The sequence below is a fragment of the Mytilus edulis genome, chromosome 11 (genome assembly GCF_963676685.1).
Source record: "Mytilus edulis chromosome 11, xbMytEdul2.2, whole genome shotgun sequence".
NCBI classification, from domain to species: domain Eukaryota; kingdom Metazoa; phylum Mollusca; class Bivalvia; order Mytilida; family Mytilidae; genus Mytilus; species Mytilus edulis.
In genome coordinates this window covers 32,968,226-33,040,314 of record NC_092354.1, presented here as the reverse complement: position 1 = coordinate 33,040,314, position 72,089 = coordinate 32,968,226, and the positions used below count along the sequence as shown (strand labels likewise).

Sequence of the window (72,089 nt, the reverse complement as noted above, 5' to 3'; positions counted from 1 at the left end):
CTTTGTGGATTCATCTTAAATTACATATCCATCCAGATCACTGTTTTTATTTTTATGTGAAAAAAATGTTTTAAACATGTTAAATATTTATAAAAAAATTTCTTTTCATTTTTATATTATTACCATCAGTTCCTGGTCTAACATAAGCTTTATCGTCAAATGATATTTCTATCCCAGCTGGAAAAAATATACTCCTGCTTCCAAACATGTCTGTTCTGTTTAACTTGATATGAGCCCTTTGGTGGTGTGTCAGTTCTGTTTCATGATCTTCTGTCTTGGGTGGCTTCTTTGCACAAAATAACCAATCTCCTGTAAAAAAAAAATTGACTATGGTATATAAAATTTTATTTTAAAATATGCTAGGCATCCTTATCAACACTCATTTGTTTTTTTCCTACTCATTTTATGATACATTATCATAAAAAAAATTGCAAGAACTGTTAGATTTTACATTTTTAGCTGGCTATCTTGCAGGTTTATATGATAGTCAAAGATGTAATGCATGTCTGCAAAAAAAAGTATAAGCCTGGTAGTACTTTTGATACATATTTAGAAATTTTCTTCATTATCATATTTTCAAATATTAACCACTGTAGCTCAGCTGTATTAATGCCTAAAAAAATATAGACATTCTAAATAATAATCAAAGGTACCATGCATATATTTACATGTCCGAAGTAAGGAGGAAATTTAATATTGTAGTGTTTGTAGCTTGATACTGTAGTTTACATTTGTTTTTCTGTTGTTTATAATTATAAGTTAACAGTTTAACTAATGTTCATTCTTACTGCATACATGTATGACATGTCTGTTAATTTTTTTTCTGCAGCTTTGAATTTTTACCATTTATACATGTACATTTGTATGTGTTATAGTCAAATAAGTGTTTGGATTAAATATTAAAATACAAACTATTTTTTTGAAAAATATATACCTTTATGCTTTCGTCCTTCAATTGTGTTTACTTTTTTTGGTCGTGCTCTTAGCCACACAGTTCTAGCAGATTTGATAAGACGTTTTCCTCGCTTGTGAAGATTGTAGTTTGCAATTGATAACAAATCTCTGGATTTTACTCTATGATTCAAGTACAATACACTATCATGACGTCTACCATGAGCTGAACTCTTCGATTCTATTGCATTTGCTATAAATCTTTCATCATTATAATCTAGAAGAGGTTTTGGTCCTGCTCCTAATCTTCGTAACTTTACTCTATTGTCTCTGATCAACTTTTTAGCAAGCCTTCCAACAGCTTGATTGAATCTTTGAGAGTTGTACTTGTCTTCATGGAGGTATAGATTTGTTTTATTCTTTATTATTTCTTGTAGCATGTCGACCTTACACTCTACATCTGATCTTCTCATTTGACTGAGTTTACTGCAGTCTTTAGTTTGAATAGAATTTAATTCAGACTGTTTTGATTCTATTTCTTCATTTAATCGAAGGTTTATCATATCAGTTGCAGCCATTAATGCATTGTTAACCTCACATTGAATTAATCCAAGTTTTTCAAGATCTTTCAGTGCTGTTTCAGGGTTTATTCCTACGCCAGAAAGTGCATCACGAGACAAGAAATTTGCTAATAGTGCTTTAACAACACTTCTATCATGTTCACTATCTAAGGTTTTCAACATGCTCTGAGTGAAATCATAATCAAGTTGCTGTTGCTTTTTAAATGCAGTTATGCCTATAAATTGTTCATCTTCACAAAGCTTCTTAAATATTGAAGTCAGAGAAACATAGTCACTATCTAGAATTATGTAACATTTTTGGGTTTTTATATTTGTGTAAATGATACTTCGAATACCATGAATCTGGTGCATTAAATCATCCTTAAGTCTTGTATGTACATCATCCAATCTACATTGTATGGGAATACTAGCAATGTCAGCATATAGTTCACTCACAAAGGGTTTTGTTCCAATGTTCATTTTTATCTTTGATGTACATATTAAAATTGACAGTCAATCGTTCATTTATATGTAATGTTACACTTAAAGCAATATTTGAATTTAAAAGTTTTTCTTGTACATTTCATTCTTAAATACATCTTGAACTAAAAGAGGATTCTGGAGTCACATTTTGAGAAATAAATACTATATAAAAGTCAAACTTCACCGCTCTTACTGGTGCCGGAAGTAAATAAGAAATATAAAAATTAGTACAAATCTGGAATGGACTGAAAGAACGTCAAAAAGCAAATTGAATTTTTTTATTTAAAGATATATCAAATATTAATATGAAATTCTTTGATAAAACGTACGTACTATAAAAAATCTAGCCACGCACATTTGTAAAAAAAAAGTATTCCCGATATGATGGACCGGATTTTAGAACCTTTACCGGTATCGACAATATTTTTAGAATACGACTGGGTTCCTTCACCCGAATTTTCGTAATGGAATCAGTTTATTATTAATAAAAATGTCAATAGACAGAAGAGGGCAACTTCGAGGTTCATGTCAACTTTGTGACTGTGTCGAATATGAACTGCCAGTAGAAGGGCACAATTGTTCATATTGCGGTGATCCACCAGCAAGACATCAACTTATTGAACCAGAAATTGAGACAGAATCAAATAATAATGCAGAGAAATGTACAGGTATGTACGAAAATCAAAAGGAAAACAGACTGAACATTTAAATATTTTGCTAAATATATGAATAGGGGATAGTATCCTGTCTACAAAGGTGCACACATTTTCAGTACATGGTACCAAGGCTGTCCAGTTTTCATATAAAGTATAGCAAAGCAATTCAATTGTACATGCTGTCAGATATAAAATTTTCTTGGCAGATGAGAGAAAAGTTTCGCACTCCATATCCCTATTTCAACTAGTCATTCTGTGGCCATTTTATAGCTTTTATATTTTAATTTGAGTGAATGACTGAAGCAAGATGCCTTTAATAGGTCACCTCCACTCCTTATAAAAATTTCTTGAACTGGCACTGAAAAAAGACCTCAATGTGAAGCTTTGACTCTCACATTTAAATATAAAAGCTATAAAATGGCCACAGAATGACTAGTTGAAATAGGGATATGGAGTGCCAGTGATTACAGAATGGGTTCAATGTTGTTTGTGCTATTTTATAGTATATAATATAATCAGATTCAAACTTTAATATCAAGTGACAAAATCTACTCTAAAATAACAAACAAGCAATCCAAATGAAATGAAGTGTCATATACTTACATTTATAATGATATTAAAATGCATATATGTACATGTAGGTACAGGCATTTTCAATTTGCACAAGTATTAAAGAATGACAGGTTTATAAACCAGAGGTAATTGATATAGTCAGTCATGTACATGTAGTGCATATGCTAAACTGATCAAGATATTTTTATTAAACCAATGAAAATTCCCAAAATTTGAGGGATACAATCTATTAAATGACATTATAATACATTCTACAAAGCACAACATAGATGATTAGAATAATAGAGTGATTTAGGAACCTTTAAACAAGAACATTTTAACAAAGTGTAACAATGTCATTTGATTTTTCCTACTTGTGTATTATACCATTGTGTCATTTTTGTATGTACATGTAAGCAGTGTAAAAATTATTTATATGTTTTTGTTTTCTATTTTAAGATTTAAATGAGGTTCCTGCTTCTTCTATAAAACCCAGATGCAAGCCATGGGAAAACACAGCTTTGGGCTGGATAAATTGCCCAACAAGGCCATCAGCAATTTATTATAATTCGATTCTTCCTGAATTCTATCAGAGCTTTTGGCCATTTTATCCAGACCAAAAGCAATTCAAGAAGGTATTTATAATGGAAAGAAGCCGTCAGTTGATAATAAATGACAAAATTGCATCTATCAGTAAAAAAATCAAGTATATTATTAGTGAAAATCCTGCCTGTGTTGGCAAATTTATGATATCAGGTGATCATTACACACCAAAACCTGGAGATAGATAAAGGCAACAGTAGTATACCGCTGTTCAAAACTCATAAATCCATGGACAAAAAACAAAATCGGGATAACAAACTAAAACCGATCTATCATTAAAAACAACAGGGATACCACTGAGAATCTTAAAGTGCTTGTCGAGATGATTGAATCAGAAGTAACAAACCATGATTCAAGTCTTTTCATAAATAGTGGCAGAAAATTGAAATCGGGTAGAGATTGCCACCATACCATTAACAACTACATAAAGAAGGAACTAGCAACTTTAAAGACACAATTAATGGATTTAAACAATAGTTTAGACAAATATGAAAAGAAATATCTAGCAATTTGGGTGCATAAAAATAAGCCATCAAGGATCTCTGATGCGAAAAGAAAAACAAATAACAAATTCAAATCAGAAAAAAGGAGAAAGCAACATATGCTAAATAAAGTTTTAAATGTATTCATATCACTTGGAGGGGATGCAGATGGGGATTATTATAGTCCAACATATGGCATTCCTCAAATTACCAGCTTGGAAATACCACTAGAAGATTTAACACATAGATATTTGACAGATTGTTTAGAATTATTGGTCAAGGATGGTTGCTTTGCCGAATCAGCTTTAGAAGATGTACAGTTGTTCTTGGCAAAGCAAAAAAGGGAAAATTTTAACAGTACTATGGCATAATTGTTATTTAAATTAACCATTTTTTGCTTTGCTTTGCTAAGAACAACTTGCATGTTTCAAAGCTTATTCCAAACTATCAATCAAATAGCTGTGTGTTTAATCTTCTAGTGGTATTTACACCACACACTCAAATTTAACTTGTTTTATAGTTTAAGAATTTATTTACAATACAACATACTGTAAGTCTTAATAATGTTTAAGAATTTAATTTTAAACACACTGTAAATTTGTTATGTTTAAGATTTATTATGTTTCTTTACAATACAATTATAAAAGTTGTTTTTATGTTTTACCATTTGTTTTGTTATGTTTAATTTATAGTTTTCCAGATATTTTATTTATACAGACAATGCTCAATAATTATGTACATTTATTTGTAAGTAATTTTATATTTTCTTTAAAATTAAAAGTGCCAAACATTTATTTTTCATATTTTAGTTTCAAATTTTTCTTGCTTTGCTTTGCTATTAAAGAACAACTGTACATTTTCTGAAGCTAATTCCAAACTATCAGTCAAATAGCTATGTGTTCAATCCTCTAGTGGTATTTACACAACCCAAATTTAAGTTGTAATTCTTTTAATGTTTAAGAATTTAATTTTGTTATTTTATTAAAGTTTAAGCATTTATTTTCCATATGTTATGTTATGTTTAATTTACAAACCATTGTTAATAGTTTTCCAGATATTTTATTTATACAGATAATACAGTTTGTAATTTAGATAATAATAATGTACTATATTAAAAGCAATTTGATATTTTTTTAAAGTGCCAAACATTTATTTTTCTTATTTTACATTGTTTTAGTTTCAACATTCTTTTTTTTTCATTTTAATACATTTGAGTTTAATGTTTTGATTCTCCTTTACTTTTATAAACAAAAATGTGAGTACAATATACATGTACATGTGTACAAATAGGTTGTATATACATTGTACATGAACATTTTATACATTTATATGTTGGTCAGTATTTCATTTTTTTAAATGATAATTAAAAGCATAAACACACAAAAATATATTGAAGCACTGTATTAGGCTAATTTGTTTTAGATTATATTGTGTTTTTTTTTTTAAGTTATTTTTTTCTCACAGAAATCACAAATATATGTATTGAAAAGAACATTTTATATACCTTTAAACATGTTGCATTCAGATAATATATAAGTATATGAACTAACATTATCTCAAGCCATCGATATGTTAAATGTGCTGTTATTCAATTTGATTTTAATAAATAGTTTTAATCTTTTTTACTCTGATTTAATTATTTTTTATGCACACGCAAAGGGGTTTTAAAAGTGTGCGCCCCGCCAAATGTTTCTTAAAAAAAACTTGTCGCCCCGCTCATAATTTGCATAAAAAAAGTATGTGCCCCGTCCATGTTTGCACCGGCCCCACCCTCAGATAAATATTGCACAGTCCCTAAGTCCTAGAGTGAGTTTAACTTTAGTGTCTGTATATATATATATTTGGCATGGAAGATTCTAGAACAGTCTATAATGGAACATCCTAGAAAGTTACAACAGAAGTTTCTAGTAAAATGTAGAAGTTTATATAATGCATCTTTTATTAGGATCATTCTGGAAAGTTCCAATCATTCTGTAATTGTTACAGAGATTTCTAAACTGCACAATTCTAAAATTATTCTGTAAACAACTATCAGGCCACACAATACAAATCAGGCCAACATCAATAAATACAATAATCATAATATCATAACACCTCCCCCTTAAAAGAAGTTTTAGTGTAACAAACACTTATGAATAAAATGAACAAAAATACATAGTATATACAAAGTGTTTTAATAAGCTCTAGATAAAACATCTGCTATTACATTATCTTTACCCTTAATATGTTTTACAATTACATCATATTCCTGTAACAATAAACTCCACCTAGTCAACCTCTGATTCTTGTTTCTCATTTTATGTATGAAGGTGAGAGGATTATGATCAGTACACACAAGAATAGGATATACAGTGGGATTCAAATATACATCAAAATGTTGAAGTGCTGACAACATTGCAAAACACTCTTTTTCAATAGTTGAATAATTTTTCTGATCTTTATCTAATTTCTTTGAAAAATATGATATAGGTTTCTCAACATTATCATCTGTCTCTTGATATAAAACAGCTCCAATTCCTACATCGCTAGCATGAACGGCAAGTTTAAATTGTTTTTCAAAGTCTGGAGTTATCAGAACTGGACTATTAATTAAAAGTGATTTGCTATTTTCAAAAGCGTTTTGACAATTTTCACTCCAGATAAATTTAGAATCTTTTCGTAAAAGATGAGTCAGTGGTTGAACCACAGTAGCAAAATTTGAACAAAATTTTCTGTAAAATCCAATCATGCCTAAATATCTCATAAGTTGTTTTCTATTTGTAGGAGGAGGAAATTTGGAAATAGCTTCCACTTTAGCCATAATAGGTTTCACTTGACCTTGGCCAACTGTATGCCCTAAATAATCAACAGTGGCCTGACAAAATTCACTTTTACCAAGATTAACAGTCAAATTTGATTGTGACAATCTAACAAAAGTATCATACAAATGTGTTAAATGCTGTTCCCAGCTATCACTACATACAATTAGATCATCAATATAAGCATAACAACAGTTTAAATCTTATATAACATTATTGATCATTCTTTGAAATGTAGCTGGTGCACTTTTCATGCCAAACGGCATTACAGTATATTGAAATAAACCATCTGGTGTAACAAAAGCTGATATTTCACGAGCTCTGTGTGTCAATGGAACTTGCCAATAACCTTTCAACAAATCAAATTTGCTCACAAATTTTGCTTGACCAATGTTGTCAATACAATCGTCTATCCTTGGAATCGGATAGGAATCAGATTTTGAGACTGAATTTACTTTTCTGAAATCAGTCACGAAACGAAAGGTTTTATCTGGTTTTGGCACAAGGAGACAAGGAGAGCTCCATTCACTGTTACTCGGCTCAATAATATCATTGTCAAGCATATATTTAATTTCTTTTCTCATAGCTTCAAGTTTGAGTGGATTGAGCCGGTAAGGATGTTGCTTAATTGGAGAAGCATCTCCTACATCAACATCATGACAAACAGCAGTGGTTTTGTTTGGCACATCTGGAAAAAAAAATTTAAAAGAAAATACCAAAGTTTTTCTTTCTTCTCTACGATCAAAAGACAGATGTGCATGTTTTGAGTCTAAATTTGACAAAATTTCTGAATTTTTCAATCTAACTGTCTCTTCCAGAGTTTTAGAACTAAAAGGTGGTTCAATTACATCTGGTTTGTCATGATTGTTCTCAAATTTAACCATGCCTAAAGTGGCAACTGGTTTACTCTCACTTTCATTTGTACGCTCAAAGTATGGTTTTAACATATTAATATGACACACTCTGTTTTGTTTACGCCGACCTGGAGTTTTTACAATATAATTCAAATCATTGATTTTACTCTCTATTGTATAAGGACCACAATATTTAGCCTGTAAAGGATGTCCAGGGACTGGCAAACATACAAGTACCCTATCACCAGGCTCAAAAACTCTGTCCCTGGCATCTTTATCATATCATATTTTCATCTTGTTCTGTACGTTTTTTAAGTTTTTCTGAGCAATTTGACAAGCAGTGTACAATTTTTCTTTAAATCTAGATACATAGTCTAAAAGATTCAAGTCAGTATGTTCAGTAAGTCACTTTTCCTTAATCAATTTTAACGGTCCCCTTACAGTATGGCCAAATACCAACTCAAAGGGACTAAATCCAAGGGATTCTTGAACAGCCTCTCGGACTGCAAAAAGTAGAAAGTGAACTCCATCATCCCAGTCTCTGTCAAATTGAAGACAAAAAGTTCTAATCATGTTCTTCAATGTTTGGTTAAAACGTTCTAAGGCACCTTGAGATTCTGGATGGTACGCACTTGATCTATACTGAGCAATCCCTAACTGGTACACGACTTGCTGAAATAAACCTGACATGAAATTTGTTCCCTGGTCGGACTGTATAGACTTAGGAAGTCCTACTAATGTGAAAAATTTGATAAGTGCTTTGACAATAGTAGGTGTCTTGATATTTCTTAGCGGAATAGCCTCAGGAAAGCGAGTGGATGTACACATGATTGTCAATAAATACGCATTTCCAGTTTTTGTTCTTTGGTAAAGGTCCAACGCAGTCAATTAAAACTCTGCTGAAAGGTTCGTCAAAGGCTGGAATAGACAGAGGTGGTGCTGGTGGTATTTTCTGGTTAGGCTTACCAACAACCTGGCATATATGGCATGATTTGCAGTATTCTGCGACATCATTTCGAAGTCTGGGCCAGTAGAAATGCTGCGAGATCTTAAGGCAAGTCTTCCTTATTCCTAAGTGTCCAGCCAAGGGGGTGTCATGGGCAAGACCAATAATTTCTTGCCTATAAACTTTAGGCACCACCACTTGGTATACCACTCTCCATTCCTCCTCTGGGGTAGCATCAGGAGGCCTCCACTTCCTCATTAAAATGCCGTCCTGATGGTAATAGCATTCTGCCACTTTGTCTGTTTCCTCCTGTGGTTGAGCCCGCTGGTTGAGCTGAAGAACCTCAGGGTCTTTATGTTGTTCTTCGAATAAATTCGTTCGGTCTAATGAATGGCTGTTTACGTTTGGCCATGGCATAATAACATTCTTGTTAACACTAGGTGGTCTTATTATGGCCTTTTCTGAGCTAACAGGACCTTAATTATTTCAAACTATATTATTGTTGTATCTTTTTTAGATGGGGATTTGCTACACATGGTTGCATTGATGTTTTAAGTCGGTTCATCACTTTCTTGAGATGTGGTATCAACAACACCACATCTACAGTGCTACAGCTTTTTGTGATCGCTTGCTGTTCGTATGGGGTATCAAGCAAAGTCAGATCAGATCATGGTTGAGAAAACACCAAAGTTGCGTTGTTTATGAATTTAATTAGTCAAAGAACTAGCCCCATCATAGGCAGATCGGTGCATAACTAGAGGATTGAGAGGCTATGGAGGGACATGCATACCCAGGTAACCTCCAAATTTTATAAGGAGTTCTATCAAATGGAAGATGACCCACAGATAAATTTGGACCCAGACAACATGATCCACCGTTCGGACCTACAATATGTGTACTTGCCGGCAATAAACAGAAGTATTGAAGAGTTCAGAAAAGGTTGGAATGGTCACAAGATTAGATATGAGGGACACGTGTCCCCATCACAGATATGGATGTCGGGAATGTTGGTTAACATGAGCTCGGGATATACACCAACATCCGAATTATTTGGGGTAAACCCAAGCATTGGGGATAAACTAGATAGTGGTCTTCAAAGATTTGGGCTTACTTGAGATGATGTTGGACTTGAAAAGTCTCTTGCGGTTCCTGAAGTTCCAGTTCCAGCTGAAATAATGGGTATCATCGATCATGAACTCAGTAATAAAGAGTTAAGGCAATGTGCAGAGATGTTGGTGAGACAAGTTGAACACTGAAATGCTAAAGGCCTAAGCAATTAGAATAAGCATAATGATTCATGTTTTATATTTATTTAAATGACTGCCAATTTTTGTATAACAACCCACAATTTCATTGGTTTAATTACTCTCTGAAGAACTGTTAACACCGTAAGAAACAGAACAGAACTAAAAAAAAAAAAACATACATATCAAGTCATGCAGGCATAGATTACTTTAGCCGTTTTTGGCACAATTTTTTGAAATTTGGATCCTCAATAGTAGTAGGGACGGATCAGTTTTAGTCCCCCCAAAAACGCAGGGCGCTGACGTCATATGCCCATGCCCCGCCCCAATATGATATGTGGGCATATACTAGCCCTAATGACGTCAGCGGAAGTAAGGAAGATGAATCACGACGGATGGACGCCGGTCATATTTGGTCATGACGCAACCATGAATCATCAGGATGCAAGATCGGGGCATGACTCACTACATGATAATACCATGAGTTATACCGAATGCACGCCGGCCATATTTGGTCTTGTTGTGTACCTCTGACGAGTCAGACTTCAATACAAGGCTAGGTGCTGAACCAACCAATGGGGACGAAGCATATAAGTGTATAAAACGATCTGTTCACTTATTCTATTTTCATTCACAACTCGCTCGAGATGGACAAACACGTTGCAAAATTGAACTGGGGAACAATAGATTTATACAAGCCACTGAATGGAATGACGAAATTCGTATAGACGTTAGAGAGTGGGAGCTCAAGGACGAAAAGTTAATACCAACGAAAAAGGGGATCAGCCTTTCACTGCACAGATGGAAGCTACTGGTGGACAATTTCGAGTTTTTGGACCAGGCCCTAGCGGAGAAGAAGGTGTACCAATCTCATCTTGGGGAAAATATCTACGTAAAATGTAGATTTTTACAAGTTTATTCCTTTTGTTCTATATGAAAAGAAATATAATGACTTTATGGACAGTTTTCACCAGTTCTGATGCTTATGATTTATATACACGAACTTACTTAATAGCTAAATGAGTTGAACAGAATTAAACATGACGATGTTTTAACTTTATATCTTATAGATGTCATAATGAAGACTCGTGGAGTAACATAACTAAACATGATTGACAGAGTAGCAAACTGTTTAAAATGGGGTGAAGATAGACGGGGCGGTGGCAGGGAAAGAAGTAGAATTTTTAGATACTATTCAATAAATAATCGATGCGATTGGAAGTATAGTACCTCATTCCATTTATGTCTTTCAATGTTTCAGGACTTTGATGTATTGAAAGTGCACGTCTTGCTGGAGGAAGAGTCCAGGGGACCTTACAAAGTCAACTACATTATTACTGAAGTGGGGAGAATTGTAGAACTTCAGTATGATAATAAATTCAGTATCAACCTGGGGGACTGTAAGTTGAACAAAAAATTTAGAGTTCACGATGAAAAGGTCCACTGCTTTCTCATGCTCTGGTTATAGTAGGGTGCCCAATATCGAAAAAGACGTCTATTTAACGAGTATAAGTTAACGGAGATCATACGGCTAAATTTAGATGCAAACTGTTGAAAAATCATTATATTTTCCAATCATGAATGTCGTCGTATGCTACCGTGGTCACGTTTTTCAAAATTTCGTTGTTTCTTATGGTACCCAAAGATACTGTACAGTACAGGTCATCTTCAACACAAAAAATAAAATTATTCCTCTTTGCTTTAGCATTTAGCTTAAATATCAAATTATTCATATAAAGAAAGCTAAAAAATATTTATATAATTGAAGTATTAGTATTTCATGATTTTAGTAGGTCTATTTCTATAGCTGAAATTAACAACATGTTCAACAAAAGCAATTTTATTACGTGTTGCTATCACGGGATTTTTATTCGAATTGAAGCAATACGACAGGGTTCACATTTGTGCCAAATATCTTTCGTGTTATGTTACTCGATGCAAAGAAAATAGCAGCAGTTCAAACATATGTGCCAAACATGCAGGTTCAATCTATTTGCCAAGTTTTAAATTGGGATGGTTTTTTTTTTTTTTGGTAAAAATAAAACATAAAAAAAGACCGGAAACTCCGCAAAGTAGAGTCAAATGACAGAAAGGATAATTTAAGAAGATCAGCATTTGAAAAGAATGACGTAAGAATGCTTCAAATGATGGATGACAAAGTATTTTTTGACAATGCTTGTATTACCAAATATTTGTTAAGTTAAGCTAAGTAAAATTAGCTACAATTAAAAATTCCTGCCTTGCCAAACTTCCTCCTTGTGAATCTACCTATAAACAACATGTACTAAGAGCTTCACTACAGACATATATTCGGATGTCTTCCCATTTGCTTCAAACGCATAGAGAATTTAGTTTTGTTTGGTTTTGGTAAGTCCATTTAAAATTCAATATGATAACTATATATTTTGAAAGATTCACTCTCAAAAAAGTGGTTAACACCTTCTCTAAAATTAATTCGGCTCGTTAAATTTTCATAAAACTTTATCAAAATGTTTACTATGAACCGTTGACAAAAATATAAAAATTTCAAAATACATTTTTAATTTGAACAAACCATTTTATCGTGAAAAATACCCTGTTTATATAGCAATTTGATTGATTGTTGGGTGGTTGCTTACCGTCCAGTGGCAAATATTTCATGCATATTCAGGACAAGAACAAGTTAACAATAAATACAATAGGTAGGTGGATATAGTAGAGGCCATCTGAGATGATGGTCGGGGAAATTTTAACTGCCACTGGAAAATGAGGGTATATTGGATAGGAACAGAAATTTTGCCTTGCAACAGGACACCTACGGCCCCCTCAATGAGTTGTTGCAAGGGTTCTTAACGTGCAAAGAGCGTGGCACTCTCTTTACACGAGGCATCGGATTTAACGTCCCCCTTCTGACCGGACGTGACTGCGAACTTGATACATCCCGCACAGCCAAACGGACGCCCCACTTCGGCAAGCGTTTTACTGCCGGTCGGAAGAAGACCAAGTGATCATATTTCTATACCCCAGTCACCCTTGGGGTATATAGCAATTTGAAAAACAAATGTTACTTATACCTGATATACATGAGTGATCTTACTTTCCTGGATTTCCTATGTCACAATGCCTATGTAATTACATCACAGAGGGTAATAAAGGGTTATATTTGTGCAACATGTTTAGCCATTTTGATTTCACTGATTCGTGAAATTGGTAAAAAGATCAACATGCATGACATTTTTTATTGTTCTTTCATCGTAAAACAGCGCTTTTAGTTCTTGTTAAGAAACCCCCCTTCACGTCACAGTAATGACTCATTGAGTCACTTACGCCGATAAGTTAACCACTGTATTTCATTCTTTTAAAAATTTCTTGGTTTTTAAAAATAAATGCCTTTTATAAAGGGAAATCATGTCCTGTTACAACATGGCATGCATGCCTGGGAACCAAATATCCTTTCTTATTCAATTTATTTTTTTTATTATCAATTTTGTTCTTGTAAAGGTCTTTTATGCATTCCCAGAAATTAAATGTTGAAGGGAGTGATGAGTTGGAGTTCTTCGGTAACTTTTGGGCAAAAGTGGGGGAGTATTACGATGAAGTCACTAAGAAAGATGATGAAAGAAAATGGGACAGATTGAAGATGCTAGATAGGAGAAGGATGACTCAAAGGAAAGCAGCACAGCAACCAGGTATATTTTAATTATGGTGTTTATTCCTAACTAACATCTATAATACTAAAATTACGAGGTCCAATTTGTCAGCCGTCATCACGTAAACACGATGAATCAAAGCATTCAACTTTACATATAACTAATATAGTACAATGGTGTTGATTAAAAATTACACCACTCCAGGCCCCTTTGTTTTCCACGTAATTAATATTGCCAATAATTAAGAAGTTCCGGATCAAATCCGACACCGATACCAATAGTATATTCACCTGTTACCTATTACCTTATCTCTACGTTCCGCATCTGACAGGCACACCACCAAACGGTGTTTTTAGAATGTTGCTCTATACTGCTGAGTAAAAGATACTCCATTCCAGGCCCTTTTGTTTCCCAAATTATTAATATTACCAATAATTGAAAGGTTCCCGGTCGACGGGTTCAAACAGAAAGATTTTGAAAGTAGAGAAAACTGTGCATCTTATAATCGGCATGACTTAATTAAACCAGTGGAATTAATTTTGAGCCTTAGGAAATTTGAAACATAATTTCTGTTTGTTTTTATATTTTATCAATCAGATATGAAGATTTCATTCCTTTGTCCATTGGAGAGAGGACTGTTCTGCAATCAACACCAGATGGAAACTATTTTAACGCAATTTCCATCAGACTGTATGGAGACGAACTGAAGGCAATGATGCTGAAGCTAGCTGCAGTAGTCAGTATGGTGGATGAATTGGTACCATTTACAAAATATGTAAGTTTATTCTGTTGGTTCCAGTGAGTTTATAGAGTATATCAGATGGTCAAAATATAGGGCCATTAATAGATAAACAACAAGCTGAATTTGCAGAAAACAAAAACGGAAACCATAAATTTAGGAAAAGAACTATATTTACTGCATAAAGTACGTTAACAATCTGGCAGAAAAAAGGTAACATCAGAATAAATCCCCTTGTTTCTCCGTATTTTGCCAATTCACTCTTGGTTATTTTTAAAATTTACATTGCAAGAAAGCAGGTATATTGATAGAATACCGGTATATTGAATAGTAGTGAAATTTATTTAAAAAACATGGATCCAGTAATAATATCATTAAGAATCAAATACTGTTAAGGATAATAAATAAATGTTTTTAGGTCACCCGGTCCAAAGGGCCAAGTGAGCTTTTTTCATCACTTGGCGTCCGTCGTTAGCTTTTACAAAAATCTTCTCCTCTGAAACTACTGGACAAAATTAAACCAAAATTGGCCATAATCATCATTGGGGTTTCTAGTTTGAAAAAAATGTGTCCGGTGACCCCGCCAACCAACCAAGATGGCCGCCATGGCTAAAAATAGAACATAGGGGTAAAATGCAGTTTTAGGCTTATTACTCAAAAAGACTACTTTTTCACATAATCATTAATGATAAAACAATATAATATACCTGTCATCAGATCATAAAATAGTAAGTACTTTTATTGTAATAGACACATCAGATTCTACATTTAATGTCCTTAGTATCTACAAAAAAAAATCAGTAAATGATGTATGGTTTCAGAAAAGTTGTTCAGACTAACTGTAGCACCTGGTTTTAGGCAATAAGTTCAAAGTAATATATTCCCGAGAAAAAAAAATTCAACCATTATTTCCTGTCGATATGCAAGTAGTATTAATCTATAAAGTGTCATGAAATTCTGTTGTGCGGTTTCGGAGCAGTTCTGATGACAACAAAAATAACCAGCAGACAGATGGACGGACAAATCAAAAACATATATTCGACGCAAAAATTGCGCCAGGTATAACATTTAACTCCCCCACTGGCGACACTATGTAACACGAAAGTTAAAGTGAAAAATTTTGTTGATTTTTTTTGTGTGATTATCTTGTATTTCCTCACATAAACCCAATACACAGGGAAATTTCACTCCCATTAATTTCATCTGAATCAAATCTAGAAAGTGAATTTTACGTCGAATGAGCATGTACGCGAAACTCGCGAGAAATCAGTTTATATTTCAAAGGTCTCACATTATTTTATCGTTTGTATTATAGAAGTATTGATATGTAAAACAGAAAAAAAAACGCACACAGAAATTCTCTGTCACATTCCTAAGGCATATATCTCTTTTAAATTATTGCTGCGAACTGATTTCAACAACACATCATATATATATATTTGTTTGTTAGCGTTATTATTATTGTTTTTTTGTTTGTGTTTTTACTTATATAAAAACTAGAACAATTTCATACACTGATATATATATATATATCAAGTCAAAAAGGGTACAACACCACCATAAAATAACTATAAAATATACAAATATTAGATATTTCGGATAACAGATATCCTTCTTCGGTAATTGCACGATGACAAATGAATCATGTCAATTCAAATTGAGACTCTATCAAAATCTTGATTTATACAATTTAAACGAACGCTGGAACAATTTTCAAATTTCCAAACACACCGCAAAGACTACAGAAATATGCCAAAAATAAAAATAGTTATTTACGATGTGAAATGGCACAACTCTAGATTTCCAAAGGTTGTGACAGTTGAGATGTTATAACTGCATTGAGGGCAGTCCTCAAACAAAAAAATTGAAAAATGTCCTAACCGATCCAGGATGGTATAAATGGGACAACGGTAGGGCAATTACAACAGAAACTACATATTTAAGCCTCCCAAACGAATAACAGTCTAATAACGATTGAAAAAATAAGTTTTGTATAATGAGGTAAAATAATTGAACGTGGCAACGTACTTATACATCATCCCGAATCAATGAAAACCTGTAATTTAAACTGTTACTTTAAAAATAATTTCGAACTGTAAAGCCAGTACTAAATCCGGCGTTGTTTGAAACAGGTGGTCACAGGAACATGAGGGACTCGTTCTATGTTTTTTTTCATTTATGCCCTCTGGGGAGACTGTCCGTAACTTATTTATCCAAAATCTTTCCCGAGCGACTTTGTCGACTTTCGACCAACCCTCGTTGTGGTCTATGATCGTGATGGTAAGGTTTTTGAGATCAGCTTGTGTGTGTCCAGGTGATCTCAAATGACGACTTACGGGTAGGTCGGGCTTGCAAGTGTAGTCACTTCGATGACCATTCATGCGTTTGTTAAATGGCTGCTCTGTCTCGCCAACATACTGCATGCCACATCGACACTGAAGGAGGTATACAACATTCTGGGTTTTGCAAGTTACATTGCAATATTTAGTGTACACAGACCCAGTCGAGTGGCAAGTGAATGTTTGAGTATTCAGTATTTGTTGAGAAGTCAGGCAACGTCTGTTACCACATGACTTGCACCATCCTGCAATTGAACAGCTTTTATTTGAGGAGACGTCAGCTCTAACAAATAAGTCTTTCAGACTTGCTGGTCTCCGAAAAGCTAAGACAGGAGGATTGGGAAAGATCTTGGATAATTTAGGGTGTTTGGCAATAGTTTGCCAATTGGCACGGATCAAACGTGAAAGGTTATTAAAGGCTGGATTGTATGTAAGAACAAACGGGACTATTTTGCTGCGCCTCTTCCGTTTGTACTGTAAGAGGTCATTGCGGCTGTTATTGTTAGCGCGCGCAAACCCCTTATCTATGTTCAATTTCTTATAACCTCGTTTTGTCAAAAAACCGCGAAGTTCCTGTAACCGTTTCGTGACAGCCTCCTCAAATGGAGCAAATCCGCTGGACTCTGAGAGCTTGACTGTACGGGATACTTTTTGTACAGTGTTTGGGGTGACAGCTTTGGGGAGAAAGGTATTGATGTTTATCTGTGGGTTTACAGTAGAGGTCTGTTGATGACACCGTCCTTTATAGATGTGGTTGTGTCTAAAAAAGATATCTTAGAGTCGGAAATTTCATACGTAAATTTAATTGAATGGTGGGCGTTGTTTGCATGTCTGATGAAATCATCCACTTTTTGTTGAGATTCAATCCATTTCATGTCAACATCATCAATGAAACGGAACCAGGACAAAGGTTTGGATAAAGATGTTGCAATAATTTGATTTTCTAATTTTCCATGAAAATATTAGCGTAAGACGGTGCCATTTTCGTCCCCATCGCTGTCCCGTTAATTTGAAGGTAATGCTCACCATTAAAGGTGAAATTGTTGCATTTCAGGACCAGAGTAAGCAGCTGGACTAAACATTCAGTAGGTGGTTCTAAAATGTTCTAAAATATATATACGGCATGGATCTTAGGAGCCAGTTTATAGGAATGACAGAATTTTCAATGAAACTGTATTTATGATATTTCGAAGCAGCGTATCATGTGTCATGTCTATAAACGCGTGCATAGTTTTGATTGATACTCGCTCTGACACTGGGTCAAAGAACTCTGCTCGTCAAAGCTTTATGTTTCGATAAGGCCGAAGTGACTACAAATCGTATTATTGCACTTACAAAGTTTAGGTATATATTGCAAGTAGGATTGCCTTAACTGAGGTTTAAAACTTTATAGATTTGATGGATTTAGGTGTAGAGAACCTCCCAAGTTTTTATAGACCTTAGGAGTTTATTTATAGAGAAAAGTTTTGCTTGTACACGACTAGAATCCTGGTGTTTTGTTATGGTATTGTGGGTACAGGATTTAATTCACGCGCATGATGTAGTAGAGTCGCGCCACGTCTGTTTTAATTATCATCTTTATGATTTAAATGAACTATATTTTCAAAATCTATATTCAGAATTATTTTACGCGTATCTATATATGTAGATAAGTATTCATCCATACAAATACAAAATAAAAATAAAAAAATAACAGCACACAGATAGTTTCATTTTTTTGTTTATTTCGTAATTGTGTTCTTTTCTTTTGCTTTTATTTTAGCAATGGATTACACGGTATCTTCAAGAGAATTAAGACCTGGTTGTCCAATTGGTGGAATGCCTTGTCCAGTGGCATCCTGCAGTACAGGACAACCCAATTTCAGGCAGCTTGTCCGCAACTGGAAGAGATACCATCAACTGGAAATACATGCCCATAATTGCCCGTTATGTGGGATAACAGACACCAGACGGAATGACCTAAAGCGGTATATCAGAGTTATGCATTGGGTCACGGGTGAGAACATGTAACCTCTAATGAAGTCAGCTAACGCCGTGACGGTCATTAACCATCAGTACAAGGAACCTGGAACTGCTGTCTTGCCTAAGTATGTTCGTCCGAGTCAAGGTAGTACGGAAGACGCATTAGTAGAAGACGATTGCCGCATTACTGGTGTAACCCCCGCTGATGATGAAGAAGTCGTTGAAGTAGTTGAAGAAATAGTGCAAGTCGATGAGGTGTATTATGAGGCCCTCACACCTAGGGAAATGGCACAGCGACAACGGGAGGAATATGTTAGACAACACGCCATTCATTTGAATGAACTAAAGACTCCGGATGATCTTGTCGCACGTGATCAGGTGGCAACATTTGCTGATGTCAACGGGAAAATTCGTATGGTGGTTTAAACAAACTCGAACTTTAAAATGTGACTTTCATTTTATATATATATATGTATAAATGTAAACATTTGCTTTTTAAGTTGGGGGAATGTAGCGGAATCGGTTTTTATATATCTAAAATTATATGTTAGATGGCTTATTTCAATTTACAATTCATTTTCATTGTTATTTTTTTGCTTACATGTTCGTATCCAGGGTAAACTTAAAAGTCTAGTTGATTTCTATTGGTAAATAACTAAGTGTTCTCGGTGTTTTAGATAAGATAAATGATTAAAAGCTTTTATTTTTTTCTCGGTAGTAATCAATAGTTGTTTAGATTAAAATATATTCGAGTGCACCTTTATATACAAAATTCAAATTCAAATAATATTTTATTGCTAATCAAAGCGCCCACAAGGAGCAGAACAATCAACATTAATTACATACAAATGATTACAAGTGATTCAATATGATTAACACACAATGTTATAAAAAAAAAAACCAAAAAATAATCAAACCAAAAAATATTTATTAAGACAAGTACAAGAATACAACAAGCACAGTGTTTAATAACATAAGGGGGTGACTGGGCATTTTTATATCTATATATCATTTAAGGAAACTTTCCTATATGAGGATAAATTTTCCAATAATTCTCCGAGTTTCTGGAGTATGAAAGTATCTTCAGAGGACATTAGCCAAATAAATTGTGCTTTAATATCTAAACCACTAAAATTTTTAAACCGTTGTTTTATTTCATTTAAAAAGTTGAAACGAATATTTGAAAGTTTGTGGCACTGAAGAAGAAAATGAATTTCATCCTCAACCTCAGTACCGCACAATTTACAGATACGTTCTGACACTGTCAGATTTTTGTACCTTCCCCTCTCAATCTCTAAATCGTGAGCACTGATACGGAATTTTGTTAAATAATGTCTATATCTAAAATTTTCCTGCAAAAGGTAATTTTCTAAGCAAAATCTGCTTTTAAAAAGTCTATAAGTTCTGAGCTTGTTACCATATAGTTTATTGCCTCTGAAATCATTATTAAGCTCAGTTTGCCATATTAAATCATATTTTGATTGCATCTTTTTGCATAAATAGTTTTTTAACTTCGTCTTTAAATTAAGTGCATAATTTTCATTGATGCTAAAGTATTTAAATAAAGTTTGAATACTGGTATACCAGCTCTTTTTCTGCTCATCATGTAGAGATTTTTAGAGGTTGAAAGCCTCTTTTAATAATAAGTCATCAGATTTTTTTAAACGTATATAATATTTAAACATATTTAACAAAACCTCCAAAAATAGAGGATATCTGCCCAGTTCACCCATAACTGCAATATTTGTTGCTTTTTTACTTACTCCAAGTATAAATTTACAAAAGCTTAAATGAGCCTTCTCTACTGCCAGGTCTCCACATAGTTTTTTGAAATAGTTATCCCCTTGAGTGTTTAGTTTGTGAAAGTTAATGTCACCCCATATTTCACTGCCATACATTAAGACGGATTTAACTGTATGGTCAAAAACATGAATGAGAGTTTTTATTTTTGGTTTATGACCTGAGAAACATTTTTTTAGTTTAAATAAGGCCTTTAACCCTTTATTATACATTTCATGTTGGGCATCTGTAAATTTGCCATTAATACTAAATTTGACACCCAAGTAGGTATAATTTTTTGTGTTCGTTAGGGGGGTATTATTTAAATGAAATTGAGTAGAAAGAAGTCTACCAGAATTGCTAAAAATCATGACTTTGGATTTAGTAATGTTAACTTCCAGTCCCCAATTATTGCAATAGATCTGTAGTTTATCAAGACATTCTTGTAGACCCCTAGGAGTTTCAGAAAGCAAAATTAGATCATCTGCATACATCAGACAATTAAGTTTTGTATTATTTAGTTTAACTGGAAAGCAATCCTCATCAAATATTTCTGGAATATCATTAACAAAAATGTTGTATAAGATGGGACTTAAATTATCTCCCTGTCTCACTCCTATAAAAGATGAAAAAGTGTCAGTTACATGATTAGGGTCAATTTTCACTGACAATAAAGTTTTACTATATATATCTTTAACAACATTATAAAATAGATCACTAACACCAAGTTTTCTTAATTTATAAAATAAGCCTTCATGCCAAACTTTATCAAAGGCTTTTTTGAAATCAATAAAGCAGGTATACAAATGTTTTAAACCTGTTTGAGTATATTTATCAATAAGACATTTCATGACAAACATATGATCTGAAGTACGCTTGCCTTTGCAGAAACCAATTTGCTCAGGACAAATGATATTTCTTTTAATACAAAATTTTTCTAATCTTTTAGTAAGAATTTTTGTAAATACTTTACTGAGACAACTAGTCACAGTTAGTCCACGATAATTTGATGGATCATCCTTTGAACCATTTTTAAATAAGGCAGTTATAAAACCATTAGCCCATATCTGAGGATAGTTTCCAGTTGAAAGTATTTTATTAAAAACATGATTTAAACTTTTAATTAGAAAACTTTGACTATTTTTTATCATTTCATTTGAAATACTGTCTGGGCCACATGATTTTTTATTCTTTAAAGTATGAATTGCATCAGAAATTTCTTTATCTGTGATAAGGATGTCTAATTCAGTAAAAACTTTAGCATTTTCTAAATTACGTAAAAATTCTGTTATATTAGGAGAAGGAGTTACTGGTTTTTTGTTAAGATCTTTAAAATATTCAGCCCACTCCGTGCTTGTTATATTTGATGATTTTTCTGTTTTTTTTGTCTGAATTTTTAAGGGATTCTAATAAAGTCCAATAACTTTTTGGGTTTTCCTCACGCAAATTATCAAGTTGATCTATAAGATCAGCACGGAATTCTCTATATTTAGTTTTTCTTGCTTTTCTGTATTTTTTCAGTAAAGCAAAGAAGGAGGATCTAATATAAGGGTCTTTGTTATATTTTTTAAAAAGCTTTTCTTTATCGCATAACTGTTTTTTCATATTTATGAGGGGTAGGTTAAACCATTTCGACTGTTGACTTTTCTTCACTTTAGCAGTACTATTTACCTTTTTTATAATCTTTTTCTTAATAGAAATATTAGCTGCCTCATAAAGGATATTATTCAGATCTTGTATCATAATATTTGAGTCACCAGTATAATTTGTATTATTAAATGTTTTTATTTTTTCTTGAACCAATGGTGAAGCTAGAGCATTTTGGAATTTCTCTGCAGAATTTTCTTCCCATATATATTGGTTTGGTATAGAGTAAACATCTTTTTGCACTGCATTAAATATACAGTTAACTTTTAACATTGTGGATACCTGGCAGTGATCAGAGAGGTCGGCTTTAAAATCATGAACCTTAAAAAATAGTATATTACTTAAAAGACTTTCGGAGGATAAAAAATAGTCTACCACACTACTACCCATAGGGGTGTGGCAAGTAAGCTGACCTATATAATCACCAGGGGTTCTACCATTTAGGATACGGATCCCTGTCTGCACACACAAGTCGTTAAGTGTCTTGCCCCTTTTGGATAAAATGCTATCTTGGCTATGACGGACTGGTATATCAAAATCAGGGTTATATTCTTCAAATAAAGATGAGATATGAGTATCTAAAATATCGTTTTGAATAAAGTCTAATTGTTTGGACCCTGTTCTAGCATTTACATCACCAGCAATTAAAATATTTCCCAGTTTGGAATAACTTACTATATCATTTTCCACATATTCCAGAATATCATAGGTTAGAGATTAAGAATATGTCGAATTGGCAGGGGGGGTTATATAAAAAACATAGATATAAATCTTCAGGTAAGCCAAAAAATTGCTTAGAAAGTTTAAGCCAAATGTAGTCATTTGTTTTGTGTTTTAAGAATTTTATTCCAGGTCTCAGTGTAGACCTTACATATACAGAAATACCACCAGAGCGTTTTCTTGTGCGTGCAGACATGGGCCGAATAAGATGCACAGCTTTAAAATCTGGTATTTCCAATGCATCTTCAAGAGAGCAATGGGTTTCAAGTAAACAAAAAATATCTTTTTTGTTGAATTCACTTATAAAATCTGAATCACTGTACTTGTTGTATCCTTTTAGTTTAAAACCATTAATATTCCAACAGCTTACATGTAAACTGTTTTTGATAACCATTACACAGAAGGAAAAAATAATCAGATATAAAAAAAGACGAAAAAACTGAGATACCCATAGATATAAATTTGTTGTACAGTAATGTAACAAATTTTACAGTAAATAGTGTAAGAAAAGTTATTTTACTTATTAGATGACATTAATATGATCAAGGAGAGATAACCCAATGACTCCAATGATTTTATAGTATTAGCATTCATACAGAGAACAGAAAATTAATTTCTGAAAGCTTTTTAAATTATTGAGACATTTTGTATGATTGCATTTGTTACATACTGTACTGTTTCACCATGTTTACAAAATGTGTATACAAAAATACAAAACATTTGGTCTATTGTAAATTGTACAAAAGGATCAATATATGCATGTTTATAATATACATGTATGCAAAGTTTATAATTATTGTACATGTGTAAATGAAGGCCTCTTTGGCCAACACAAAACAAACACAAATATTGACTCTTGACTTAAATAAGAGTATATGTATACATGTATAATAGAGGATCAAAACATTCTTGTGCCACATACATGTACATAAAAAAAAAAAAAAAAAATATTATTTATAATTATCATAAGCAAATAATACTTGCAATAATAGCTTTGAAAAAATAAAGTTGATTTACAAGTACATATTACATGTAGTTACCACTGAGTAATAAGTTTTTGTTGTTGTTGTTTTTTATCTTCTACCAGTTTGTTGTGACATATAGCCAAACATACTAGGATTGAAACCTGTGTACATAGGATACATAAAAGGGGGTTGTGGGGAATGTTGTTCTAAATTTTGTTCTGTTTTGTTAGAGTTAAATTTCATATTACCTGTACCATGCCAGGAATTCTGGTTTACAAAATCAGTACTTTGTGTACCTATTTGGGGTTTGTTCCTTTTTTGGTAGTTATTTCCCCTTTTTTGTTGATTGTGAGGTTGGACTTTTTCATTTGCTTTCTTAAATGATGTTTTATGTTTGATACAAGTGAAGGCCATCATTGGCTAGGAACTTTTTAACAGGAGTTCCTCTACTTCCTAAATTATGATTGTCACAAATTAAGATATCTAAAAATATGTTTTATATAGACCTTGAATCAATAAGTTGAACTTTTACACGAATTTTGTGTAGCTCAGGCTACAAAGATATTTTTTGCCATGCTTCCGATTTCATCTAGATAGATGCACACGCCCGATGAAGCCAATTTGTTTATAGAGAAATATTGCGTGAATAAAATATAAAATATAACAACTAATTTTTTTAACACTCATTAGTGTGTTAAAGTTACATTCTTAGACACTTACTTATATACATTAAATAATCAATGTAATCAATGTAATCAATATGTAATCACTTGTATGAAATTGAACTTAATTGTACTGCTCAAATTATTGGGCGTCATAATTGACATTAAAAAAACTTTGTATTGTATTGTATTGTATACATGTATATTTTATGAGTTTGACTGTCCCTTTGGTATCTTTCGTCCCTCTTTTATATAAGTGCCTATAAATAGTAGCACATGACATACCAATCTATGAGAGTGTGGATTAGTCAGTACAGAGATTAATTCAATTACACAAATAAAATTATAGATTGCCTAACAATGTAATTTTAACACACTATTTAGTATGTAAATATAAGAATGTTTAAAATATTTACAAAATGATGAAAATAAACGCAATATGTCGCTAGACCAACTAGCTTTTTCAAGCGTGCATCTATCCAGGTGAAATCGGATGTAGATGATAAGAAACTTTTGCAGCTCAACGTATGTGTTGCAATTAGCTGCCTTGAATATATATACAACTCGTCTAAACATCAACCCAACAATGTTAGATCTGTAAATTTGCTTTCGCAAACTTAGCTGCCTTGAATATATATATATAACTCGTCTAAACATCAACCCAACAATGTTAGATCTGTAAATTTGCTTTCGCAAAATTTTTGTTCTTCCCTCGTCGGGCTTCGTATATATAAATATATGTGTTTAAAATAAAACAAAAATATAATTGCATTATAACATTTGATAAGATTTAAAAATTAATAAATAAGATATCATATCACTTGAATAACATCTAATTGATTTATAAGAATATTTTAATTTATGGTTTAAATAGATTTCTTTTTTATTTAAATTTTTTTTACTGCATTTTACTGTTTTATCGCTTTATATTTCACATCAAATGCATATTCCATTTAAATTGTCCTCAATTTGACAAAGATTAGTCCAGCAGCACTTGCAATTGTCCTTTTTTCGAGAATAACTCGCGGACGTTTTGGAATATCCGTGGAATTTGACTTCGAAAATTCAATCAGAGGAAATAAGTTTTATCAATTTAAAAGCAAATAAGCAATTCAACATGACAACAAGCACAATTAGAGCAAATATACGTGATTTATTTAAAACAAAATCGCGATTTTTGCGGAATTTTACTACTGAATTCGTGTCGACGACCTTGATCCTTATAGGTGATCCCCCGTGTCAAATAGTTGGCATTGTCGCGTTCGGAATTCAAAATCTGAAGCGTTGTGTGCTTTGCTACCAACAAATGGTTACTGCGTCTATAAAACTTAACTTCTCAATGATTGCATACATAAACTCAGGAATTATCTAGTCAAAGTTTTTTCAAAAGTTAAAAAGTAAAGGAACGTGTTGCTTCAAAAGCATTGTCATCACTTTGACCCCCCCCCCCAAAATAAAATTGGTAAAAGGTAAAAGATTTCAAAAATTCTGTAGTTGAAATGCAATAAAACACCCACTTATTAATTGCTAGACAATACAAATACAACAACGGAAAAAATCCCAGGACATTTGTTAACACCGGATTCCAGGAAGCTATTTAATAAATCTTGCATGGCAGGTTGATGTATGGCAATTTAGTTTATCAATTTGCAGATCTTTTTTTTCATCTTTAACGTACTGCATCACTCCCTTGTTTCCGAATTGTGTATGAACGCGCCAAGAGAAAAAGAAGAGAACGCACCAAGAGAAGAAGGGAACATGCCAAGTGAAGAAGAGAACATTGTTTATGAACACACGGGACAAGGTAGAGAATGTTTTAGCTAAATTATCAGAAAATGAAACTGGGTATTACCAGTTACAGGATATTGAAGGGTTTGAACTGTAAAGATGCAGACAAAATTGACTCGCCAAACAAAAAGAAAAATAGGTTTGGCAAAAAAATTATAGCTTCACTTCTAAGTCAAGGTCATACATTTACCGCAGTACAAATTGAAACCAAATGCAAAACACAACAAAAAAATATAGAGACATAATAATACTAGTGGGAATGACACAAATTTGTGCTCGAAATATAATGTATTGTCCGAGATCTATGGATACAGACCCATTGTAAATAAGGAAGTCGCTATTAGCTCTCTTACTAACAAGCCATCACCCTTATCAGCTAGTGCATCAGGATTAACAATGAGGAACTAAATGATGAAACCCAGCATGATTGTAAAATAGAAAATATAATTTAGTGAAATGACATAGTAGTTATCAAAGGTACCATGCTTATAATTTTGTACACCAGACGCGCGTTTCGTCTTCTAAAAGACTTATAATAGTTATCAAACGTACCAGGATTATAATTTAGTACGCCAGACGCGCGTTTCGTCTACATAAGACTCATCATTGACGCTCATATCAAAATCTTTATAAAGCCAAACAAGTACAAAGTTGAAGAGCATTGAGGATCCAAAATTCCGAAAAGTTGTGCTAAATACGGCTAAGGTAATCTATGCCTGGGATAAGAAATTCCTTAGTTTTTCAAAAAAATCAAAGTTTTGTAAACAGGAAATTTATAAAAATGACCACATTATTGATATTCATGTCAACACCAAAGTGTCGACTACTGGACTGGTGATACCATCGGGGACGAAACGTCCACCAGCAGTGGCATCGACCCAGTGGTGCAAATAGTTATCAAAGGTACCAGGATTATAATTTAGTACGCCAGACGCGCGTTTCGTCTAAATAAGACTCATCAGTGACGCTCATATCAAAATCTTTATAAAGCCAAACAGGTAAAAAGTTGAAGAGCATTGAGGATCCAAAATTCCGAAAAGTTGTGCCAAATACGGCTAAGGTAATCTATGCCTGGGATAAGAAAATCCTTAGTTTTTCAAAAAAAAAATCAAAGTTTTGTAAACAGGAAATTTATAAAAATGACCACATTATTGATATTCATGTCAACACCAAAGTGTCGACTACTGAACTGGTGATACCATCGGGGACGAAACGTCCACCAGCAGTGGCATCGACCCAGTGGTGCAAATAGTTATCAAAGGTACCAGGATTATAATTTAGTACGCCAGACGCGCGTTTCGTCTAAATAAGACTCATCAGTGACGCTCATATCAAAATCTTTATAAAGCCAAACAGGTAAAAAGTTGAAGAGCATTGAGGATCCAAAATTCCGAAAAGTTGTGCCAAATACGGCTAAGGTAATCTATGCCTGGGATAAGAAAATCCTTAGTTTTTCAAAAAAAAATCAAAGTTTTGTAAACAGAAAATTTATAAAAATGACCACATTATTGATATTCATGTCAACACCAAAGTGTCGACTACTGGACTGGTGATACCATCGGGGACGAAACGTCCACCAGCAGTGGCATCGACCCAGTGGTGCAAATAGTTATCAAAGGTACCAGGATTATAATTTAGTACGCCAGACGCGCGTTTCGTCTAAATAAGACTCATCAGTGACGCTCATATCAAAATCTTTATAAAGCCAAACAGGTAAAAAGTTGAAGAGCATTGAGGATCCAAAATTCCGAAAAGTTGTGCCAAATACGGCTAAGGTAATCTATGCCTGGGATAAGAAAATCCTTAGTTTTTCAAAAAAAAAAATCAAAGTTTTGTAAACAGGAAATTTATAAAAATGACCACATTATTGATATTCATTGTCAACACCGAAGAGCATCAAATACAATTATCAAAAATTTGCCAAAATTATCAATGGACCAATGGCAGGTTTGGTGTAAAATCTATACAGATATCTATTATTTACTGAAAAAAATGTTGTAATTTTTTAATAAAGGTCTGGTTGGTTCAAGTCTAGTTTTAATACAATATTCAGTACATATCAGAAATTTATCTTGATCAAATGACCGATTTAAGGGAACATCAAATACAATTATCAAAGAAATTGTAAAACTTTCGGTAAAATTTGCCTGAATTATCTATGGACCGATGGCAGGTTTGGTGTAAAATCTTTTCAGATATCTGTAATTTACTGAAAACACAGAACATGTAAAGTCCTGTTATGAATATCAAATTCTTTGCAAACATCATTAAACCCAACAAAATATTAAGTCCCAAAGAGGTTAGGTTAAGACTAGTTTCACTGCACTGTATATAGCTTTGATACTTCAAGAAGATAAAAGATGGCACTATTAAATCTAAAAATAGCTTAAAATAAAATTTTTAAGTTAGATTTTTTTTTACTCTTGACTATCATAACTTGTGTGGAAAATTTCATTCTATTTGATTGGCATGTCATGTAGACACATTATTAGGCATTTTGTATGGTTTTTCATACAATTTTGAAATTACCCCTTTTTCAGATGGCTTCTGTTGTCTCCCTTCCTCTGCAGCTTGCATATCGAAGTAATTTTCCTGTTGTTTATTATTAGAAGAATCTTTAATGAGGTCATTCATCTTAACGTGAGCACCTCCTTCATTGTTGTTGCTGTCTCTATTTTGGGATTGCTAAATAATAAATTGGTATACAGCAAGTATTTTCTGAGGGTCTGTTATTTTTTTTGATAACACATTAGAATTATAATGTCAGGAAAAGAACAAGTTAATAATAAATACAATAGTGTGGTCTTGTCATAATAGAGGCACTTCGGAATGATGGTCGGGGAAATGTGGACTGCCACTGGAAAATGAGAGTACATATTGATTGATTGTTGGTTGCTTAACGTCCAGTGGCAAATATGTCATGCATATTCGGGACGATAACAAGTTTACAATAAATACAATAGGTAGGTTCTCATAATAGAGACCATTTGGAATAATGGTCGGGAAATTTAGAATTCCACTGGAAAATGAGGGTACATTGGATAGGGACAGAAATTTTGCCTTGCGACAGGCCACCTACGGGCCCTCAAAGAGTTGTTGAAAGGGTTCTTGACGTTCAAAGGGCGTGGCACTCTCTTTATACGTGACCGGACGTGACTGCAAACTTCATATATCCCGCACAGCCAAACGGAAGCCCCACTTCGGCAAGCGTTTTACTGTCAGTCGGGAGAAGACCAAGTGACCATATTTCTATTCCCCAGTCACCCTTGGGGGCTAACTCTGTGAAAAAATTGTACATACTTCTTAGAATAAAAAGTTGCATTTTCTGTATCTATCTATCAAGTCTTTTCTCATTTTGTTGTACACTAACAAGAGAAAATCATTTCTTTTTGAAGAGTCCCTGTAAAGCTAAGAAATCTGCTAATGTGTTATGTGCATAGTTGGTGAAGTTTTCGCCGAGGAAATCCTTAATCAGTTCTTCCTGCTTGAAGCGTTTTCTCTCCGATTTTTGTGGGTATGCTGCTCTAAAACATGTCATGTATCAATGAATCCGTTGCACTGGACTTTGAAATCGTTAATCAAGTTTTCATATGTCAGAGCTTTAATGATAATTTGTGCATCAAAATATTTAACGTGCATATATATAAGGGATGAATGCTTATTTGACCGTCTTTATGACACTGTTCACAAACCAACCCATATTGAATACATATCCGACAAACAGATAAGCAACGACCAAACTCTTTAATTACACCATTTGAGGCAGTTATAGCAAATCTGACATTTGGTTCCAAAAGAAATTTGAACTACATATGCTTGTAGAATATATCATTCCTTGAAATAGTTCCATTTCTTATAAGTTCATGTACTTAGTAATTCAAAACAAAGTGGATCTACTAGTGTGATATTTATCGGACAAAACTATGTTTCGGAGTCATTCTCGAGCTTTCACGGACTACGGATCAATTAATATCAGAATCTAAGCTTTCTAAATCGTGAACTTGTTCACAGTCTGATGCTTGTGTTGCAATCTTTGTATTTCACCTAATGTGGTTGTGCATGCAGATAATTGTACCCCACGCAACGGGTTGCGGAGGGTATAATGTTTTTGACCCGTCCGTCCGTCAGTCCTGTTTCTTGTCATCGCAACTCCTCTCAAACCACACAACAGAATTTCACGAAACCTTTTCAGATAATAAGGACATACTATGTAGTTGTGCATATCGACGGGAAATTGCGATTCAACTTTTTTTTTATGAGTTACGCCCCTTTGAACTTATTAACTTTAATGTACTACTGCAACAGTTTGTCATCGCAACTCCTCTCAAACCACACAACAGAATTTCTTGAAACCTTTTCAGATAATAAGGACATACTATGTAGTTGTGCATATCCACGGGAAATTGCGATTCAATTTTTTTTCTAGGAGTTACGCCCCTTTGAACTTATTTACTTTAATGTACTACTGCAACAGTTTGTCATCGCAACTCCTTTGAAACCACACAACAGAATTTCATGAAACTTTGTAGATAATAAGGACATACTATGTAGATGTGCATATTGACAGAAAATTATGATTCAATTTGTTTTTCTTATACAATATTCTTTTCTTACACTTATTTCATTTCTCCAATGACAATGTGGGGACGGTGGGGTATGTGAGCGCGCTTTTTTTGCCATGTGATTATGGACTTTCCCAATTGATCTTCCTCTAAGTTCAGTATTTTTGTGATTTTACTTTTCACTAAGGTTCTTTAATTTGAAAAAGTATAAAGGAGTGAAGTCTGTTTCGTGGTTTAAACCAGAGAAGACAATCTTGCACGCCCAACCACCATTAATAAATTATTTCGACAGTGAACATGAACTACGGAGTAATGGTGCATCAGAAAATTCGCACGACAACGAGCCGACCCTCATACTATCCGATGAATATCAGACAGATGAAACATTGGAACCACCAGAAAATTGTGTGGATAGAACATTGGAACCGTCGGACAGTTCCTTAAATATAACATTTGAACCCCAAAACGGTTCCTTAAATAAAACATTGGAACCCCCAGAACCCTTTGGACGGTACCGGGAACCGTTCAAAACCAGTGACACCATCTATAATAACGACAAAGCGCGGAAGAATTGTCAGAATACCTTTGCTCTATCGATAAGACAATACGCAAAATTTATATACACATTTTCCAGTGGCAGTCCAAATTTCCCCTACGGCCTCTATTGTATCAACCTACCTATTGTATTTATTGTGAATTTGTTCTCGTCCTGAATATTATGTATATACAAATTAAAGAATACTTACTGGAGTTAAACCAGAAATAAAAAACAAATTGTGCAAATTTACAAAATGCAAATAGATGAATGGCTACAGAGGGGAGATAATCCATTTTTCCGTTTTTCCTTATTTTGACCAATTTAATGATAAAAATTCTACAAAACTCTTCAAGTAAAACTGTATTACTTTTAGGCAAATTAAAGTTTTTTAAATAAATAGCTTTCAAAAAGAAACGAAAAAGTATGCAAGTTTACTAAAAACCAGTAATTTCATAACAAAAAAGGGAGGTAATCCATTTTGTTGCTTTTTTAATTTTGACCAATATCAAGGACTTAAGTTCTAACAAAACTCTTCATGCTAAACAATAGTACTTATATGCTTATTAAAGTTTTTGAACTGAAAATCATTCAAAAAGAAACAATAATGTGTGCAAGTTAACTAAAAATCAGTAAATTCATTAAATAAAAGGGAGGTAATCCCTTTTGTTGCTTTTTTCAATTTTGACCAAAATCAAGGACTAAAATTCTAACAATACTCTTCATGTTAAACTATAATACTTTTATACTTATTAAGGTTTGTTTAACTGAAAATCTTTCAAAAAGAAACAATAATGTGTGTAATTTCACAACAAATCATCAAATTCATTAAATAAATGGGAGGTAATCCACTTTGTAACTTTTTTCCAATTTTGACCAAAATCAAGGTCTAAAATTCTAACAAAACTCTTCATGTTAAACTAATCCCCAAGGGTGACTGGGGTATAGAAATATGGTCACTTGGTCTTCTCCCGACCGGCAGTAAAACGCTTGCCGAAGTGGGGCGTCCGTTTGGCTGTGCGGGATGTATCAAGTTCGCAGTCACGTCCGGTCAGAAGGGGGACGTTAAATCCGATGCCTCGTGTAAAGAGAGTGCCACGCTCTTTGCACGTTAAGAACCCTTGCAACCTACCTATTGTATTTATTGTGAACTTGTTCTCGTCCTGAATATGCATGAAATATTTGCCACTGGACGTTAAGCAACCAACAATCAATCAATCAATCATGTAAAACTATAATACTGTTATGTTAATTAAAGAGTTTTAACTGAATATCATTAAAAAAAAAAAACTCCAAAAGCTTGTGAAAATTCTCCAAAAAATGAGTAAAATTTTGAAATAAAAGGGAGAAAATCCATTTTGTTGCTTTTCCAAATTTTGATCACAATCAAGGACTAAAATTCTAACAAAACTCTTCATGTAAAACTATAATACATTTATGCTTATTACAGTTTTAACTAATTCATTCAAAAAGGAACAAAAAAATGTGCAAGTTAATCAAAAATCAGTAAATTCATTAAAAAAAAAGGGAGGTAATCCATTTTTTTGCTTTATCCAAATCTTAACCAATATCGAGGATTAAAATTGTTCTTGATCTATTTCAGCGAGGAAATAATTTTTATTGAAAGTTTACATGATTCAAAATGATAAATTGACAATGCAAGTAGGTTATCTGTTTCAGTCTGATTTACTTTCTTATATTTTTCAAATTATTAAAGATAAAAATTCTATCAAAATTATACAATTAAAATCATAAAACTTATAAATACATTGAAAATAAATGGATAAAATTGAATTTTGTATTTTTAATATATTTTCAAAATTAACAAGTCATTTGTTGGATTTGCAGAGTTAACTGAATCAATTAATTCAGATTGATTTATTGCAACAGCAGCAGCTACCAAGTCATCATCTTCAGGTACTATTTTCTTGTTGTTACTTGCATTAGCTGATACCAATCGAGAGAAGAAAGATGTAATTTGAGTACTATTTAAGCATTCGTTTAACTGAAAAACCCGTCTGCCCTCAGTATCCCTCATAGATATCATTTCTGATGCTACATCATCTGGACTGCATTTGTTTTTACTTTTCTCTCCTTCATTGAATTTCTTAATAAGGATGTTTTTAATATTGGAAGGAAATCTATTCACCTTTCTGGCCCTTTTTAATGCCCAACCCATATGAAGGGTTTCTACAGCTTGTTGATTATCTGTACATTGGCTGACAACATTTTTCTTCCTGGTAACAATAACATTGTTGCAGAGTTCTGCCCATTGCTTGCGAATGATATCATATACCGATTCTCTTTCTAATCTTAAATCATGTGTACCTAATAGAACATGATTTTCTAGAGTTCTGTAAGAAGCATAATGCTTAATACAACCTGGTTCTGGGCATTCAAAGGAGAGTGTTGTCTGCAAAGCAGATGAACTGACTGGTCTTATTGTTGTGGTCTCAGTACTCATTTCATTTTCTACAGCATTACTTTCAGCTTTTGAAAACTTGATCTTTCCTTTGACCTTTGATGGCAGAACAAAATCTGTTACAAGAGTACATCCAGTTTCATTTTGACAATGACCTGATAATTTAGTTAACTCACTATAAGTCATTGACAACCCATCCCCAATACCATAAGCTTTTCTGAATACAACACCAGATTCTGTGTACTGAACATCGTTGTAATGTGTGATATTTTTTAAATTATGAGTCTTCAGAACATGTTTTGACGTTTCAACAATAACATGGGCCACTTGACATCCAGCTACACCTGTAAGAAAGGGAATTGAACTTATTATATAAAACTTAACAGATACAATGATTATGTTTTGACCTCCGACATTTATGTAACACATAGTTTAAGGTGATTTTGTTTATAGAGCTGGTAAATTAAAATTGTATTCTGTACACCTATTAATCTTTTGAAGTCAACTGTCAAGTAAGTGATTGTCTGTTGTGCTGTATTTTATAATTGTTTTTTTTTTTTTTTTGTATAGTTTTACTCTGCTATTGAGTCAAGGTCTCACTTTGAAGCTACACTGTGACCTATAATTGCTTAAATTTGCTAATTTAAGTCTTGGATAGAAATATGTCTCAATGGTAATCATACCACATCTTCTTGTGTTTATAGAATAAATTCACAATGTACCTTTTCCATAATCAATTGCAGTTTTCATGTCATCTGCATTCAAAATGTTATTTCCAGTTGCCACAAAGGATCTCATCTTGGTTCTCATATGAGCAATTTTTGAGTCACAGTAGGACTTTCCAGCCTGAGCCTCTGAATATTGCTTTATTTGAATACCTGCAAAAAATCACAAAATAAACATGAACAAAGATTTGAGAGAGACAACTTATAAATATCTTATTACATTGTGTAATTCACTTTTATAATAAAGTTCAGATATCACCAAAGCTTATATTTTGAAGTATTTTATTTATTTTAATAGCTTTGAACTAGGTTGGTTGAAGTTTCTGTTTGTATTCTTAAATATTTTTTGTGTCTTTTTTTCTTGTTCGGATAATTTTATGATCTGTCAAATGCTTTGTTATACGCCCGTCGTCTTTTAGACGGGACGTATTATGGTATACCGTTGTCCGTCCGTCGTCCACACTTCGGACAATAACTCAAAAACACTTTCACCAATTTCCATGAAACTTAAGTGAATTGTTTATATCTATTGACGTAAGCTCCCTTTCGTTTTTTTTAATTTCAGATTTTAAGTTTTGGATTTATGGGGCTTTATTCATAAAAAAGGGGGGATTTGCAACACTTCGGACAATAACTCAAAAAGGCTTTCACCAATGTCCATGAAACTTTGGTGAATTGTTTATATCTATTGATTTAAGCTCCCTTTCAATTTTTATAAATTTCAGATTTTAAGTTTTGGATTCATGGGGCTTTATTTATAAAAAAAAGGGGGATTTTTAACACTTCGGAAGGTTTTCACCAATGTCCATGAAACTTTGGTGAATTGTTTATATCTATTGATGAAAGCTCCCTTTCAATTTTTATAAATTTCAGATTTTACATTTCCGTGTTATGAATTTTTATGCTTAAAAAATGGGGGGGATTTTCCAATTTTGGGACAATAACTAACACTTTCACAAAATTTTATGCAATTTTGATAAATTGTTTATATCTATTGACATAAGCTCCCTTTCCATTTTTATAAATTTTAGATTTTACGTTTTCTTAAGTAATGAATTTTTATACTTAAAAAAGGGGGATTTTATGAAACTTTGGTGAATATATTAATGTAAAATCCCTTTTGATTTGTATATATATTTCTAGTTGATCATATAAATTCATTTAAATCATAAAAGACAAGTTAAAAGAGCAACGGGCGTATCATGCGCTAAAGCGCAGCCCTTTATTATATTTAGCACTTATGTTTGCAGCATATCAAGATATTGTTTTAGATTTGTAATGTGATATAGTGACCTAATAGCTGAACGGAACTTTTACGCTAAATATGTTATCATTAATTATGATTTTGTGACTTTTAAATGAAGTACCTGTGATTACTAAGGAACTTTGTTCTGACCTCACTGATAATGGAAAATGAAGCAGACGAAACATGGCGTCAGATGTTGTGACGTCCAAACTTCGGTAACTTCCGTGGTACAATAAAATTTAAATTAACTTCACAAGTTACCAAAATTTCTGAATTCTTGTTTTTGTAAACAAATACAAATTCATGTCGTATTTCACATAGAAATTATTCCTATCTGTCCCGTTTTTTCAAGTTCGTGTTGAAACGTTAAATTCGGCAGCCATTAAAAAAAATAATCGTACGAGATTTAACGAGAGTGACGAAACTTTTCAGATGGGTCGTGTAGAGAGAGTTATCGTTCTTTATTCCAAAACGATGCTTCTACCATAAGTGCCAGCTAAAGCTGGCATAATACCTGCCAGACAGGAAACTTAACTTTGAGCTATTGTTCTCAGTATAGTCTATTCACTGGGACCTTTAATTTCTTGTAGGGGTCAATCAAAGACTTAGTCATGTTGAAGTATTTCTGATTCAAAATAGAATATTTCTTGTGTTGATAGTTTGTCTTTACAACTCAGATAAATTTCTTGTATGAGTTGAGAAAATTCAAGATGTGTACTCTAAAAACTCACATTATATCTTCTTGCAACAGGAGATGATATGACTCTGCCTCTTCTTAGTTATTGTGTGTTGCAGCCTTCAGGACTACATACAATGCAAAAGATAAATATCTTTTCCTTGTTTTCAAACATCAAACAGAATTTGCAGTACAATAAACTGATTTGAACACTCAAACTATTATTGACAATAATTTGAATCAAATCTTCGTTGACATTTAATTTCACGGAATTGTAAAGCATGCAGTGGGCTACAAATCTATTTTCTTATTTTAAAATCTTTATTATAGTTATCTGAGTGGCATTCACACCAAATCCCCTGATTTAATAGGTAAGATAGAACATGCTTACACTTGTATTCGATGTTACTTTTAATCGGTCATTTGATCAAGACAAGTTTCTAATATGTATTGACAAATGAGAAGAAGTAAAATTGAACAACCACAGCTTTATTTAAAAATTACAACATTTGCTCAGTAATCTTTTTTCAGTAAATTTTTCTACTTTTTGATATTCATTTAGATTTGACCTTTATTAGTGATTTCTCAACATTTTACTGTAAAATTGACATTTTTTGGGATAATTGTATACGATGTTACATTAAATTGGTCATTTGATCAAGATCATTGTCTAATATGTAATGACAAATGTATTGGAAGTAAAATTGAAACAACTACAGCTTTATTTAAAAATTACACCATTTTCTCAGTATCATTTTTTCAGTAAATTTTTCTACTTTTTGATATTCATTCAGATTTGACCATTATTGGTAATTTTTCAACATTTTAAATCGGTCAGTTGATCAAGATAATTTTCGAATATGTATTGACAAATGTATTGGAAGTAAAATGGAAACAACCACAGCTTTATTTAAAAATTACAACATTTGCTCAGTATTATTTTTTCAGTAAATTTTTCTATTTTTTTATATTCATTCAGATTTGACTTTTATTGATAATTTTTCAACATTTTACTATAAATTTGACATTTTTTGGGATAATTGTATACTATATTACCTTAAATCGGTCATTTGAAGATAATTTTCTTTGATGTACTGACAAATGTATTACAAGATAATTGTATACGATGTTACATTAAATTGGTCATTTGATCAAGATCATTGTCTAATATGTATTGACAAATGTATTAGAAGTAAAGAAGAAACAACCACAGCTTTATTTAAAAATTACAACATTTGCTCGGTATTATTTTTTCAGTAAATTTTTCTATTTTTTTATATTCATTCAGATTTGACTTTTATTGATAATTTTTCAACATTTTACTGTAAATTTGACTTTTTTTGGGATAATTGTATACTACTTTACCTTAAATCGGTCATTTGAAGATAATTTTCTTTGATGTATTGACAAATGTATTACAAGTAAAATTGAAACAACCACCTCTAAAATTTAAGATTACACCATTTTCTCAGTAACATTTTTTTCAGTTAATTTTTCTACTTTTTGATATTCTTTCAGATTTTACCTTTATTGGTAATTTTTCAACATTTTACTGTAAATTTGACATTTTTTTTGGATAATTGTATACGATGTTACATTAAATTGGTCATTTGATCAAGATCATTGTCTAATATGTATTGACAAATGTATTACAAGTAAAATTGAAACAACCACAGGTTTATTTAAAAATTACACCATTTGCTCAGTATTATTTTTTCAGTAAATTTTTCTTCTTTTTGATATTCATTCAGATTTGACCTTTATTGGTAATTTTTAAAACATTCTACTGTAAATTTGACATTCAGTTGGATATTTGTATACAATGGTACTTAAATCGGTCATTTGATGAAGAAAATTTTCTACTATGTATTGAAAAATGTATTAGAAGTAAAATTGAAACAACCACAGGTTCATTTAAAAATTGCAAAGTTTTCTCAGTAACATTTTTTTCAGTAAATTTTTCTACTTTATAGATATTCATTCAGATTATACCTTCATTAGTAATTTTTCAACATTTTACTGTAAAATTCACATCTTTTGGAAAATTGTATACGATGTTACTTTAAATCGGTCAGTTGATCAAGATAATTTTCTAATATGTATTGACAAATGTATTACAAGTAAAATTGAAACAACTACAGCTTTATTTAAAAATTACACCATTTTTCGGTATCATTTTTTCAGTAATTTTTTCTACTTTTTGATATTCATTCAGATTTGACCTTTATTGGTAATTTTTCAAGATTTTACTATTAATTTGACATTTTTTTGGATAATTGTATACGATGTGACTTTAAATCGGTCATTTGATCAAGATAATTTTCTAATATGTATTGACAAATGTATTAAAAGTAAAATTGAAACAACCACAGGTTCATTTAAAAATTGCAAAGTTTTCTCAGTAGCATTTTTTCAGTAAATTTTTCTGCTATATAGATATTCATTCCGATTTGATCTTTAATGATAATTTTTCAACATTTTACTTGAAATTTGACATTTTTTATGGATAATTGTATACCATGTTACATTAAATTAGTCATTTGATCAAGATCATTGTCTAATATGTATTGACAAATGTATTAGAAGTAAAATTGAAACAACCACAGGTTTATTGAAAAATTACACCATTTGCTCAGTATTATTTTTTCAGTAAATTTTTCTTCTTTTTGATATTCATTTAGATTTGACCTTTATTGGTAATTTTTAAAACATTCTACTGTAAATTTAACATTTAGTTGGATATTGGTATACAATGGTACTTAAATCGGTCATTTGATGAAGAGAATTTTCTACTATGTATTGAAAAATGTATTGGAAGTGAAATTGAAACAACCACAGGTTCATTTAAAAATTGCAAAGTTTTCTCAGTAACATTTTTTTCAGTAAATTTTACTACTTTTTGGATATTCATTCAGATTTGACCTTTATTGGTAATTTTTCAACATTTTACTGTAAAATTCACATCTTTTGGATAATTGTATACGATGTTACTTTAAATCGGTCAGTTGATCAAGATAATTTTCTAATATGTATTGACAAATGTATTAGAAGTAAAATTGAAACAACTACAGGTTTATTTAAAAATTACACCATTTTCTCAGTATCATTTTTTGAGTAAATTTTTCTACTTTTTGATATTCATTCAGATTTGACCTTTACTGGTAATTTTTCAAGATTTTAATATTAATTTGACATTTTTTTGGATAATTGTATACGATGTGACTTTAAATCGGTCATTTGATCAAGATAATTTTCTAATATGTATTGACAAATGTATTAGAAGTAAAATTGAAACAACCACAGGTTCATTTAAAAATTGCAAAGTTTTCTCAGTAACATTTTTTTCAGTAAATTTTTCTACTTTATAGATATTCATTCAGATGTGACCTTTATTGGTAATTTTTCAACATTTTACTGTAAAATTCACATCTTTTGGATAATTGTATACGATGTGATTTTAAATCGGTCATTTGATCAAGATAATTTTCTAATATGTATTGACAAATGTATTAGAAGTAAAATTGAAACAACCACAGGTTTATTTAAAAATTACACCATTTGCTCAGTATAATTTTTTCAGTAAATTTTTCTTCTTTTTGATATTCATTCAGATTTGACCTTTATTGGTAATTTTTAAAACATTCTACTGTAAATTTGACATTTAGTTGGATATTTGTATACAATGGTACTTAAATCGGTCATTTGATGAAGAGAATTTTCTACTATGTATTGAAAAATGTATTGGAAGTGAAATTGAAACAACCACAGGTTCATTTAAAAATTGCAAAGTTTTCTCAGTAACGTTTTTTTCAGTAAATTTTTCTACTTTATAGATATTCATTCAGATTTAATCTTCATTAGTAATTTTTCAACATTTTACTGTAAAATTCACATCTTTTGGATAATTGTATACGATGTTACTTTAAATCGGTCAGTTGATCAAGATAATTTTCTAATATGTATTGACAAATGTATTACAAGTAAAATTGAAACAACAACAGCTTTATTTAAAAATTACACCATTTTTCAGTATCATTTTTTCAGTAAATTTTTCTACTTTTTGATATTCATTCAGATTTGACCTTTATTGGTAATTTTTCAAGATTTTACTATTAATTTGACATTTTTTTTGATAATTGTATACGATGTGACTTTTAATCGGTCATTTGATCAAGATAATTTTCTAATATGTATTGACAAATGTATTAGAAGTAAAATTGAAACAACCACAGGTTTATTTAAAAATTACACCATTTGCTCAGTATTATTTTTTCAGTAAATTTTTATTCTTTTTGATATTCATTGAGATTTGACCTTTATTGGTAATTTTTAAAACATTATACTGTAAATTTGACATTTAGTTGGATATTTGTATACAATGGTACTTAAATCGGTCATTTGATGAAGAGAATTTTCTACTATGTATTGAAAAATGTATTAAAAGTAAAATTGAAACAACCACAGGTTCATTTAAAAATTGCAAAGTTTTCTCAGTAACATTTTTTTCAGTAAATTTTACTACTTTTTGGATATTCATTCAGATTTGACCTTTATTGGTAATTTTTAAAACATTCCACTGTAAATTTGACATTTAGTTGGATATTTGTATACAATGGTACTTAAATCGGTCATTTGATGAAGAGAATTTTCTAATATGTATTGACAAATGTATTAGAAGTAAAATTGAAACAACCACAGGTTCATTTAAAAGTTGCAAAGTTTTCTCAGTAACATTTTTTTCAGTAATTTTTCTACTTTATAGATATTCATTCAGATTTAACCTTCATTAGTATTTTTTCAACATTTTACTGTAAAATTCACATCTTTTGGATAATTGTATACGATGTTACTTTAAATCGGTCAGTTGATCAAGATAATTTTCTAATATGTATTGACAAATGTATTACAAGTAAAATTGAAACAACAACAGCTTTATTTAAAAATTACACCATTTTTCAGTATCATTTTTTCAGTAAATTTTTCTACTTTTTGATATTCATTCAGATTTGACCTTTATTGGTAATTTTTCAAGATTTTACTATTAATTTGACATTTTTTTGGATAATTGTATACGATGTCACTTTAAATCGGTCATTTGATCAAGATAATTTTCGAATATGTATTGACAAATGTATTAGAAGTAAAATTGAAACAACCACAGGTTTATTTAAAAATTACACCATTTGCTCAGTATTATTTTTTCAGTAAATTTTTCTTCTTTTTGATATTCATTCAGATTTGACCTTTATTGGTAATTTTTAAAACATTCTACTGTAAATTTGACATTTAGTTGGATATTTGTATACAATGGTACTTAAATCGGTCATTTGATGAAGAGAATTTTCTACTATGTATTGAAAAATGTATTAAAAGTAAAATTGGAACAACCACAGGTTCATTTAAAAATTGCAAAGTTTTCTCAGTAACATTTTTTTCAGTAAATTTTTCTACTTTATAGATATTCATTCAGATTAGACCTTCATTAGTAATTTTTCAACATTTTACTGTAAAATTCACATCTTTTGGATAATTGTATACGATATTACTTTAAATCGGTCAGTTGATCAAGATAATTTTCTAATATGTATTGACAAATGTATTACAAGTAAAATTGAAACAACTACAGCTTTATTTAAAAATTACACCATTTTTCAGTATCATTTTTTCAGTAAATTTTTCTACTTTTTGATATTCATTCAGATTTGACCTGTATTAGTGATTTCTCAACATTTTACTGTAAAATTGACATTTTTTTAGATAATTGTATACGATGTTACTGTAAATCGGTCGTTTGATCAAGACAAGTTTCTAATATGTATTGACAAATGTATTAGAAGTAAAGATGAAACAACCACAGCTTTATTTAAAAATTACAACATTTGCTCAGTATTATTTTTTCAGTAAATTTTTCTATTTCTTTATATTCATTCAGATTTGACTTTTATTGATAATTTTTCAACATTTTACTGTAAATTTGACATTTTTTGGGATAATTGTATACTATATTACCTTAAATCGGTCATTTGAAGATAATTTTCTTTGATGTATTGACAAATATATTACAAGTAAAATTGAAACAACCACCTCTAAAATTTAAGATTACACCATTTTCTCAGTAACATTTTTTTCAGTAAATTTTTCTACTTTATAGATATTCATTCCGATTTGATTTTTAATGATAATTTTTCAACATTTTACTGTAAATTTGACATTTTTTTGAATAATAGTATACGATGTTAGCTTAAATCGGTCATTTGAAGACAATTTTCTTTGATGAATTGACAAATGTATTACAAGTAAAATTGAATTAACCACCTCTATATTTTAAAATTACACCATTTTCTTAGTACATTTTTCTACTTTTTGAAATTCATTCAGATTTGACCTTTATTGGTAATTTTTCAACATTTTACTGTTAATTTGACTTTTTTTTGGATAATTGTATACGATGTTACTTTAAATCGGTCATTTGATCAAGATAATTTTCGAATATGTATTGACAAATGTATTAGAAGTAAAATTGAAACAACCACAGGTTTATTTAAAAATTACACCATTTGCTCAGTATTATTTTTTCAGTAAATTTTTCTTCTTTTTGATATTCATTCAGATTTGACCTTTATTGGTAATTTTTAAAACATTCTACTGTAAATTTGACATTTAGTTGGATATTTGTATACAATGGTACTTAAATCGGTCATTTGATGAAGAGAATTTTCTACTATGTATTGAAAAATGTATTAAAAGTAAAATTGGAACAACCACAGGTTCATTTAAAAATTGCAAAGTTTTCTCAGTAACATTTTTTTCAGTAAATTTTTCTACTTTATAGATATTCATTCAGATTAGACCTTCATTAGTAATTTTTCAACATTTTACTGTAAAATTCACATCTTTTGGATAATTGTATACGATATTACTTTAAATCGGTCAGTTGATCAAGATAATTTTCTAATATGTATTGACAAATGTATTACAAGTAAAATTGAAACAACTACAGCTTTATTTAAAAATTACACCATTTTTCAGTATCATTTTTTCAGTAAATTTTTCTACTTTTTGATATTCATTCAGATTTGACCTGTATTAGTGATTTCTCAACATTTTACTGTAAAATTGACATTTTTTTAGATAATTGTATACGATGTTACTGTAAATCGGTCGTTTGATCAAGACAAGTTTCTAATATGTATTGACAAATGTATTAGAAGTAAAGATGAAACAACCACAGCTTTATTTAAAAATTACAACATTTGCTCAGTATTATTTTTTCAGTAAATTTTTCTATTTCTTTATATTCATTCAGATTTGACTTTTATTGATAATTTTTCAACATTTTACTGTAAATTTGACATTTTTTGGGATAATTGTATACTATATTACCTTAAATCGGTCATTTGAAGATAATTTTCTTTGATGTATTGACAAATATATTACAAGTAAAATTGAAACAACCACCTCTAAAATTTAAGATTACACCATTTTCTCAGTAACATTTTTTTCAGTAAATTTTTCTACTTTATAGATATTCATTCCGATTTGATTTTTAATGATAATTTTTCAACATTTTACTGTAAATTTGACATTTTTTTGAATAATAGTATACGATGTTAGCTTAAATCGGTCATTTGAAGACAATTTTCTTTGATGAATTGACAAATGTATTACAAGTAAAATTGAATTAACCACCTCTATATTTTAAAATTACACCATTTTCTTAGTACATTTTTCTACTTTTTGAAATTCATTCAGATTTGACCTTTATTGGTAATTTTTCAACATTTTACTGTTAATTTGACTTTTTTTTGGATAATTGTATACGATGTTACTTTAAATCGGTCATTTGATCAAGATAATTTTCTAATATATATTGACCAATGTATTAGAAGTAAAATTGAAACAACCACCTCTATATTTTAAAATTACACCATTTTCTCAGTAACATTTTTTCAGTAAATTTTTTCTACTTTTTGATATTCATTCAGATTTGACCTTTATTGGTAATTTTTCAACATTTTACTGTTAATTTGGCATTTTTTGGATGATTGTATTCGATGTTACTTTTAATCGGTCATTTGATCAAGACAAGTTTCTAATAAGTATTGACAAATGAGAAGAAGTAAAATTGAACAACCACAGCTTTATTTAAAAATTACAACATTTGCTCAGTAATCTTTTTTCAGTTAATTTTTCTACTTTTTGATATTCATTCAGATTTGACCTTTATTAGTGATTTCTCAACATTTTACTGTAAAATTTACATTTTTTGGGATAATTGTATACGATGTTACTTTAAATCGGTCATTTGATCAAGACAAGTTTCTAATATGTATTGACAAATGTATTAGAAGTAAAGATGAAACTACCACAGCTTTATTTAAAAACTACAACATTTGCTCAGTATTTTTTTTTCAGTAAATTTTTCTATTTTTTTATATTCATTCAGATTTGACTTTTATTGTTAATTTTTCAACATTTTACTGTAAATTTGACATTTTTTGGGATAATTGTATACTATATTACCTTAAATCGGTCATTTGAAGATAATTTTCTTTGATGTATTGACAAATGTATTACAAGTAAAATTGAAACAACCACCTCTAAAATTTAAGATTACACCATTTTCTCAGTAACATTTTTTTCAGTAAATTTTTCTACTTTATAGATATTCATTCCGATTTGATCTTTAATGATAATTTTTCAACATTTTACTGTAAATTTGACATTTTTTTTGGATAATTGTATACGATGTTACATTAAATTAGTCATTTGATCAAGGTCATTGTCTAATATGTATTGACAAAAGTATTAGAAGTAAAATTGAAACAACCACAGGTTTATTGAAAAATTACACCATTTGCTCAGTATTATTTTTTCAGTAAATTTTTCTTCTTTTTGATATTCATTCAGATTTGACCTTTATTGGTAATTTTTAAAACATTCTACTGTAAATTTGACATTTAGTTGGATATTTGTATACAATGGTACTTAAATCGGTCAATTGATCAAGATAATTTTCTAATATGTATTGACAAATGTATTAGAAGTAAAATTGAAACAACTACAGGTTTATTTAAAAATTACACCATTTTCTCAGTATAATTTTTTCAGTAAATTTTTCTACTTTTTGATATTCATTCAGATTTGACCTTTACTGGTAATTTTTCAACATTTTACTGTAAATTTGACATTTTTTTAGATAATTGTATACGATGTGACTTTAAATCGGTCATTTGATCAAGATAATTTTCTAATATGTATTGACAAATGTATTAGAAGTAAAATTGTAACAACCACAGGTTTATTGAAAAATTACACCATTTGCTCAGTATTATTTTTTCAGTAATTTTTTTTTCTTTTTGATATTCATTTAGATTTGACCTTTATTGGTAATTTTTCAAGATTTTACTATTAATTTGACATTTTTTTGGATAATTGTATACGATGTGACTTTAAATCGGTCATTTGATCAAGATAATTTTCTAATATGTATTGACAAATGTATTAAAAGTAAAATTGAAACAACCACAGGTTCATTTAAAAATTGCAAAGTTTTCTCAGTAACATTTTTTCAGTAAATTTTTCTGCTTTATAGATATTCATTCCGATTTGATCTTTAATGATAATTTTTCAACATTTTACTGTAAATTTGACATTTTTTGAGATAATTGTATACCATGTTACATTAAATTAGTCATTTGATCAAGATCATTGTCTAATATGTATTGACAAATGTATTAGAAGTAAAATTGAAACAACCACAGGTTTATTTAAAAATTACACCATTTGCTCAGTATTATTTTTTCAGTAAATTTTTCTTCTTTTTGATATTCATTCAGGTTTGATCTTTATTGGTAATTTTTAAAACATTCTACTGTAAATTTGACATTTAGTTGGATATTTGTATACAATGGTACTTAAATCGGTCATTTGATGAAGAGAATTTTCTACTATGTATTGAAAAATGTATTAAAAGTAAAATTGAAACAACCACAGGTTCATTTAAAAATTGCAAAGTTTTCTCAGTAACATTTTTTTCAGTAAATTTTACTACTTTTTGGATATTCATTCAGATTTGACCTTTATTGATAATTTTTAAAACATTCTACTGTAAATTTGACATTTAGTTGGATATTTGTATACAATGGTACTTAAATCGGTCATTTGATGAAGAGAATTTTCTAATATGTATTGACAAATGTTTTAGAAGTAAAATTGAAACAACCACAGGTTCATTTAAAAATTGCAAAGTTTTCTCAGTAACATTTTTTTCAGTAAATTTTTCTACTTTATAGATATTCATTCAGATTTAACCTTCATTAGTAATTTTTCAACATTTTACTGTAAAATTCACATCTTTTGGATAATTGTATACGATGTTACTTTAAATCGGTCAGATGATCAAGATAATTTTCTAATATGTATTGACAAATGTATTACAAGTAAAATTGAAACAACAACAGCTTTATTTAAAAATTACACCATTTTTCAGTATCATTTTTTCAGTAAATTTTTCTACTTTTTGATATTCATTCAGAATTGACCTTTATTGGTAATTTTTCAAGATTTTACTATTAATTTGACATTTTTTTGGATAATTGTATACGATGTGACTTTTAATCGGTCATTTGATCAAGATAATTTTCTAATATGTATTGACAAATGTATTAGAAGTAAAATTGAAACAACCACAGGTTTATTTAAAAATTACACCATTTGCTCAGTATTATTTTTTCAGTAAATTTTTCTTCTTTTTGATATTCATTCAGATTTGACCTTTATTGGTAATTTTTAAAACATTCTACTGTAAATTTGACATTTAGTTGGATATTTGTATACAATGGTACTTAAATCGGTCATTTGATGAAGAGAATTTTCTACTATGTATTGAAAAATGTATTAAAAGTAAAATTGAAACAACCACAGGTTCATTTAAAAATTGCAAAGTTTTCTCAGTAACATTTTTTTCAGTAAATTTTACTACTTTTTGGATATTCATTCAGATTTGACCTTTATTGGTAATTTTTAAAACATTCTACTGTAAATTTGACATTTAGTTGGATATTTGTATACAATGGTACTTAAATCGGTCATTTGATGAAGAGAATTTTCTACTATGTATTGAAAAATGTATTAAAAGTAAAATTGGAACAACCACAGGTTCATTTAAAAATTGCAAAGTTTTCTCAGTAACATTTTTTTCAGTAAATTTTTCTACTTTATAGATATTCATTCAGATTAGACCTTCATTAGTAATTTTTCAACATTTTACTGTAAAATTCACATCTTTTGGATAATTGTATACGATATTACTTTAAATCGGTCAGTTGATCAAGATAATTTTCTAATATGTATTGACAAATGTATTACAAGTAAAATTGAAACAACTACAGCTTTATTTAAAAATTACACCATTTTTCAGTATCATTTTTTCAGTAAATTTTTCTACTTTTTGATATTCATTCAGATTTGACCTGTATTAGTGATTTCTCAACATTTTACTGTAAAATTGACATTTTTTTAGATAATTGTATACGATGTTACTGTAAATCGGTCGTTTGATCAAGACAAGTTTCTAATATGTATTGACAAATGTATTAGAAGTAAAGATGAAACAACCACAGCTTTATTTAAAAATTACAACATTTGCTCAGTATTATTTTTTCAGTAAATTTTTCTATTTCTTTATATTCATTCAGATTTGACTTTTATTGATAATTTTTCAACATTTTACTGTAAATTTGACATTTTTTGGGATAATTGTATACTATATTACCTTAAATCGGTCATTTGAAGATAATTTTCTTTGATGTATTGACAAATATATTACAAGTAAAATTGAAACAACCACCTCTAAAATTTAAGATTACACCATTTTCTCAGTAACATTTTTTTCAGTAAATTTTTCTACTTTATAGATATTCATTCCGATTTGATTTTTAATGATAATTTTTCAACATTTTACTGTAAATTTGACATTTTTTTGAATAATAGTATACGATGTTAGCTTAAATCGGTCATTTGAAGACAATTTTCTTTGATGAATTGACAAATGTATTACAAGTAAAATTGAATTAACCACCTCTATATTTTAAAATTACACCATTTTCTTAGTACATTTTTCTACTTTTTGAAATTCATTCAGATTTGACCTTTATTGGTAATTTTTCAACATTTTACTGTTAATTTGACTTTTTTTTGGATAATTGTATACGATGTTACTTTAAATCGGTCATTTGATCAAGATAATTTTCTAATATATATTGACCAATGTATTAGAAGTAAAATTGAAACAACCACCTCTATATTTTAAAATTACACCATTTTCTCAGTAACATTTTTTCAGTAAATTTTTTCTACTTTTTGATATTCATTCAGATTTGACCTTTATTGGTAATTTTTCAACATTTTACTGTTAATTTGGCATTTTTTGGATGATTGTATTCGATGTTACTTTTAATCGGTCATTTGATCAAGACAAGTTTCTAATAAGTATTGACAAATGAGAAGAAGTAAAATTGAACAACCACAGCTTTATTTAAAAATTACAACATTTGCTCAGTAATCTTTTTTCAGTTAATTTTTCTACTTTTTGATATTCATTCAGATTTGACCTTTATTAGTGATTTCTCAACATTTTACTGTAAAATTTACATTTTTTGGGATAATTGTATACGATGTTACTTTAAATCGGTCATTTGATCAAGACAAGTTTCTAATATGTATTGACAAATGTATTAGAAGTAAAGATGAAACTACCACAGCTTTATTTAAAAACTACAACATTTGCTCAGTATTTTTTTTTCAGTAAATTTTTCTATTTTTTTATATTCATTCAGATTTGACTTTTATTGTTAATTTTTCAACATTTTACTGTAAATTTGACATTTTTTGGGATAATTGTATACTATATTACCTTAAATCGGTCATTTGAAGATAATTTTCTTTGATGTATTGACAAATGTATTACAAGTAAAATTGAAACAACCACCTCTAAAATTTAAGATTACACCATTTTCTCAGTAACATTTTTTTCAGTAAATTTTTCTACTTTATAGATATTCATTCCGATTTGATCTTTAATGATAATTTTTCAACATTTTACTGTAAATTTGACATTTTTTTTGGATAATTGTATACGATGTTACATTAAATTAGTCATTTGATCAAGGTCATTGTCTAATATGTATTGACAAAAGTATTAGAAGTAAAATTGAAACAACCACAGGTTTATTGAAAAATTACACCATTTGCTCAGTATTATTTTTTCAGTAAATTTTTCTTCTTTTTGATATTCATTCAGATTTGACCTTTATTGGTAATTTTTAAAACATTCTACTGTAAATTTGACATTTAGTTGGATATTTGTATACAATGGTACTTAAATCGGTCAATTGATCAAGATAATTTTCTAATATGTATTGACAAATGTATTAGAAGTAAAATTGAAACAACTACAGGTTTATTTAAAAATTACACCATTTTCTCAGTATAATTTTTTCAGTAAATTTTTCTACTTTTTGATATTCATTCAGATTTGACCTTTACTGGTAATTTTTCAACATTTTACTGTAAATTTGACATTTTTTTAGATAATTGTATACGATGTGACTTTAAATCGGTCATTTGATCAAGATAATTTTCTAATATGTATTGACAAATGTATTAGAAGTAAAATTGTAACAACCACAGGTTTATTGAAAAATTACACCATTTGCTCAGTATTATTTTTTCAGTAATTTTTTTTTCTTTTTGATATTCATTTAGATTTGACCTTTATTGGTAATTTTTCAAGATTTTACTATTAATTTGACATTTTTTTGGATAATTGTATACGATGTGACTTTAAATCGGTCATTTGATCAAGATAATTTTCTAATATGTATTGACAAATGTATTAAAAGTAAAATTGAAACAACCACAGGTTCATTTAAAAATTGCAAAGTTTTCTCAGTAACATTTTTTCAGTAAATTTTTCTGCTTTATAGATATTCATTCCGATTTGATCTTTAATGATAATTTTTCAACATTTTACTGTAAATTTGACATTTTTTGAGATAATTGTATACCATGTTACATTAAATTAGTCATTTGATCAAGATCATTGTCTAATATGTATTGACAAATGTATTAGAAGTAAAATTGAAACAACCACAGGTTTATTTAAAAATTACACCATTTGCTCAGTATTATTTTTTCAGTAAATTTTTCTTCTTTTTGATATTCATTCAGGTTTGATCTTTATTGGTAATTTTTAAAACATTCTACTGTAAATTTGACATTTAGTTGGATATTTGTATACAATGGTACTTAAATCGGTCATTTGATGAAGAGAATTTTCTACTATGTATTGAAAAATGTATTAAAAGTAAAATTGAAACAACCACAGGTTCATTTAAAAATTGCAAAGTTTTCTCAGTAACATTTTTTTCAGTAAATTTTACTACTTTTTGGATATTCATTCAGATTTGACCTTTATTGATAATTTTTAAAACATTCTACTGTAAATTTGACATTTAGTTGGATATTTGTATACAATGGTACTTAAATCGGTCATTTGATGAAGAGAATTTTCTAATATGTATTGACAAATGTTTTAGAAGTAAAATTGAAACAACCACAGGTTCATTTAAAAATTGCAAAGTTTTCTCAGTAACATTTTTTTCAGTAAATTTTTCTACTTTATAGATATTCATTCAGATTTAACCTTCATTAGTAATTTTTCAACATTTTACTGTAAAATTCACATCTTTTGGATAATTGTATACGATGTTACTTTAAATCGGTCAGATGATCAAGATAATTTTCTAATATGTATTGACAAATGTATTACAAGTAAAATTGAAACAACAACAGCTTTATTTAAAAATTACACCATTTTTCAGTATCATTTTTTCAGTAAATTTTTCTACTTTTTGATATTCATTCAGAATTGACCTTTATTGGTAATTTTTCAAGATTTTACTATTAATTTGACATTTTTTTGGATAATTGTATACGATGTGACTTTTAATCGGTCATTTGATCAAGATAATTTTCTAATATGTATTGACAAATGTATTAGAAGTAAAATTGAAACAACCACAGGTTTATTTAAAAATTACACCATTTGCTCAGTATTATTTTTTCAGTAAATTTTTCTTCTTTTTGATATTCATTCAGATTTGACCTTTATTGGTAATTTTTAAAACATTCTACTGTAAATTTGACATTTAGTTGGATATTTGTATACAATGGTACTTAAATCGGTCATTTGATGAAGAGAATTTTCTACTATGTATTGAAAAATGTATTAAAAGTAAAATTGAAACAACCACAGGTTCATTTAAAAATTGCAAAGTTTTCTCAGTAACATTTTTTTCAGTAAATTTTACTACTTTTTGGATATTCATTCAGATTTGACCTTTATTGGTAATTTTTAAAACATTCTACTGTAAATTTGACATTTAGTTGGATATTTGTATACAATGGTACTTAAATCGGTCATTTGATGAAGAGAATTTTCTAATATGTATTGACAAATGTATTAGAAGTAAAATTGAAACAACCACAGGTTCATTTAAAAATTGCAAAGTTTTCTCAGTAACATTTTTTTCAGTAAATTTTTCTACTTTATAGATATTCATTCAGATTTAACCTTCATTAGTAATTTTTCAACATTTTACTGTAAAATTCACATCTTTTGGATAATTGTATACGATGTTACTTTAAATCGGTCAGTTGATCAAGATAATTTTCTAATATGTATTGACAAATGTATTACAAGTAAAATTGAAACAACAACAGCTTTATTTAAAAATTACACCATTTTTCAGTATCATTTTTTCAGTAAATTTTTCTACTTTTTGATATTCATTCAGAATTGACCTTTATTGGTAATTTTTCAAGATTTTACTATTAATTTGACATTTTTTTGGATAATTGTATACGATGTGACTTTTAATCGGTCATTTGATCAAGATAATTTTCTAATATGTATTGACAAATGTATTAGAAGTAAAATTGAAACAACCACAGGTTTATTTAAAAATTACACCATTTGCTCAGTATTATTTTTTCAGTAAATTTTTCTTCTTTTTGATATTCAATCAGATTTGACCTTTATTGGTAATTTTTAAAACATTCTACTGTAAATTTGACATTTTGTTGGATATTTGTATACAATGGTACTTAAATCGGTCATTTGATGAAGAGAATTTTCTACTATGTATTGAAAAATGTATTAGAAGTGAAATTGAAACAACCACAGGTTCATTTAAAAATTGCAAAGTTTTCTCAGTAACATTTTTTTCAGTAAAGTTTTCTTCTTTTCGATATTCATTCAGATTTGACCTTTATTGGTAATTTTTAAAACATTCTACTGTAAATTTGACATTTAGTTGGATATTTGTATACAATGGTACTTAAATCGGTCATTTGATGAAGGAAATTTTCTACTATGTATTGAAAATGTATTAGAAGTAAAATTGAAACAACCACAGGTTCATTTAAAAATTGCAAAGTTTTCTCAGTAACATTTTTTTTCAGTAAATTTTTCTACTTTATAGATATTCATTCAGATTTGACCTTCATTAGTAATTTTTCAACATTTTACTGTAAAATTCACATCTTTTGGATAATGGTATACGATGTTACTTTAAATCGGTCAGTTGATCAAGATAATTTTCTAATATGTATTGACAAATGTATTACAAGTAAAATTGAAACAACTACAGCTTTATTTAAAAATTACACCATTTTTCAGTATCATTTTTTCAGTAAATTTTTCTACTTTTTGATATTCATTCAGATTTGACCTTTATTGGTAATTTTTCAACATTTTACTATTAATTTGACATTTTTTTTGGATAATTGTATACGATGTGACTTTAAATCGGTCATTTGATCAAGATAATTTTCTAATATGTATTGACAAATGTATTAGAAGTAAAATTGAAACAACCACAGGTTTATTTAAAAATTACACCATTTGCTCAGTATTATTTTTTCAGTAAATTTTTCTTCTTTTTGATATTCATTCAGATTTGACCTTTATTGGTAATTTTTAAAACATTCTACTGTAAATTTGACATTTAGTTGGATATTTGTATACAATGGTACTTAAATCGGTCATTTGATGAAGAGAATTTTCTACTATGTATTGAAAAATGTATTAAAAGTAAAATTGAAACAACCACAGGTTCATTTAAAAATTGCAAAGTTTTCTCAGTAACATTTTTTCAGTAAATTTTTCTGCTTGATAGATATTCATTCCGATTTGATCTTTAATGATAATTTTTCAACATTTTACTGTAAATTTGACATTTTTTGGGATAATTGTATACCATGTTACATTAAATTAGTCATTTGATCAAGATTATTGTCTAATATGTATTGACAAATGTATTAGAAGTAAAATTGAAACAACCACAGGTTTATTGAAAAATTACACCATTTGCTCAGTATTATTTTTTCAGTAAATTTTTCTTCTTTTTGATATTCATTTAGATTTGACCTTTATTGGTCATTTTTAAAACATTCTACTGTAAATTTGACATTTAGTTGGATATTTGTATACAATGGTACTTACATCGGTCATTTGAGGAAGAGAATTTTCTACTATGTATTGAAAAATGTATTAGAAGTGAAATTGAAACAACCACAGGTTCATTTAAAAATTGCTAAGTTTTCTCAGTAACATTTTTTTCAGTAAATTTTACTACTTTTTGGATATTCATTCAGATTTGACCTTTATTGGTAATTTTTAAAACATTCTACTGTAAATTTGACATTTAGTTTGATATTTGTATACAATGGTTCTTAAATCGGTCATTTGATGAAGAGAATTTTCTAATATGTATTGACAAATGTATTAGAAGTAAAATTGAAACAACCACAGGTTTATTTAAAAATTACACCATTTGCTCAGTATTATTTTTTGAGTAAATTTTTCTTCTTTTTGATATTCATTCAGATTTGACCTTTATTGGTAATTTTTAAAACATTCTACTGTAAATTTGACATTTAGTTGGATATTTGTATACAATGGTACTTAAATCGGTCATTTGATGAAGAGAATTTTCTACTATGTATTGAAAAATGTATTAAAAGTAAAATTGAAACAACCACAGCTTCATTTAAAAATTGCAAAGTTTTCTCAGTAACATTTTTTCAGTAAATTTTTCTGCTTTATAGATATTCATTCCGATTTGATCTTTAATGATAATTTTTCAAGATTTTACTGTAAATTTGACATTTTTTGGGATAATTGTATACCATGTTACCTTAAATCGGTCATTGGACGACAATGTTCTTTTATGTTTTGACAAATGTATTACAAGTAATATTGGAACAACCACCTCTTTATTCTAAAATTACACCATTTTCTCAGTAACATTTTTCAGTAAATTTTTCGACTTTTTGATATTCATTCAGATTGACCTTTATTGGTAATTTTTCAACATTTTACTGTTAATTTGACATTTTTTTTGAAGAAACAACTACAGCTTTATTTAAAAATTACACCATTTTCTTAGTATCATTTTTTCATTAAATTGTTCTACTTTTTGATATTCATTCAGATTTGACCTTTATTGGTGATTTCTCAACATTTTACTGTAAAATTGACATTTTTTTGGATAATTGTATACGATGTTACTTTAAATCGGTCATTTGATCAAGACAAGTTTCTAATATGTATTGACAAATGTATTAGAAGTAAAGATGAAACAACCACAGCTTTATTTAAAAATTACAACATTTGCTCAGGTTTATTTTTTCAGTAAATTTTTCTATTTTTTTCTATTCATTCAGATTTGACTTTTATTGATAATTTTTCAACATTTTACTGTAAATTTGACATTTTTTGGGATAATTGTATACTATATTACCTTAAATCGGACATTTGAAGATAAATTTCTTTGATGTATTGACAAATGTATTACAAGTAAAATTGAAACAACCACCTTTAAAATTTATGATTACACCATTTTCTCAGTAACATTTTTTTCAGTAAATTTTTCTACTTTATAGATATTCATTCCGATTTGATCTTTAATGATAATTTTTCAACATTTTACTGTAAATTTGACATTTTTTGGAATAATGGTATACGATGTTAGCTTAAATCGGTCATTCGAAAACAATTTTCTTTGATGAATTGACAAATGTATTACAAGTAAAATTAAAACAACCTCCTCTATATTTTAAAATTACACCATTTTCTCAGTAAATTTTTCTACTTTTTGAAATTCATTCAGATTTGACCTTTATTGGTAATTTTTGAACATTTTACTGTTAATTTGACTTTTTTTTGGATAATTGTATTCGATGTTATTTTAAATCGGTCATTTGATCAAGATCATTGTTTAATATGTATTGACAAATGTATTAAAAGTAAAATTGAAACAACCACCTCTAAAATTTAAGATTACACCATTTTCTCAGTAACCTTTTTTTCAGTAAATTTATCTACTTTTTGATATTCATTCAGATTTGACCTTTATTGGTAATTTTTCAACATTTTACTGTAAATTTGACATTTTTTTTTGGATAATTGTATACGATGTTACATTAAATTGGTCATTTGATCAAGATCATTGTCTAATATGTATTGACAAAAGTATAGAAGTAAAATTGAAACAACCACAGGTTTATTGAAAATTTACTCCATTTGCTCAGTATTATTTTTTCAGTAATTTTTCTTCTTTTTAGATATTCATTCAGATTTGACCTTTATTGGTAATTTTTAAAACATTCTACTGTAAATTTGACATTTAGTTTGATATTTGTATACAATGGTACTTAAATCGGTCATTTGATGAAGAGAATTTTCTACTATGTATTGAAAAATGTATTAGAAGTAAAATTGAAACAACCACAGGTTCATTTAAAAAATTGCAAAGTTTTCTCAGTAACATTTTTTCAGTAAATTTTTCTGCTTTATAGATATTCATTCCGATTTGATGTTTAATGATAATTTTTCAACATTTTACTGTAAATTTGACATTTTTTGGGATAATTGTATACCATGTTAACTTAAATCGGTCATTTGACGACAATGTTCTTTTATGTTTTGACAAATGTATTACAAGTAAAATTGAAACAACCACAGGTTCATTTAAAAATTGCAAAGTTTTCTCAGTATTATTTTTTCAGTAAATTTTTCTACTTTATAGATATTCATTCAGATTTGACCTTTATTGGTAATTTTTCAACATTTTACTGTAAAATTCACATCTTTTGGATAATTGTATACGATGTTACTTTAAATCGGTCAGTTGATCAAGATAATTTTCTAATATGTATTGACAAATGTATTAGAAGTAAAATTGAAACAACTACAGGTTTATTTAAAAATTACACCATTTTCTCAGTATCATTTTTTCAGTAAATTTTTCTACTTTTTCATATTCATTCAGATTTGACCTTTACTGGTAATTTCTCAACATTTTACTATTAATTTGACATTTTTTTGGATAATTGTATACGATGCGACTTTAAATCGGTCATTTGATCAAGATAATTTTCTAATATGTATTGACAAATGTATTAGAAGTAAAATTGAAACAACCACAGGTTTATTTAAAAATTACACCATTTGCTAAGTAACATTGTTTCAGTAAATTTTTCTTCTTTTTGATATTCATTCAGATATGACCTTTATTGGTAATTTTCAAAACATTCTACTGTTAATTTGAATTTTTTTTGATAATTGTATTCGATGTTACATTAAATCGGTCATTTGATCAAGATAATTTTCTAATATGTATTGACCAATGTATTAGAAGTAAAATTGAAACAACCACCTCTATATTTTAAAATTACACCATTTTCTCAGTAACATTTTTTCAGTAAATTTTTTCTACTTTTTGATATTCATTCAGATTTGACCTTTATTGGTAATTTTTCAACATTTTACTGTTAATTTGACATTTTTTTTGATGATTGTATTCGATGTTACTTTTAATCGGTCATTTGATCAAGACATATTTCTAATATGTATTGACAAATGAGAAGAAGTAAAATTGAACAACCACAGCTTTATTTAAAAATTACAACATTTGCTCAGTAATCTTTTTTCAGTACATTTTTCTACTTTTTGATATTCATTCAGATTTGACCTTTATTAGTGATTTCTCAACATTTTACTGTAAAATTGACATTTTTTTAGATAATTGTATACGTTGTTACTTTAAATCGGTCATTTGATCAAGACAAGTTTCTAATATGTATTGACAAATGTATTAGAAGTAAAGATGAAACAACCACAGCTTTATTTAAAAATTACAACATTTGCTCAGTATTATTTTTTCAGTAAATTTTTCTATTTCTTTATATTCATTCAGATTTGACTTTTATTGATAATTTTTCAACATTTTACTGTAAATTTGACATTTTTGGGGATAATTGTATACTATATTACCTTAAATCGGTCATTTGAAGATACTTTTCCTTGATGTATTGACAAATGTATTACAAGTAAAATTGAAACAACCACCTCTAAAATTTAAGATTACACCATTTTCTCAGTAAGATTTTTTTCAGTAAATTTTTCTACTTTTTGATATTCATTCAGATTTGACCTTTATTAGTGATTTCTCAACATTTTACTGTAAAATTGACATTTTTCTAGATAATTGTATACGATGTTACTTTAAATCGGTCATTTGATCAAGACAAGTTTCTAATATGTATTGACAAATGTATTAGAAGTAAAGATGTAACAACCACAGCTTTATTTAAAAATTACAACGTTTGCTCAGTATTATTTTTTCAGTTAATTTTTCTATTTCTTTATATTCATTCAGATTTGACTTTTATTGATAATTTTTCAACATTTTACTGTAAATTTGACATTTTTGGGGATAATTGTATACTATATTACCTTAAATCGGTCATTTGAAGATACTTTTCTTTGATGTATTGACAAATGTATTACAAGTAAAATTGAAACAACCACCTCTAAAATTTAAGATTACACCATTTTCTCAGTAACATTTTTTTCAGTAAATTTTTCTACTTTTTGATATTCATTCAGATTTGACCTTTATTGGTAATTTTTCAACATTTTACTGTAAATTTGACATTTTTTTTGGATAATTGTATACGATGTTACATTAAATTGGTCATTTGATCAAGATCATTGTCTAATATGTATTGACAAAAGTATTAGAAGTAAAATTGAAACAACCACAGGTTTATTGAAAAATTACACCATTTGCTCAGTATTATTTTTTCAGTAAATTTTTCTTCTTTTTGATATTCATTCAGATTTGACCTTTATTGGTAATTTTTAAAACATTCTACTGTAAATTTGACATTTAGTTTGATATTTGTTTACAATGGTACTTAAATCGGTCATTTGATGAAGAGAATTTTCTACTATGTATTGAAAATGTATTAGAAGGAAAATTGAAACAACCACAGGTTCATTTAAAAATTGCAAAGTTTTCTCAGTAACATTTTTTTCAGTAAATTTTTCTACTTTATAGATATTCAGTTGACCGTTTAGCTTTAACTTTGTTTAAGGGTGGGTCTAAGATTAAGATCCGACGGGTTTCGCACTTTAATGTATTCATTTTTCTAAGAGTTAACGGCAGATTGGATTTCCTTTGATTGATGAATTTTTGGAAGGCCATAAAAGTTACTCGTTTTTCTTTTAAAATTTTTTAAATAATCATTCTCCTTTTCCGTAGTTGCCCTTTTGTATTTTTTCAGTACGGTTGTCATTCTTCTCTTGCCTAGATGATCTATATTGTCAGGAATTTCCGAGTAAAATGTCGAACCACTGAGGTGTTCTTCCACTTTAATTCTGTAATAGTCTGAATCTATTATTACTATGACCCCACCTTTATCGGCCTGTTAAATTACTATGCTTTGGTTGTTTCTTAGGTTTTGGAGTGCTGACTTTTCGCCTTTAGTTAAATTGTGGTCGACTTTGTTTTGTGTAAGTGGATAGTTGGACAAATTTTCTATATAGTCATCTAAATAATTGTTTCATCCACTAATGAATCGTCCTCCTCACTTTCTTTCTCAGCGAAGTATTCAGTTAGTCTCAATCTACGACAAAATTTCAACATGTCTCCTTTAATTTCTTTACGATCCACATTCCAATACCTATCAAATTCAACCATATATATAATTTTGAAAAGACGTATGTTTGAAGTTAGTTATATATACGTCATTGTTAGTTATACATCCTTGATCTATGTAGCCACAATCAGCAATAATTTAATTTCAGGATAGAATTTATTATACCTAATGAAAGCATCATTTAAACACATGACTACAAATTTTTGTTCGCATAAATTTAGGGTGCTAGCATGTCCTCCTTTTATTCAAAATATTGATGCGTAAAAAAATTTCAGTAGTTTTGATACCTCGTGCTGACTTGTGCAACAAAATTATTTGACCGCACGACCAAAACTGACCATATGTGCACTTTAATTTGTAAATCTATATACCTGCATATTAAATCAGCCATATTTTTTATGTCAGGAATTAATGTATAATATACAATGGACAGAAATATTCCAATACAATAACAAATTTTTTGTTCGCATAAAATTAGGATGCCAGCATGTCCTCCTTTTATTAAAAATATTGATATGTAACAATATTTCAGTTGTTGTGATTCCTCATGCTGACTTATACAACACAATTATTAGACCGCATCACCAAAACTGACCATATGTGCACTTAAATTGTACATCTATATACCCGCATACTAAATCAGACATATTTTTTATGTCATGATTCAATGTATAATACAATGGACAGATATAAGATGTCGGTGTACGTAACAGTTCTTGTTATAGGCACCTTGTCCCTCTATGTGGTATACTTGATTTCTCATTCTTCGAATAATTGCATGTTGGGTCGTCTATAATACGTATTTCACATAAGTATAAAATATGCATTCCAATTAGCAATACAGAATGGTCTTGAATTAGAGCAAAATCATGGTCAACGTTTTGTCATGCGTTTCATATTTGTCTGCTTCTCATTGCTCCCATGAAACATCAGCATTAACAAGACTAACATGACATGCTAAAGATAGTAATCCCATCAAAATATTTGAAATAGAGTATGAATGAAGAGAGAAATATGTTCATGCAACACGTGTTTACTCGAAAACCCAAAGCTGCTTCTTCAACGTGTGTTGGCCTCAATTAAAACTAGTTATAGAAGTGTAAAGAAGAACTGCAATAAGTGCAGCTCCAACTGGCAGGTGTCAACTGACCTTGACATCGACATCATTGGCATAGTTCATTGGTCAATGTTAAGTTTTCTTGGTTAATTAGGTTTCTTAAAAATATAAGCAATATGTCACTTGTGTTAAAATTTAAAATAAATTAAAATAAGTTAAATAGTATTGATAACAACATTATTGTATTTAACATGAAAAACAATAAATAAGGCGTTCATCTTAACGAGTTTAAGATATGCATTCATGCAGTTTTGATATAAAACATATCTACTTTCTTGCACATTTAATGTCCTGACAAACCAACGCTTGATGTGGTTATTATAATTATATTTTTGGTTTTTACATCTGACCGAGAGTTGGACAATGCTAGTTGTTTTGATTAGGATATGAATGAGGAACCACCACCAATAGAAAATCCACAGCAGGTTGGTGCAATCACATTATTATAAGTGGATCCTGCCCAAAAGCAAGTTGCAATAACACTAAACAGGAATTTTCTAATGAACTTATTCCGTATAAGAATCACAAGCGTCATCTGAAGGTTCAAAATGATTTGGCATAAGATGACAGTAAATGTGGATATATTTAGAATATCTCGTCATACTGATTTTTCCGGATTGTAAAAGAAACGTAAATAGTGTAAAGGAGAGCTCAAAGTACGATAATTTCGCTAGAAACAGAAGGGAAATGTGTAGAAAAGTGTTTAAAGTCAATCTATTCATTTGTGTGTTTCCTCCTCATCAATCTCAGCAAGATTTGTTGGGGCTTTTCCACACTATAATCAAAGTGATGGAAATCACTCATGGAAAGATTAGAAGAGTAGTTTGAATTATTTCATATTAAGGTATGGTGGGGAAAAATGAACATTTATAAAGCGCTATTGTTGAAAATTGCATTTACAGCAGGTCTTTAGAAGGAAACTTGCTTTTCCAGTATGAAGATAAAATGAGTTCAAATTAAATAATATGGGTCTCTTAATTTGCACAATTTTATTTAAACTGCAGTTTATATCTTATCGAAATTATGTTGCCGGTTCTGAACATGTTTCAAAAAAACAAAAAAATGCAAAAATTCTTCTAGTAAATGTTACCAACTATCCTTGTAAGACATAAATCTGGACCAACAGCTTAAAACTTTAAAGTGTCAACAAACAAAATTAAAAAATGTTGTTATGGGACATTTTATAAGTTGAAACAGAGGTTATAGGGCATTGAAGATTAAAAGTTTTAGAGTGCCTTTTGATCAATTTTTAAAGTATTTTTCAACACAGGGCATTGAAAATGTACTTTTTCAACGTAACCAATTAAAAAACTTATCTTATTGAAATGTGGATTCTTTCTTGATTGCAAACATATATATTCACTTCTAATAAAAATTCAAATGACTAAAATAGACATAATGATTGATGGGAAATAAACTAATAAACAATGGTTTGTTATAATTAAAAGTTTAAAATTTTTTAAACTGTTTCAAGCCAATTCCTGATAAAAAAAAGTGTACTAATTTAATTGTTGATTAATTACAGATGATTATTGGAAATTTATCAAGTAAATTATAGGCCTTACTTGAATACCTTTTATTTATTCATATTTATATTCATATTTCATTTTTTTAAGATCTTGTTAATCCATTAATCATTCATCTTTCAGATATAATTTACAGAATCACTTTATGTAATGTAGATCAAAAGTAATTGGCAATAAATAAATCTATCATCCTTATAAATATCAAACATCTAATATACACATTTGTGTATTCAATTATGAGGTCAAATACTTGTGTATTAAGAATTATATTTAGTGGTCTGTATAATTATGTAAGACTGAGGTTGATAGGTAATGTGGTCAATTTGATTGGCAGTTTAGGAGGTGGGGCATTGTAATTAAAGGTTCACCTTGTCTCTGATTGTTTAGTGATAATGACAGTTGTCAATCATACTAGTTGAATCAATACCAAGTTACCTAATCAAACTGTTTTTTAAAAGCCTGCACATCAACACACCTCAATGACATACATTCTTGAATGAACTGCTCCAATAATATACCCAGTTTTTTTCAGTTTATATGTGTATTATGTGCACATATATCAGAACCATAGGGAACTATATTTCAGTGTGAATACATTTAGTAACAGTAGCTAACCTGTCCTGTTGTTAGGGAGGCTGGTGCCTAAGTAAAGATTTAGAACAAGTTCTAATCTTTCCAAAAACAAAATGAATGAAATGAGGGGATATAACTCTGGTCAACGCCATAGAGGATAGACGGCTTGAAGCAGTCTTTCCCCAAAAACACTTTACTAAAGAAGAAGCTTCATCGCCTTGCTGGAGTATTTCTCCACACGAAAGGAATTAATTGCACGTACAATTTATGATTGTTTACTAGATTCGTTGGAATATCTGGAATATGCATGCAGACATCAGCTCCCTTAAATGCAGCACAGTATTTCTTTAGAATCCTCAGAATAAGAAACTCCATCCTCGTGAGTCAGAGTCCATAGGCAGAAAATTCTATAATAAAATGAGGAAAAATATGTACTAAATGAAATATTTCAAATGAGAATTGATTTTATAAAGTTAAAAGTTAGAATGTAACACTAAACCTGCCGTCAGTAAAATGATTGTTTTAGATAATTGTATTTGATGTTACCTTAAATCGGTCATTTGATCATGATCATTTTGTACTAACACTTGTACTGGAAGTAAACTTGAACTAAGCAGACCTTTTAAAAAAATCATTTTTCAGTAAATTTTAGATATTTGTATACAATGTACACCAAACCTGCCATCGATGTATTGATAATTTTCCCTATTTTACTGCGAATTCGACAACTTGTTAAATAATTGTATTTTATGTTACCTTAAAGAAGTCATTTGATCAAGATAATTTTCTAATATGTATTGATGTCATCCTAGATGGCCTCTATTACAACAACCTACCTATTGTATTTATTGTGAACTTGTTCTCGTCCTGAATATGCATGAAATATTTGCCACTGGACGTTAAGCAACCAACACTCAATCAATAATATGTATTGACAATTGTATTAGAAGTAAACTTAGAACTAGTACACCTTTATCATATAATTGCAACATTTTTCAGTAAAATATACCACTTTTAGGATAATTCATTCATTTTACATTTTATTGACCATATTCTAAAGATAATTGTGTAGAATGAAACCCCAATCCTGCCATCGATGTATTGATATGTTTCTACATTTCCCTGTAAGTTTGACTACATTTTTGATAATTGTATTTGATGTTACCTTAAATCGATCATTTGAAATAAATCTATATTTGTAAGGTGTTTTGTGTAGCTTCGGAAGCCAGTACATAGTTGGGACTTTCGTTGTATTTGGCTCTGCTTGTAAAGCGGAAGCTAAAAGTTTATGTTTGTTACAGATGTCGTTTTCTGAAAATGGAGTCAGTTGGAATGTTGGTGAATTGGTGATTTCTTTTTTTTCAGAACCTCAATGTAAAATTAACGTCAAACAATATTATTAGCAGCTTTATCGGCCGGGACAAAAACAAATTTCTTGGCTAGTTCTTTTAGTTTATGTTTGATACGAGAAATAGGTTTTTTGAAAGACGAGAAAGACGGTATATATGTTCTGGACGGCATTGCTCCAAATCATCAAGGGGGGTATTTGATACAAGAAGGTGCCGGCAATATAGACCTCAACACTGAGACAATTGATGGTAAGGACACGTTTCATTCAATGGCATGAGCAGTCTTTCAGGTTTGTCCGTCCACAATTGTTTCTACTTTGCGTCAGATTAAGGTAAAGAGAGGTCAAGATAAAACGTTTCCGATGATTGACAATGTATCTTCTTTGACTGCTGTTTTACCTTTCATTAAACCAAAAATAAGAGGAGTTCCTGTTCGTTTTCCGAATGCTTTCAACAACATCTTGAAATGTGCTGAAAAAATGCAAAAAACATCGGAGATTCTTTTGGTAATTTTGCGCTCCATGTCAAGAGATATTGATAACTTTCCTGTTCAGTTAGACAAGTTTGACCATCAAATCATTCCATTTTAGACCGGATATAACAGCACTCTTTCTGAATTCAGACATGAATTTGCTGTGTTGTCGTACGCTCCAATAGTAGACGCATAATATTACAGGACTACAATACAAATAAATAGGAGAACGTATTAGACAAAGAAACACATGATAAATAGATAACAAAAAGCATCAGGTTTAACATTTAATACGCCAAAAACGCGCCTTGTCCACACAAGACTCACCAGTGACGCCCAGATATAAAAGAACGAAAGTGAAAAAAGTACAAAGTTGTACAGCACTGGAGAACAAAAGTTGAAAAGGGTTGTGTCAAATACGGCTCTGTTTTTATAGGAATAAGAACATCCTTATTATTTAGACACGAGGGACGGTGTACAGCTAAATGAAAGTCGAATCGGAGTGTTTGCGTCAAATCTGAGAGACTGCATAGACAATATTTTGGATCTTCTCAGGAGACATTCATATAATTATGGCAATAGACACCCGTATGATGGACAGCGAGACTAAAACCAAAGCTTTCGAGGGCGTGGCCAAAAATGATATAGAATATGGACGAATCTTGAAAATCTTTCGAACACAACCCTATAAAGGTGGTAGGAAAGGGGGCACAAAATGTACCTGGACGAACAAGAGTTATCAGCACACATGTGACGATTTATTATATGTTATAGAGGCAAACAAATGAATAGCATAAAAAGACAATAACAAATATGTCTTGGGAAATTTGAAGAATTAGCCTCTGGGTATTGTTTTCAAGTTTCCATTTCAAAAACTGTCGGGATGCATTTTTGTAACTTGAAATTTGCATCTTGACCAAGAATTCTGTTGGTACGAAAATCCAAATCAAATGGGTGTTTAAAAGCATGAAATAGTTGAAAAGTTGTCAGCAGCTCTGACTTGTATATTCAATTCAATTCAATATTTTATTGGAAAGAGCACAATAGAGGCGTGATCCAAAGACAGACAATTATAATATTATAACGAAATAAAGATGCATAAGCCAATTCCATGTATACCATTACATTATAAACTGATAATGATACCATAAACTTATACTAAATCTGTATTATTCTAAATTTTCATAAATTTACTTAAAACACACAATCACCTATATAGGATATATGTGTATAAAAAGTAAAATCACAAAAATACTGAACTTAGAGGAAAATCAATTCGGAAAGTCCATAATCACATGGCAAAATCAAATAACAAAACGCATCAAAAACGAATGGACAAGAACTGTCATATTCCTGACTTGGTACAGGCATTTTCGAATGTATAAAATGGTGGATTAAACCTGGTTCTATAGCGCCAACCCTCTCACTTTAATGACAGTCTCATCAATTCCGATATATTTACATTGATGCGTTAAATAAACAGACACAATAAATAAATAGTCAAAATATGGGTACATCAGTCATATGGACGAACTACTGTAAAAGATTATTATCTGATGAAACGGTATGGTGGTCTCTCAAATCAAGAGCTTCTTCAATATACATACAAATAGATTTTAATTCTTTTTCAGACATAGGATCTAACATTTTGCTAAAATTTCAATCCAAACTATTTGAATTCATATCATTAGTTTTATATTAAGATTAAATTTTGTCAATCTAGCATAAATTTGACCCTAATCCGAAAGTAATTGCAACAGTAGATTTTTAAGTTTTAATCTTTCGCATTATACCCAAAATATACACAGAAAAAAAGTCTCATAATATCCAACTCGAGGAAGACTAAAAAAAATCACCATTTAACAATCTTATGGAGATTTGCATTGAAAAGGGAGATAACTCTTGCAAAAAAAAGGCAAAAATATCAATAAAAATGCATACAAAATTATAACTTTACCGCTTCTATTCATCAGTATGTATTGCTTCTTGATTTTTAGCGGTTTTTAGAGTATAACAAACAACTCTTAAGGGGGTTTCATATCTTTAATCTAGATTTCGTTAGTAATTAGTTGACCATTTATTGAATTTTTCAACATGTCAAGGTAAATAATCTCAATTTAAATAAAAATAATTAAGCATGTATTCTTCTTTTTGTGGTTTCATGTTTCTTTAGATAAGTAAGTTGTTGAAAAAATATAATATACAGATATAACCAATACCAAATTTTCACATTATTTTTTCAAAATGGCCACAAAGTATCAAATTTGCAATTTCTTTAATGAAAAATGCACTAAAAAAAATAATACTACCCATAACTCTTCGGTTTTGTAAATTTCATGAGCAGAAGATTATATAATTTAGTCAAATACAAACTTATAACCCCATCAAAGTATCATACTTTACACAAATTTCAAGAAAAACAACCAAAAACTTACCAAAAAAAAAGACTCATTTTTGCAAGAGTTATCTCCCCTTCCAATGTTAATTTTAATAGGAAATTAAAAATGCTGATTTTGAGTTTCCTCAAGTTAGATTTTATGGGACTTTTTTTCTGTGTTTATAAAAGGCATAATGCTATAGATTAGAACTAAAACATTTTCTGTTGCAATTAGTTTGAGGTCAAATCTTAGTTTGACTGGACTAATATTGAAGACATTCAATTACATTTTTCAGTGATTTTAACCACTTTTAGAATAATTGCGTGTTTCGTCTACAACTAAAAAAGACTCATCAGTGACGCTCGAATCCAAAAAAGTTATAAAGGCCAAATAAATTAAGAAGTTGAAGAGCATTGAGGACCAATATTCCTGAAAGTTTTGCCAAATACAGCTAAGGTAATCTATGCCTGAGGTAGGAAAGCCTTAGTATTTCAATAAATTCAAAAATTTGTAAACAGTAAATTTATAAATATAACCATATCAATGACATTTCAATCGACCATATTTAATAGATAATTGTATAGAATGTAACACCAAAACCTGCCATCGGTTTATAGATAATTTTTCTACATTTCAATGTAAAAGATCACTGTTTTGATAATTGTATCTGATATTACCTGAACTCGGTCATTTGTACCATATCATAACGTCTGTTCGAGAGTGAGTGCTAATCAAAATCAATAAGAATGGCAATGGAATCTACAAGAGGTGACAAAAATCAACAACCTGCATATAATGAAGATATCTGTGAAGATGACACCATTTTCGATCTTATAGAAGAGCTGGATTTCAGTGACGCATCACAAACATTCGCTGTAGATAAAATAATAGCAGATGAAAACAACAATTAATCTCAAGATAATAGTATGGGGCAAACACGATAGTTTAACTTACTGATGTATTATCTCGTCCTGATACTGTTTTATTATAGGTTAGAAGATGTAATAGGAGTGCCATTGAGAAAACTCCCAAACCAAGTGTTTATATACAATTGTCTGCCACACTGTCGTACTACTGTTGTTAAATAAGCGGATTTGTCGCAACGTCTTAATTTTGACGTATGGTAGCAATACTTTTCTTAGGCGTCGGCCTCATCTTGCGGTTACAGACTATCGCAAATCACGTTTGCTCAGAGGTAATGTAGTACTGGTGTTTGAATACTAATTCTAGTAAAAAGCTTTTGAAATTTTTAGTTACTACTCAATTGAAAAGTATAGTGAATTGAGAGAGCAACTCAACAGGCACCACAACTACTGCCAAAACAAGAAAGAGAAGCTCAACAGGCAACACAACAGCTAATAAAGTGCAACAATGAAATACACAAAAACCTGGAAAAGCGAAGGGACCACAATAGGAGAAGCAACAGAGGGCACTGCAACAATATGGTAGTCATCAATTTAAATTAAAAAAAAATGTTTAGAACATATGCAGTCACAGAAGTCCATTAAATATTTAAATTTAATCAGAACCATGAAAATTACATGTATGATTAAACTGTTTTGTGTTAATCATATTGAAAAACATTAAAATGTCTTTATATTTTATACTTATTTTTTTTTCATTTGTTTACCTAATCCTGACCTAATGTTGATTTTTAGTTCACTTCTTAAATCTACTCATTAAAAGTAAAAACAATTTTCAAGTGAGTATAATCTTAAAATGTTATATTCATTACGAATAGGATGAGTGTTTCAAAACTGAACAAATATATAAATGAACAACCTGAATTTAAAATTCCAATATTAGTATACGACAGTAAAGGATTTACATGGAGGAATAGTTGTTTAGATGATGAATTTCCATTAGAACTGTAGTGTTATCTGCAAGGACAAAATAATTAGTAGATATCACAGAGGAACGTATTGAAAAGGCAATTAAACACCATAGTCATATTATTTTATTTATGTGGTCAGGAACATGTGACATTAGTTCAAAAATTGGAAAATACATAGAAATTCGATCAACAAATTTTACAAAAGTAGATAGAGTCATTGAACAATATCAGAGAGCAAAAGAGATTGTTCCTATCGGGCAGTTTAACTTGTCCGTCCAGTTTCAGTTACATTATTATTCCTTGAGTTGCATTAATTAGATGGGTTTTTTTTCGTAAATAAAATAAAGACATATTTTGAATCGATCAAAGCAAAGAAACGAAGAGAAGAGACGAACACATGCAATCTATCTTGATACTCAAGCTGTTGAACAATTTTTCAACTCTTTAAAACGTGACCTATATTTTATACATCAGATGTCACCGTTAGTTCACGTATTCATTTGTCGCTTATTGTACCATCTTCACAATGGAACTGTCAACGATCCCTTATGGTCACAGCAAAACAATAATGACGCCAGACACACTAAGTGTGAATGCATATGGTCAGGTTCAACATACTAAAAAATGCAACGACAAACGCAACCAAATCCAGCTATTTTATAAGAAGTTCGAATACCATAGAAAAAGATGCATCATCGAACAGGAACAGGAGGTAGTATATATAGCAGAACATGTGCCTGTTACAATACAAACGCAAAATGAAAGCAATGAAGTGCCAACAGATAACAGCTTGTTAGAATTATTCAACAGAAAAATAAGAGATTGTTTAGAGGCGTCTGAAAATTTAAGTGTAAATGAACAAGAAGCACTCAATCGGAACATGAAATATGCCAATGAAACCATAGGGACATATGGACTATATATTAATTATACCAACGAAAGCACTTTTCAGATATAAGTGCAAGATATTGTTGTCAATATAACGGAATTTGATGTGACTGTCATACAAGTGGTCCGAGAACACAATTAATTCGTAGTGCATTTCTTTTAGAACATAAATGAAAATTAAAAAATTCCCACCTGCGCTTTCTCAATGAAATTTTTACAGTGTGTTGTACTACTTTTGGGACAAATTATATCAAAATTATAGAAAACTTCATCGCCTCTAACTCAAAATATGGACAATTTTGTGTTTAGGGTGTCTTGAAATCTTTTGACAGCTTCCGAAGTGCTAATTTTTAACCTTTTTCAGCTGGACCAAATCACTACTTTTCTGTAAAATTCTGGACCCAAATTTTTTTACAGTGTAATTTCACCTCCCTACTTACAATTTGAGGCATTAAACATGGAGAAATAAATTTGGAAGAGGTATAAAAATTATTGGCAAGTAACCCACTGTTAACACTAGGGACTATATTCGTGAACAACGAAAATCAAGGGACGACAATTGTGGTCTCGGACCAAGTGAGAGCTTAAACTAGCTATAAATATAAAACCAGGTTAAATCCACCATTTTTTACATAAGTTACTGTCTGTACAGAGTCAGGAATATGACAGTTGTTTTTAATATTATTCGTTTAATGTTTTTTACCTTTTGATTTTGCCATTTAATTACGGACTTGACTTATTTTTTTAAGATACGACTTGTGCAGCTTACTACTTCACACCACATACCATCTGTGGGCGTGTCATTTATATTTATTTGTTCTGTCAACTAATAAATTCATACTTGCTCGTCCAGGCAAATCTGAAAACCCATACAGAGGCAATGTCTGTTTAATGTTATTTGCCACAGAGAGTGGAACAGAAAACCAACAACTCATATAACATTAACAAAACCAAGGAAACAACTTGCAACATTAGCACAGGTTCTAAATTTGAAGGAAAACTAGCATGAGATATTAGCGACATAGGTGGCCTATATTTAATTATAGTGAAGCTGTCACTATGATTCAACTATACCTGATGCCAATAGACAAATTGAAATGCTGTATAAATGACTGTAAAAAATTTCCTATCAGCAGTACCATTCTTGCCTGTCCAGACTGCAATGAAAGTTTGGTGTTTTCAAACAACAGGAACAAAAAATCATTTCAATACATGCCTATAGTAACCCGCATAGTTCGTTGGTATGGGACTAAGAACCTGGCAAAAGATTCTTTATGCCAACAAGCTTAACACAACTGGCAGGCTAAGCAGCTTCACAGATGGCAATATATTTCGACAACAGATGACAGATGGAGTCTTCAATGATCAGCAACATCAGAACTGTGTGCCATTGATTGCTTGTTGCGAGAAATATGCGAATTGTTCAAATAGAAAACACAATTATCATTTTTTTTTATATACTTTAAATATATACCTACAGTACTGTCATTACTGTATTGTAACTTGGTGACTTAAGTTACTGTTATTTTACAGAAATGAAATATCAACAGGTGTCTATTGCTGTAAGGGTCCGTCCAATATTTCATAAGGACTATCATTGCCCCATCGTCAGCTGTGATGGTAAAATTTTTTCGAAATTCCATCAATACATGAGGCATTGGCGGAAGTTCCATACCAGAACATCTTCAGTTTTACCATGTACAGCCTGTGTGGATTATTCCAGCAAAACAAGAATGGAACTGAGGGAACATCTGTGCCATCATCACCATTTCACCGTGTTCGCAGCAAAAAGAACTGCTGATGGTACTACTAGAAGGACTCTCATGAACCCAAGATACATGTCGCCAGGACTACTTATTCCACCCATTAAGGAGGAAATTTATACAACCGAGGAAACATTTGGTATTGTGGAAGTTGGTGATAACATACGTAGCGACATGGACACAGATATGGTGGAACAGGACGGGAAACTTGTGATAGTTGTAGAGAACCAACACTAAGATTAACAGTTAGTTGTGACATGTGTTTAATTTGATATATTTTATAGTTGTGTACAGTTTAATATTGTTGATCTGATTAATTCATTTCTTGATTATTTTACATATGTGTTTGGTATATTGGTTTAGGTGGGGGGGGGGGGGGGGGGGGGGGGGGGGATGTAGCGGAAACGCATATTTTTTATATAATTATCTCGACGTATTTGCCGGGAATTTCAAACCATATATTTGTCAAAATAGACCGAGGTTACTTACTCTGTGTCCTGTCAATTTCCCGTTTCACTTTTATTAAAATTAATGTACCCGGACATTGCTTGTCACTTTGTAATACTTTTTAAATATCTTATTAGCCATAATTTACTGTATTTTTTTGAAATTATTTAGAAATTTTTCTCGTGTGTAAATGGCTGCTATTTA

The 72,089-nt window shown here is 30.1% G+C and overlaps 2 protein-coding genes across 2 annotated transcripts in view; both read right to left on the bottom strand.

Moving 5' to 3' along the window:
- The window catches only part of LOC139494201 (uncharacterized), a 2,406-nt gene extending 475 nt beyond the window's left edge, over nucleotides 1–1,931 (bottom strand). The window contains exons 1-2 of the mRNA XM_071282374.1: nucleotides 935–1,931; nucleotides 1–309 (exon numbers count right to left, since the gene is read on the bottom strand). The exon at nucleotides 1–309 is cut by the window's left edge and continues 475 nt beyond it. Coding sequence (XP_071138475.1) covers nucleotides 80–309; nucleotides 935–1,931 — 1,227 coding nt within the window. The 3' untranslated portion in view covers nucleotides 1–79. The remainder of the gene's footprint in view (nucleotides 310–934) is intronic.
- A 31,269-nt stretch (nucleotides 1,932–33,200) lies between these two features.
- Nucleotides 33,201–59,929, bottom strand: LOC139494200 (uncharacterized). Its single transcript, XM_071282373.1, has 4 exons — nucleotides 59,910–59,929; nucleotides 59,471–59,562; nucleotides 34,541–34,696; nucleotides 33,201–34,162 (listed from the first exon to the last, which is right to left on the bottom strand). Exons 1-4 carry the CDS (start codon nucleotides 59,927–59,929, stop codon nucleotides 33,201–33,203), a joined length of 1,230 nt encoding a protein of 409 aa, XP_071138474.1.
- Nucleotides 59,930–72,089: the final 12,160 nt, after the last annotated feature.

What these genes read in the sequence shown, in the direction of transcription:
- LOC139494200 (XM_071282373.1), bottom strand. Translation starts at nt 59,929, where the DNA reads ATGGCTGATTTAATATGCAG. An exon ending in ATGGCTGATTTAATATGCAG is followed by an intron (nt 59,563 to 59,909) that starts GTATATAGATTT and finishes TGAATTTGATAG; the next exon opens with GTATTGGAATGTGGATCGTA. An exon ending in TGCAATTGATTATGGAAAAG is followed by an intron (nt 34,163 to 34,540) that starts GTACATTGTGAA and finishes CCTTTCTTACAG; the next exon opens with GTGTAGCTGGATGTCAAGTG.